The sequence below is a fragment of the Triticum dicoccoides genome, chromosome 3A, assembly GCF_002162155.2.
Source record: "Triticum dicoccoides isolate Atlit2015 ecotype Zavitan chromosome 3A, WEW_v2.0, whole genome shotgun sequence".
Taxonomy (NCBI): Eukaryota; Viridiplantae; Streptophyta; class Magnoliopsida; order Poales; family Poaceae; genus Triticum; species Triticum dicoccoides.
Genome location: NC_041384.1, coordinates 302,292,734 through 302,364,822, shown reverse-complemented (window position 1 = coordinate 302,364,822; position 72,089 = coordinate 302,292,734).

Genomic DNA, 72,089 nt, shown 5'->3' with positions numbered 1-72,089 from the left:
CCTTGTGTTGTTCCTATCATTTTAGTGCCGAAAAAGGATGGTACGTCGCGTATGTGCGTTGATTGTAGAGGCATTAATAATATTACTATTCGTTATCGTCATCCTATTCCTAGGCTAGATGATATGCTTGATGAATTGAGTGGCTCTACAATATTCTCCAAAGTTGATTTGCGTAGTGGATACCATCAAATTCGTATGAAATTGGGAGATGAATGGAAAACAGCATTTAAAACTAAGTTTGGATTATATGAGTGGTTAGTCATGCCTTTTGGGTTAACTAATGCACCTAGTACTTTCATGAGGTTAATGAACGAAGTTTTACGTGCTTTCATTGGACGATTTGTGGTAGTTTACTTTGATAACATATTGATCTATAGCAAATCTTTGGAGGAACATTTGGAACATTTATGTGCTGTTTTTATTGCTCTACGTGATGCACGTTTGTTTGGTAACCTTGGAAAGTGCACCTTTTGCACCGACCGAGTATCTTTTCTTGGCTATGTTGTTACTCCACAGGGAATTGAAGTTGATAAAGCCAAGATTGAAGCTATTGAGAGTTGGCCGCAGCCCAAAACGGTCACACAAGTGAGGAGTTTCCTTGGCCTCGCTGGTTTCTATAGGCATTTTGTGAGAGATTTCAGCACCATTGCTGCACCTCTCAACGAGCTTACAAAGAAGGATGTGCCTTTTGTTTGGGGTACCGCACAGGAAGAAGCCTTCACGGTATTGAAAGATAAGTTGACACATGCTCCTTTACTCCAACTTCCTAATTTCAATAAGACTTTTGAGCTTGAATGTGATGCTAGTGGAATTGGATTAGGAGGTGTGTTATTACAAGATGGCAAACCTGTTGCATACTTTTCTTAAAAATTGAGTGGGCCTAGTCTGAACTATTCTACTTATGATAAAGAATTATATGCTCTTGTTCGGACCTTAGAAACATGCAACATTATTTATGGCCCAAGGAATTTGTTATACATTCTGATCATGAATCTTTGAAACACATTAAAAGTGAAGCAAAACTGAACCGTAGAGATGCTAGATGGGTTGAATTCATTGAGACTTTCCCTTATGTCATTAAACACAAGAAGGGTAAAGAAAATGTTATTGCTGATGCATTGTCTTGTCGTTATACTATGCTTTCACAACTTGACTTTAAAATATTTGGTTTGGAGACCATCAAAGGTCAATATGTTCATGATGCTGAATTTAAAGATGTATTGCAGAATTGTAAGGAAGGGAGAACTTGGAACAAGTTCGTTCTTAATGATGGATTTGTGTTTCGTGCTAACAAGCTATGTATTCCAGCTAGCTCCGTTCGTCTTTTGTTGTTGCAGGAGGCACATGGAGGAGGATTAATTTGACACTTTGGCGTCAAGAAGACGGAGGATATACTTGCTACACATTTCTTTTGGCCAAAGATGAGACGGGATGTTGAGTGTTTTGTTGCTCGCTGCACTACATGTCAAAAAGCTAAGTCACGACTCAATCCTCATGGTTTATATATGCCTTTGCCTGTACCTAGTGTTCCTTGGGAGGATATATCTATGGACTTTGTTTTAGGTTTACCTCGAACAAAGAAGGGGAGGGATAGCATATTTGTTGTCGTGGATAGGTTCTCGAAAATGGCACACTTTATACCATGTCATAAAAGCGATGATGCTGTTAATGTTGCTGATTTGTTCTTTCGTGAAATTATTCGCTTGCATAGTGTGCCAAATACTATTGTTTCAGATCGTGATACTAAATTTCTTAGCCACTTTTGGAGATGTTTATGGGCTAAGTTGGGGACTAAGCTGCTTTTTAGTACTACTTGTCACCCCCAAACTGATGGACAAACTGAAGTAGTCAATAGAACATTGTCTACTATGCTTAGGGCTGTTTTGAAGAATAACAAGAAAATGTGGGAAGAATGCTTGCCTCATATTGAATTTTCTTATAATCGTTCATTGCATTCTACTACTAAGATGTGCCCTTTTGAAATTGTGTATGGTTTCCTACCTCATGCACCTATTGATTTGCTGCCTCTTCCATCTTCGGAGAAGGTTAATTTTGATGCTAAAGAACGTGTTGAATTGATTTTAAAAATGCATGAGTTAACTAAGGAAAACATTGAGCGTATGAATGCTAAATATAAACTTGCTGGAGATAAGGGTAGAAAACATGTTGTGTTTGCACCTGGAGATCTTGTTTGGTTACATTTGCGTAAGGATAGATTTCCTAATTTGCGCAAATCAAAGCTAATGCCACGTGCTGATGGTCCTTTTAAGGTGTTAGAGAAAATAAATGATAATGCATATAAACTTGAGCTGCCTGTAGATTTTGGGGTTAGTACCACTTTTAACATTGCAGATTTGAAGCCTTATTTGGGTGAGGACGATGAACTTTCATCGAGGACGACTTCATTTCAAGAAGGGGAGGATGATGAGGACATCAATACCATTGTTACACCCACAGCCCCTGCTGCTATACACACTGGACCGATTACTAGAGCTCGCGCACGCCAATTGAATTATCAAGTACTTTCGTTTCTTGGTAACGATTCTAATGTTCATGAGAATATGATGCTGCCTAAATTGGATACATTTGTTTTGCTTACAAATGAAGGGCCTAGCTTGGACAAGAAAGATGAACCTTGGAGCAAGTTCAAGCATGGAGATGATGGCATGCGCAAGGGGAACAAGAACGGAGTTACAAGTGATGATTCCAGGACTCTGAAGCCACCATAATGAGTGCATGAAGCATGGGACGAAATATACAAGATGCTACTTCATAAATTTCATCCAGAGGCTATTTTAGGTGCTGCGTCACCTTATTATTGGGCCAAGCCCATGTATTTTCGAAGTACTTAAGTATAGGCTGTTTTTAGAGTCCGTATGTGTGGGGAAACAAGAGTTAGGGTTGGTTTCGGACCCCTCCACCAAGGGCCACGAAATTCCCCCTCTCTCCTCCATATATACAGCCCTTAGGGCATCGTTTAGGCTTTGGGTTTTGTTTAGATTATAAGTTCGCCATAGCTGCAACTTCGCGTACTTCGTTTGTGTACAACGACCAGACCAAGACGTCACAGAACCCCACCCTGATCAATAAAGCTTTCATCTTATATTCGCAATATCCAGATTGCAATCTCAGTTTCTTGCTTGTTCTTCGTTTGCTCGCAGGAAACAGACCCTCGTGGTCAGGTTGATCGTGCTCTGGCATGGTCAATAACCCTCAGAAGTTGGTTTAGAGATTTCTAAGGCGCGACGTCTCGCACGTTCATAGTCGGATCGTCAAGGTCGACTCCCACAAAAAATGATAGCCACCATCTCATTGAAACATCAGGACACCTTTGCCTCTATCAACAGGTTATACCAACGACAGCACAACAGAACCACGCACCAATGAACCACGAAACTGGAGATGATATACTGTAATTGAACAATGCATGTTATGTTAGCAAACATTTTAGTTGTCATTTCGCCGTACTTATGTAGCGACCCGACCTCAAACGGTCAAGTCTCTGTGCTTCAGTGTCATTGCTGGATCGGTAATGCTGACACACATAGTACTCGAAGGATTTATAACAGAGTAGCAATCACACACTTATTACGTAGAATGTCTCAAAAGAGAACTTATTACAGTAAATATGGCATAAGGAAATCTAATACGATAACAGCGCAAGGCTTGGAAGATAAAGTGAGTCCATCAACTCCAACGGCATAGCTGAGCTGCACGGCAACGACCTAACGAACCTTACTCCTCGTCTGAAAAGTTTGCAACATAATACGTTGCAGCCCAAAAACGGGTCAGCACATGGAATATGCTGGCAAACTAACACAGTAGAGGAAGAACTGACTAATGCTATCACTACATGCATATTTGGCTGGTGGAAAAGCTCTATGGTTAAAGTTGTGCGAAAAGCCAATTTTTCCCTACGACAAAGGAATAGATTTTATTTAACTATCATGGTAGTTGAAACATCATTGAGAAGGTTCCTCCAACTCAATCCCAATTAAAAGTAATTATCAACCCAACAATACTAATTTAGAGTGATGAGATACATATGATAATCCAAGTACTAGATACTCAAAATGTCCATAACCGGGGACACGGCTAACCATGATTATTTTGTACACTCTGCAGAGGTTTGCGCACTTTTCCCCACAAGACTCGATCTCCTCCATTGGATTTCTTGCACTACCAGGAGTTCGGGGTTAGACGAGGCTTCTGTTGGGCTCCTGAGTTGTACCTTCCTTGTCCATACTTCCTTTTGCGGCTCTCAATTTGCTGTTGCTTCCCTTCAATCATAAGAGCCTTGTCTACCAACTCCTGGTAGTTGTTAAATGTTGCCACCATCAATTGCATGCTCATCTCATCATTCAGCCCTTCCATAAACTTCTCCTGCTTCACGGCATCTATGGCCACATCATCAGGGGCATAACGAGACAACTTACTAAATTCATCCATGTACTGCCCCCCAGTACGATTCCCTTGGCGCAAGTTGCGAAACTCACGCTTCTTCATGCTCATAGCTCCCGTTGAGACATGGGCGGTGCGGAATGCTTGCTGAAACTGATCCCATGTAATAGTGGCTATAGGGTAGGTGACTGTGTAATTCTCCCACCATGAGGCTGCTGGTCCATCCAACTGATGTGCGGCAAAACGCACCTTCTCAGCATCTATACATCCTGCAGTGGTTAACTCCCTTCCAATCCTGTGGAGCCAATCATCTGCCACTATCGGCTCGGTGCTACTAGAAAACACCGATGGCTGCAACCTCAGAAAGCGGGCTAAGTTGTCAACTGGTGGTGGTGGCGGTGGGTTGTTGTTGTTGCCTTGGTTCTGAACTAACAACTACATCAGTGTATTCTGCTGTTCGATCAACTAAGTGAGCTCCGTTGGGAAGGTAAATCCGGGGTCATGTCTCGGATGCATCTGAGGGTTTAGAGGGAAGAGAATAGAATAGAATGAGATCTAGTGAGAAAAACACTACCCATATGCACATGAGACAATCACAATCATATCACTCAATCAATCAAGCAAGGGCATACAATCGATCTAGCTATCGTTACGAAAGTGCTCGGGTGTAACACCCACGATGCGGCTATATCTCCCACGTGTCGAGGCACGACTTAGAGGCATAACCACATGGTGGTTTAGTCGCAAGTGGGGTAATCTTCACACAATCCCATGTACTGAATAAGAAAGGGATATAGAGTTGGCTTACAATCGCCACTTCAAACAAATACAAGTTAAACATACATCATCCAGAATACAAACAAGGTCCGACTACGGAACCAATTAAAGAAAGACAACCCCAAATGCTAGATCCCCTATCGCCCCAACTGGGCTCCTCTACCGATCGATCGACAACGAAACAACAAAACGAACAAGGACTTCATCGATCTCCCACCTAAGCTGAGTTGCGTCACCTGCACTGGTATCATCGGCACCTGCAACTATTTGGAAGTATCTGTGAGCCACGAGGACTCATCAATCTCACACCCGCGAGATCAAGACTATTTAAGCTTATGGGTAGGAAAAAGTAGTGAGGTGGATCTGCAGCAAGCACTAACATATATGGTGGCTAACTTACGCAAATGCGAGCGAGAAGAGGAGCAAAGCACGGTCGTGAACTAGAAGTGATCCTGAAACTACTTACGTTCAAGCATAACACAAGAACCGTGTTCACTTCCCACACTCCGCCGAAAAGAGACCATCACGGCTACACACGTGGTTGATTCATTTTAATTAAGTTAAGTTTCAAGTTCTCTACAACCGGATATTAACAAATTTCCATCTGCCCATTATCGCAGGCACGACCTTTGAAAGTTCAAAACCCTACAGGGGTGTCCCAACTTATCCCGTCACAAGCTCTTATGGTCAACGAAGGATATTCCTTCTCCCAGGAAGACCCGATCAGACTCGGAATCCCGGTTACAAGACATTTCGACAATGGTAAAACAAGACCAGCAAGACCATGTGCCGACAAATCCCGATAGGAGCTGCACATATCTCGTTCTCAGGGCACACTGGATAAGCTAAGCGTACAGGAGCCAACGTAACCCAAGCTGCCAAGGGACGACCCTGCATGCTGCTCTAGTGTGGACCAACACTCAGAGGAGCACTGGCCCGGGAGTTTAAAATAAAGATGACCCTTGAGTCCGCGAAACCCAAGGGAAAAGGCTTAGGTGGTAAATGGTAAAACCAAGGCTGGGCCTTACTGGAGGAGTTTTATTCAAGGCAAACTGTCAAGGGGTTCCCATAACACCCAACCGTGTAAGGAACGCAAAATCAAGGAACATAACACCGGTATGACGGAAATTAGGGCGGCAAGAGTGGAACAAAACACCAGGCATAAGGCTAAGCCTTCCACCCTTTACCAAGTATATAGATGCATTAATGTAAACAAGATATAATAATGATATCCCAACAATAATCATGTTCCAACAAGGAACAAACTCCATCTTCACCTGCAACTAGCAACGCTATAAGAGGGGCTGAGCAAAATGGTAACATAGCCAAACAACGGTTTGCTAGGAAAGGTGGGTTAGAGGCTTGACCTGGCAATATGGGAGGCATGATATAGCATGTGGTAGGTCTCGCGGCATAGCAATAGAGTGAGCAACTAGCAAGCAAAGATAGAAGTGATTTCGAGGGTATGGTCATCTTGCCTGCAAAGTTCTCCGAATTAACGAAAGCTTGATCCTCGTAAGCGTACTCAACGGGTTCCTTGATCACACAATTGTCTCCCGGCTCTACCCAAAGCAAGAACACAAGCAAAGGAAACAACAATCAACCACGATGCAATGCACAAGCAACATGATGCTAAACATGGCATGATATGCGGGATGTGATATGCAATGCGTATGCGAGCTCCGGAAGGAAAAGATTGAACCAGGCCTCAACTTGGCAAACCAAGTGTGCTGCTGGAAATATGAGATGATTTCGTTCTAAATCGATATAAAGATCACCGGAATCGGATGCATGGTTTGCAATTGGCAAGCAAAACAAGAATGGCACAATTCTGCGATTAACAGCACGATGCTATCTAGAATGCAACAAGAAACTAAGCTACTGCACTCCAACATAGCAAAAAAGCACATGGTAGTGATCTACTCAAGATGCTTGACAAAAGATGAACACTGAGCTATGGCTAAATCACACAAGAGCAGGTTCAAACAAGCATGGCAAAAGTGCAATAACAACATCACAGACTTAGTGAAAAGACTAGCATGCCAGGAATTAACATAAGGAAGCAATGTTTAGAGCAAGCAAACAACATGCTACAGGATCGGATCATAGCAATACAAGGCATGGCATGAATCTAATCAAATCATAAAACAAAAGTCCCTTACTGACCATAAGCCAAAAAGGATCAGAAGATATGATGGCACCCATGTAAACATAGCAAGTTTCGTTAACAGATTCAGACTTAGCAGAAAACTGGGCATGGCATAAACAGAGTTATGAAGGCACGTTTGCAAGCTCGATGCACTCAACACAAGGCATTGCATGACAAGATAAGCATAGCAATAGGAAGAAGACATGTTCAAGAAGCTAACCAAAGCAAGAACAAGCTCATAGCATGCATGGATCAACTACAACACCCTTGGCAAAATTGATTAACATGTAAACAATATGCCAGGAGCATTTTATAGCAAAAGTAAAGCAAGATTGGGACATGCTAGGGCACTCCATAATTGCAAATAGGGGCATGGATGGATAGAGCATAACCATATGTCCAAATCATCCTTACTGAACATATTCAAAAGAAGCATGGATCTCACTGTAGCAACATGAACACATAGCATAAAAATAACAGCAGAGCAAAGACTTAGTGAAATTCTAAGTCTCTGAAATCAGCAATATCACGAGAGCTACTTTGCATTCTTGTGCTAGTCACCACAATGATCACAAAAATACATGGCATACACCCCTGTAAAGATGGCATGGCATAGACAAAAACACATGTAGAGCTCATGCCCATATGAAGCACACAACAAATATAGCAAAAATGAAAAACACTCATACTCTGCTAAGAAACAGCACCTAACATTTTATAACACTCTTGCATCAAGGATTTGGGCATCAAGATGGACTCAAACAAGAATGGCAAGATGGAACAAAATGAAGAGCACATCCTGATGAACATTTCGATATATTATGCGCAAGAAACGGAGCTACGATGACAGAGTTATGGCATGATGAAGGAGCATCAAAATGCAAATATTTTCGGGACTTAGCAGAAATCAACCTCGAGGGGGGAAGAAGTCAACGTGGCAGATCCCCCCGGAGTAGTCGCCGGAGGCGCTCGGGGAAGAAGGGTGCCGGTCGGGGCAGGCGGAGCTGGGGTCGGGGCCGCAGGATCTGGGCGGGGACGGGCCGGATCCGGGCGGCGGTCGCCGGATCTCGCGAGAGGGCGACGAGGCGGCGCGGTCCCGCGATGGCTTGGAGGCGCGATGAGACATGGGGCGGCGCCGGCGAGGCAGCGGACGCCGGCGCGGGCGGACAGCGGCGGCAGGGAGCGGCGATGGGCGGCGGGGCACGCGAGGGCTTCGGCAGCGGAGCGGGCTCTTGCAATCGGCGGCGAAATGGGCCCCGCAGGCCTGACGTGGACCCCGCGGGCCGGCGGTGGTGGGTGGTGGAGCGGAACACGTGGCAGCGTCTCGTTGGGCGAGGGCGAGGGTGGACACGTATGGTCGCCGGGCGGACAAATCCGGCGGCGCGAGGAAGAGGAAGGCTAGGGTTTCATCCGTGAATTTTGGAGGGGAACACATATTTATAGGTAGAGGGAGTTAGGAGTGTCCAAAAGAGGTGCGGTTTTTGAAAACCTGATCGTGATCGAATGGCCGAGAGGATGGAGGGGGTTTGGATGGGTTTGTGGGCTGTCATGGAGGGTTGTTGGGCTGCAACACACACGAGGCCTTTACGGTTCCCTGGTTAACCATTGGAGTATCAAACGAACTCCAAATGGCACGAAACTTGACAGGCGGTCTACCGGTGGTGTACCAAGGCCGCTTGGCAAATCTCGTCCATTCCGAGAATGTTTAACACCCACACACGAAAAGAGACAAAAGGGGACTCCGGAGGACGTAGGAGTGTCGGAATGCAAAACGGACAACGGGGAAAATGGTCGGATGAATGAGACGAACACGTATGCAAATGAGATGCACATGATGACATGATATGAAATGCATGGAATGGACAAAATGCAAAACAAAGACAAGAACCCAACCACGAATCTCATAACTTAGAGCCGAAAATGGCAAGAGTTGGAGTACAAATATGGAAAGTTGTATCCAGCGCGTTACATCGGGCTATACTATATACATGGTGGAATACTACTACTGATGTGGTGGTCTACTAGAAATATTGATAGGTCGAAGACTCCATGATGTCCGCTCCAGCTTCATAAACATAGTCATCATCGCTATTGTCGGGGTCCGAGTCGGTGTCATCGATGACGATGTAGTCCTCAAAACGAATCTCTTTGGGTTGATCGTCTTCTCCTCCTGGCGCGGGGTCTCCCATGAATACTCCTAGATTCCTTTACAGATCGTTATTCTTCTCCACTAGTACGACGATTTCCTCATAATCTTCGCGAGTAGCCTTGAGTTCTTCCTCCAGTTCTGTGATCCTTGTCATCGCCTTCTTCAGATCTATCATGCCTGTGCACATCTGGTTCTCCTGGTGATGAATGTGCTGGTTTAACTCCTGGATGAAAGCTGCGATTGATCTATCCTTCCTGGTGCTGATCATCTCCCATTGCTCATCTCGGCGCCCACAAATCTGGTAGATAGTATCCTTAAGCTCCTTATGGTAAACTTCTCTAATGCGTCCCATGGTGATGTGAGCCGCCATACTCTTTCCTAGACTCCAGGTTGGTGCATGAAAGGAAAACTCTATGGGTTTAGTGACTGGCGCGAATGTCCTTCCTGGAACTTGAACTTGAATCATCCATCGCTCCTCTTCTGGTAAAGTAGTGTTGTAAGTCCCGGTGAAGCTTGGTATTCAAATGTTCAGGTACTTAGTGACTTCCTTCAAGTGTAGTCCGAAAGGTGCTTCTTTATCCAGTTGTGCAAACTTGTTCCTTGCGTCCGCCATCCTAAAGAGTAGAAAACGGAGAGGAGTCAGAAATGAGGAGAGAGTAGTGATCTAGGGGTTTAGCTTAGTGGTCGTGTCCTACACTCAGCGTGTGCTCTGATACCATCTTGTAGCGACCCGACCTCAAACGGTCAAGTCTCTGTGCTTCAGTGTCATCCCTGGATCGGTAATGCTGACACACACAGTACTCGAAGGATTTATAACAGAGTAGCAATCGCACACTTATTACATAGAATGTCTCAAAAGAGAACTTATTATAGTAAATATGGCATAAGGCCATCTAATACGATAACAGCGGAAGGCTTGGAAGATAAAGTGAGTCCATCAACTCCAACGGCATAGCTGAGCTGCGTGGCAACGACCTAACGAACCTTACTCCTCATCTGAAAAGCTTGCAACATAATACGTTGCAGCCCAAAAACGGGTCAGCACATGGAATATGCTGGCAAACTAACACAGTAGAGGAAGAACTGACTAATGCTATCACTACATGCATATTTGGCTGGTGGAAAAGCTCTATGGTTAAAGTTGTGCGAAAAGCCAATTTTTCCCTACGACAAAGGAATAGATTTTATTTAACTATCATGGTAGTTGAAACATCATTGAGAAGGTTCCTCCAACTCAATCCCAATTAAAAGTAATTATCAACCCAACAATATTAATTTAGAGTGATGAGATACATATGATAATCCAAGTACTAGATACTCAAGATGTCCATTACCGGGGACACGACTAACCATGATTAGTTTGTACACTCTGCAGAGGTTTGCGCACTTTTCCCCACAAGACTCGATCTCCTTAGCTGGATTTATCGCTGTAACACCTCGGATGTAACCTACCTTATTTGTACTCCAAATCTTGCCGTTTCCGGCACTAAGTTATGTTATTTCCTTGTTGTTGGGTTTTTGTCTCCGTGTTGTTTTGTCGTTGTCATGCATCTCATATCATGTCATCATGTGCATTGCATTTGCATACATGTTCATCTCATGCATCTGAGCATTTTCCCCGTTGTCTGTTTTGCATTCCGACGCTCCTATGTCCTCCGGTGTCCCTTTCTACCTCTTTTTCATGTGCGGGTGTTAAACATTTTTGGATTGGACCGAGACTTGTCATGCGGCCTTGGTTTACTACCGGTAGACCGCCTATCAAGTTTCGTACCATTTGGACTTCGTTTGATACTCCAACGGTTAACCAAGGGATTGAAAAGGCCTCGTGTGTGTTCCAGCCCAACACCTCTCCAAAGTGGCCCAAAACCCACCTAAACCTCTTCCATCACTTAGGGCGTTCAATCACGATCGTGTGGCCACAAACCGCACCTCATTTGGAGCCTCCTAGCTCCCTCTACCTCTATATAAAGCCCCTCCCCCGAAATCCCGGATCCCCTCCTCCCAAACCCTTGAAATCCGCCTCCCTTGCCGCCAGACGTGTCCGATTTGGGCCGGACACGTCCTCTTCCTCCACCGCCGCCAACCGGGAGCCGACACGTGGCACCCGGCGCCCGCCGCCGCCACGGCCTGCACGGGCCTGAGGCCGGCCCTCCCCACTGCCGATCTGGGCCGCGCCCCCTTCGCCCGCGCGACGCTGCTTCCTCCTGCGCCGGCGACGAACCCCGCCGCTTTTGCTCCGGCCGCCGCAGCCTACCTAGCCGGCGACCGCGCCGGGAGCCGCCGCCTCCACTCCTCTTTGGTAGCCGCCCCGCGCCGGCGACGACCCCGTCTCCCCCGCGCCTTCAGCTCCTCCCGCAAGTCGGGCCGGCGAGCTCTCCGGCCCGTCCCTCTCCTCCGACGAGCGCCCTCATCGCTCCGGCCACCACAACGCCATTTCCGGCGAGCTACTACAGTGCCCGAACGCGATCCGGATCTGGATCCACCGCTGCTACAATAAACCCTAACTAGGGTTGACTTCCCCCTCTCCCAGATACTTTTTGCATACTTTGACATGCCATAACTTCATCATCGTTGCTCCGATTCGTGCGTGTAGCATATCAAAATGTTCGTCTCGATGAGTACTCCATTTCATCACATTGCACCATTTTCATTTGAGCTCATCTTGATGCCCGAAATGCTGTTGGAAGATGGCTATGTGATGTTAGTTTCAGATCTGTTATCAGCATTTGCTCTTTTGTCATTTTTGCCATGACTAATGTGTGGATGCTATGATCCTAAGCTCTTCATGTGTTTTGTAGTATGCCATGCCATCTTTACAGGGGTGTATGCCATGTATTTTTTTGATCTCTGTGGTGACTAGCACAAGAATGCAAAGTAGCTTACTTAATGTTGCTGATTTCACGGACTTAGAAACATTCTATGTCTCTGCCCTGTCCTTATTTTTATGCCATATGTTCATGTTGATTCCTAGTGATCCGTGCATCTTTTGAGCATGATCTGTAAGGATGTTTTGTAGATATTGTGGTGTTTTATCCATCCATGTCTTTGTTTGCATTTATGGAGCACCCTAGATTGAGTCAATCGAGCTCTACTTTTGCTATAAAATGTTCCTGGCAGATTGTTAACATGTTTAGCAATTTTGCTGAGCTTGTTGTAGTTGTTCCGTGCATGCTATGTCGTTGTTCTTGCCATGTCTACTTGCTGGTTGTATGCTTAGTTTGTCATGTCTTGCCTCGTAGTGAGTGCATCGAGCTCGTAAACATGCCTACTTGATATCTGTTTTGCCATGTTCCAGTTTTTCACTAAGTCTGAATCTGTTAACGATAATTGCTATGTTCACGTGGTTGCAATTGTATTTTCTGATCCCTTTTGGCTTATGGTCAGTAAGGGACTTTTGTTGTATGCTTTGAGTAGCTTCATGCCATGCCTTGCTTTGCCATGATATGTTCCTGTAGCATGTTGTTTCATTGCTCTGAACATTGCTTCCTGATGTTAAATTCCTGACTTGATGTTAATTTCACCAAGTCTGAAACCTGATATCTTTTGCACTTTTGCCATGCTTGTTTGAACCTGCTATTGAGTGAATTAGCCATAGCTCCGTGTTCATCTTTTGTCAAGCATCTAGAGTGGATCCCTGCCATATATTTTGTTGCCATGTTGGAGTGTTGTAGCATGTTGTTCTTGATGCATTTAGATGGTCTCGTGCTGTTAATCACAGACCGGTGTCATATTTGTTTTGCTTGTCATTTCCAAACCGTGCATCCGATTCCGGTGATCTTTATATCGATTTCGACCGAAATCAACTCCTCTTTCCAGTGGTACTCTTGGTTTTACAAGTTGAGGCCAGGTTCAATCATTCCTTTCCAAATCATGCATCTGCATCACATATCGCATCCCGCATATCATACCATGTTTGCATCATGTTGTTTGAGCATTGCACGTGGTTGATTGTGTTCCTTTTGCTTATTGTTCTTGCTTTGGGTAGAGCCGGAAGATGAGTACGTGATCGAGGAGCCCGTTGAGTACGCTTACGAGGATCAAGTCAACTAGGAGAACTTTGCAGGCAAGATGACCATACCCTCGAGATCACTTCTATCTTTGCTTGCTAGATTCTCGCTCTATTGCTAAGCCTATGCTACGATACCTACCACTTTCTTATCATGCCTCCCATATTGCCATGTAAAACCTCTAACCCACCTTGTGCTAGCAAACTGTTGTTTGGCTATGTTACCGCTTTGCTCAGCCCCTCTTTGAGTGTTGCTAGTTGCAGGTGAAGATTGGAGTTTGTTCCTTGTTGGAACTTGTTTATTGTTGGGATATCATTATATTATCTTGTCTATTTTAATGCACCTATATACTTGGTAAAGGGTGGAAGGCTCAGCCTTATGCCTAGTGTTTTGTTCCACTCTTGCCGCCCTACTTCCCGTCATACCGGTGTTATGTTCCTTGATTTTGCGTTCCTTACACGGTTGGGTTATAATGGGAACCCCTTGGCAGTTCGCCTTGAATAAAACTCTTCCAGCATGGCCCAACATTGGTTTTACCATTCACCACCTAGACTTTTTCCCTTGGGTTTCACGGACTCAAGGGTCATCTTTATTTTAACCCCCCCCCCCCCGTGGCAGTGCTTCTCTAAGTGTTGGTCCAACTGAGCGATGTCCGGGGCTACCAGGGGCAACTCTGGGCTGGCCTACCCGACGTCTGGCTCATCTGAGTGTGCCCTAAGAACGAGATATGTGCAGCTCCTATTGGGATTTGTCGGCACATTCGGGCGGCTTTGCTGGTTTAGTTTTACCATTATCGAGATGTCTTGTAACCGGGATTCTGAGTCTGATCGGATTGTCTTGGGAGAAGGAATATCCTTCATTGACCGTGAGAGCTTGTGATGGGCTAAGTTGAGACACCCCTGCAGGGTTTTGAACTTTCGGAAACCGTGCCCGCGGTTATGGGCAGATGGGAATTTGTTAATGCCCGGTAGTAGAAAAATTGAAACTTAACTTAATTAAAATGCATCAACCGCGTGTCTTACCGTGATGGTATCTTCTCGGCGGGGTCCGGGAAGTGAACACGGTGTTGGAGTTATGTTTGACGTAGGTTTTTCTAGGATCACTTCTTGATCATAGTTCATCGACCGTGCCTTAGCCTCCCCTTCTCGCTCTCATTTGCGTATGTTAGCCACCATATATGCTAGTCGCTTGCTGCAGCTCCACCTCATACTTTTACCCTACCTTTAAGCTTAAATAGTCTTGATCGCGAGGGTGTGAAATTGTTGAGCCCCGTGACTCACAGATTACTTCCAAAACCAGATGCAGGGACCGACGATACCGCTCCAGGTGATTCGACTGAGCTCAAGTGGGAGTTCGATGAGGACTCAGGACGATACTACGTGTTTTCCCAGATTATCAGTAGTGGTGCCCAGTTGGGGCGATCGGGGACTATGTTGCATTTGGGGTTTATCTTCATTTTGGTTCCATAGTCGGACCTTGAGTGTATTTGGATGATTGTAATGTTATTTATGCTATTTGTGTGATGTGGCGAGTGTAAGCCAACTATGTATCCTTCTCCCTTAATGTATTACATGGGTTGTTGTGAAGATTACCTCACTTGCGACATTGCTTTCAATGTGGTTATGCCTCTAAGTCGTGCTTCGACACGTGGGAGATATAGCCGCATCGAGGCCGTTACAAGTTGGTAATCAGAGCCTTCCCCGACCTTAGGAGCCCCCTGCTTGATCGAATCGCTGGCATTGTTGAGTCTAGAAAAATGTTTTGAGTCATTTAGGAATTATATATATCGGAGAGTAGGACTTGTTTTTACTCCTCAGTCCCTTCGTCGCTCTGGTGAGGCATCCTGACGTAGAGTTTTGACTCTTCTCTTCTCAAATTTCACTAAATTTTTTTTAGGATCACGCGTGTATCTTGGAATTGTTCCGATGGTTTTGTGACGAGAACATTGTTCTTGGTGCCTCATGACATTTAGGGGTTGTGGCAGTGTCCCGGGGAGTTGAGCTCCGAGGTGTTGTCGTCACAATTTTATCGTTGCAATTCTGGAATACTTGAGTTTCGCCGACATCGAAAATCTCTTTTATGCAGTTGTTGGTGAGATAACCTCGATGCCACCCAGTACTGGGGGGGGGGGGTGTTCGGGAGTATTGCCATAACTTGTATAACGGATGCTTTTCGAAGGTTGAGGTAAATGATTTCCGAAGGTTTCTTGGTTATGTGTTGAAGGATGGATACAGCTGGATGTAGGATTTGCTAGCTTTGGGTGAGATATTATGCTTCCCCTGTATCCCCAACACCTGATTGCATAACCGGAAAGGTTCAGGAGTTTCATAGGTGGGAATTCTTGTAGCTCTAGTAATTATTCCGCGGATATTTGGTTTGTGATTGGGTAATCCTCACCAAGTATTTGTTCATGTCCGTACCTTGTTGCTTTATTTCTTCTACCTCTATCTAAGTGGCTTCTCAATTTATGGAAGTGTGACCATTTCAATTGGAATGCATTCGTTCATTTTGTTCGGATGTGAAGACTATATGTTGCAATTTCAATCCGTTTGATTCAGCTTAAATAATTGTCTATCAAGATGTTAACGGATGTCACCCTCTTCAGGATGGCTCCTCCAATGCGTACGACTCCGAATCCTGATCCGCCACCACCACCTCCACCTCCGGAGGCATGGCAAGCTGTGATGGCCGCTACCAATGCAAACACGCAGCTGATCATGCAGCTCTTGCAAGAGCGCAACCAAGGGAATCAAGGCCATGGCAAAAATCAGAATCAGTTTGCTACACTCAACCAGTTCCTCGCTAACCAGCCAAAGACCTTCAGCAACTGTGTCGAGGCAACAGACGCTAATGATTGGCTCATGGATATCTGCAAGCATTTCGAGTGCAGCAATGTCAGGCCTGAGGACTTTGTCAAGTTTGCCTCGTTCCAACTCAAAGACCAAGCTGCAGAATGGTTTTAGTAGTACAAAGATTCCAGAGGAGTTCGTGTGATTACCTGGGATGAATTCCGTCAAGACTTCAAAGCTCACCACATTCCTCAAAGTGTTGTGGAGAGCAAGCGTGAGGAATTCCGCAACCTGAAGCAAGGCAGCTTGTCTGTTTACCAGTATAACATCATGTTCCATAAGCTCGCTCGTTTTGCTAAGCAGGACGTCCCTGACGAGAAGAGCACGATTTACCAGTTCAGAGGTGGCCTCAGAGAAGATCTCCAACTTTCTCTCGTGCTTTTCGAGCCTCAGAAGTACGATGAGTTTTACAACATGGCACTAAAACAAGAGACTGCTCAACTCAAGTGTGATGCTTCCAAGAAGCGAGTCAGAGATGCAACTCCTTCTTCCTCAACTCAAGTGGCTAAGCAGCAAAAGTATTGGCTGCCTCCTCCTCCATTCCGTCAGCCTTATCAGCAGAAGAGCAAAGGTGGCAATGGATCTTCCCACCCACCCAACCCAGGCTTTCAGAACAAGACTTTGTCTCATGCTCCAAGATCAAAGTGCTTCGTATCACCGTCCGCTCTCGGAGGTCACCTGCAACAAGTGTCAGCAGAAGGGTCACTATGCCAACAAATGCTTCAATCAGAGGCATCTTCCTCCTCCTCCTCCTCCTGTGAGGTCTGCCAACACCGCAGTGGTCAAGCATTATCCCAGGTCTGCTAAGGTCAACTTGATGAATGCAGCTCAGGCAGAGGACTCGTCAGATGTCATAATGGGTAACCTTCCTGTTAACGATATTGCTGCAAAAGTTCTTTTTGACACTGGTGCATCACATTGTTTCATCTCGAGACCATTTGTATCTAAGTATGAGTTGCCTTTACAAGATTTTCCTAGACAGTCAGTTGTTTCTCCGGGTAAATTCATGAATGCAAGCGCTATGATCCCGGATGTTACTATCACGTTGGGCGACTATAAGTTTCTTTCTTCTCCAATGGTCCTTGGTAACTCGGATATTGATCTTATTCTCGGACTGGACTGGCTTTCTAAGCACAAGGCTCAGCTTGATTGTGCTGCCAGTCAGATTCAATTAACACATTTGTCTGAGGATGTTATCGTCTTTGCTGCTCGTGATGATACCATTCGACTATTTTCTCTCAATGAGAAGGGCGAGCTGGATGCCATCTCGCAGATTCCGGTCGTTTGCGAATATCAAGACGTCTTTCCAGAAGAGCTTCCAGGAATGCCTCCGCACCGGCCAGTTGACTTCGTCATCGATCTTGAACCTGGCACGGAACCTGTTTGCAAACGTCCTTACAAGCTTGGACCTGAAGAGTTGAAGGAGTTGAGGAAGCAAATCGATATTCAAGAGCGTATGGGTCTCATCCGACCTAGTTCTTCTCCGTGGGGTTGTGGAGTTCTTTTTGTGAAGAAGAAGGATGGAACGGACCGACTTTGTGTCGACTATCGTCCATTGAACAAGAAGACCATAAAGAACAAGTACCCACTTCCCAACATCAACGAGCTGTTTGAATAACTCAAAGGTGCTCAAGTATTCTCCAAGCTTGATCTCCGTATGGGCTATCATCAGATTCACATTCGTGAACAAGATATCCCCAAGATAGCATTCAGAACAAGCTATGGTTCATATGAATACACTATCATGTGTTTCAGCCTCGTCAATGCTCCGCCAACATTCTCTCGCATGATGAACTTCATCTTCAACGCCTACACAAATGACTTCGTCTTGGTCTACCTCGATGACATTTTGGTCTTTTCCAAGAACAAGGAGGATCATGCCAAGCACTTGCGTTTGGTGCTGGATAAACTCAGAGAACATCAGTTCTATGCAAAGTTTTCAAAGTGCAAGTTTTGACTTCATGAGGTTCTCTACCTTGGACATATCATCTCTGCCAAGGGCATAACTGTTAATCTTGAGAAGGTGTCTACAATTGTGAATTGGGAACCACCTCAGAATGTGAAGCAACTCCGTAGCTTCCTTGGGCTAGCAAGCTATTGTCAAAGGTTCATTGAGAACTTCTCAAAGATCGCGAAGCCTCTTTCCAACCTCCTGCAGAAGCATGTGAAGTACGTCTGGTCTCCTGAATGTGACATCGCTTTCAACACCCTAAAAGAGAAGTTAGTCACTGCTCCAGTTCTGACTCCTCCTGATGAATCCAAACCATTTGAGGTCTTCTGTGATGCTTCCCTTCAAGGTCTTGGTGCAGTGTTGATGCAAGAGAAGAAAGTTGTGGCCTATACCTCTTGCTAGTTGAAGCCCAACGAAAAGAACTACCCCACTCATGACCTCGAGTTGGCGGCAGTTGTCCATGCTCTTTTAACTTGGAGACATCTCTTATTGGGAAGAAAAGTGGACATCTTCACTGATCATAAGAGTCTCAAGTACATCTTCACTCAGCCAAACATCAACCTCAGGCAGACTCGTTGGGTCGAAATGATTCAAGAGTATAATCCGAGTATCGAATATACTCCAGGCAAGGCCAATGTAATTGCTGACGCATTGAGCAGGAAGGCTTACTGCAGCAGTCTGATTCTCAAGCCTTACCAACCCGAGCTTTGTGAAGCTTTCCGCAAACTCAACCTTCAAGTTGTTCCTCAAGGTTTCCTTGCCAACCTCCAAGTCTCTCCTACTCTAGAAGATCAGATTCGCGAGGCTTAACTTCTTGATGCTATGGTGAAGAAGGTGAAGATTGGGATTGCCAAGAGTCAACCCAAGTACAAGTGCTATCGCCTTGATGACAAGGATACTCTATTCTTCGAGGATCGCATTGTTGTGCCTAAAGGTGACCTTCGTAAAGTCATTATGAACGAGGCTCACAATTCACTCCTCTCTATCCACCCTGGAAGTACAAAGATGTACCATGACCTCAAGCAGTCGTATTGGTGGACTCGAATGAAGCGCGAGATTGCTCAGTTCGTGAATGAATGTGATGTCTGCAGAAGAGTGAAAGCTGAACACCAACTGCCAGCTGGTCTCCTCCAACCTCTTGCCATTTCATAATGGAAGTTTGACCATATTGAGATGGACTTCGTGACTGGATTTCCAAAGTCCAAGCGTGGCAATGATGCTATCTTTGTTGTCATCGACAAACTCACTAAAGTGGCTCATTTTCTTCCTATCAAAGAATCTATCATATCAGCTCAATTGGCAGAGCTATATACCTCCCGGATTGTCGCCCTGCACGGCATACTGCAATTGATATCTTCAGATCGTGGCAGCATCTTCACCTCCAAGTTTTGGGATTCTTTTCAGAAGGCCATGGGCACCAACATTCGCTTCAGCACAACTTTTCATCCTCAAACTAGTGGCCAAGTCGAGCGAGTAAATCAGATTCTTGAAGATATGCTCATGGCTTGTGTCATCTCTTTCGGTATGAAGTGGGAAGATTGTCTTCCATATGCCGAGTTCTCCTACAACAACAGCTTCCAAGCGAGTTCGGGCAAGGCCCCGTTCGGGATTCTCTATGGCAGGAAGTGCCGTACTCCTCTTAACTGGTCAGAGGCTGGTGAGCGTCAACTTCTTGGAAATGACTTGATCACAGAGGCAGAAGAAATGTGCAAAGTCATTCGCGATAATCTCAAAGCCACGTAATCGCGCCAGAAGAGTTACTATGATAGCAAGCATCATGACTCGGCTTTCGAGATCGGAGACCATGTCTACCTCTACGTCTCTCCAATGAAAGGTAATCGTCGCTTCGGTATCAAAGGGAAGCTTGCCCCTAGATACGTGGGTCCTTTCAAGATCATCAACAAAAGAGGCGATCTCGCCTATCAACTTGAGCTTCCATCCAACTTTCAAATGTGCACGACGTGTTTCATGTCTCTCAACTCAGCAAGTGCTTCCAGACTCCTGACCGCACCGTCAACTTCGAAGACATTGATCTCCAAGAAGACCTATCTTATCGTGAGCACCCCGTTGCTATTCTTGAAGAAACTGAGCGCAAGACTCGCAACAAGTCTATCAAATTCCTGAAAGTCAAGTGGTCACATCATTCCGACCGTGAAGCCACCTGGGAATGCGAGGATCACCTCCGTTCTGAGTACCCGGAGTTTTTCCAGTCCTAGATCTCGCGACGAGATCCTTTCATAATGGTGGAGTGTTGTAACAGCCCGGATGTAACCTTCCTTATTTGTACTCCAACTCTTGCCGTTTCCGGCACTAAGTTATGGTATTTCCTCGTTGTCGGGTTTTTGTCTCCGTGTTGTTTTGTCGTTGTCATGCATCTCATATCATGTCATCATGTGCATTGCATTACGTGTTCGTCTCATGCATCCGAGCATTTTCCCCGTTGTTCGTTTTGCATTCCGGCGCTCCTATGTCCTCCGGTGTCCCTTTCTACCTCTTTTTCGTGTGCGGGTGTTAAACGTTTTCAGATTGGACCAAGACTTGTCATGCGGCCTTGGATTACTACCGGTAGACCGCTTGTCAAGTTTCGTACCATTTGGACTTCGTTTGATACTCCAACGGTTAACCGAGGGACCGAAAAGGCCTCATGTGTGTTGCAGCCCAACACCTCTCGAAAGTGGCCCAAAAGCCACCTAAACTTCTTCCATCACTTAGGCCGTTCGATCACGATCGCGTGGCCGCAAACCGCACCTCATTTGGAGCCTCCTAGCTCCCTCTACCTCTATATAAAGCCCCTCCTCCGAAATCCCGGATCCCCTCCTCCCAAACCCTAGAAATCCGCCTCCCTCGTCGCCGGACGTGCCCGATTTGGGCCGGACACGACCACTTCCTCCACTACCGCCAACCCGGAGCCGACACGTGGCACCCGGCGCCCGCCGCCGCCACGGCCCGCACAGGCCCGAGTCCGGCCCTCCCCGTCGTCGATCTAGGCCACGCCCTCTTCGCCCGCGCGCCGCTGCTTCCTCTTGCGCCGGCGACAAACCCCGCCGCCTTTTGCTCTGGCCGCCGCAGCCTGCCTCGCTGGCGACCGCGCCGGGAGCCGCCACCTCCACTCCTCTCCGGTAGCCGCCCCGCGCCTGCGACGAGCCCCGTCTCCCCCGCGCCGTCAGCTCCTCCCGCAAGTTCGGCCGACGAGCTCTCCGGCAAGTCCCTCTCCTCGGACGAGCGCCCTCATCGCTTCGGCCACCACGGGGCCATTTCCGGCGAGCTGCTACAACGCCCGAACGCGATCTGGATCTGGATCCGCCGCTGCTATAGTAAACCCTAACTAGGGTTGGCTTGCCCCTCTCCCAGATACTTTCTGCATACTTTGACATGCCATAACTTCATCACCGTTGCTCCGATTCGTGCATGTAGCATATCAAAATGTTCGCCTCGACGAGTACTCCATTTCATCTCATTGCATCATTTTCATTTGAGCTCATCTTGATGCCCGAAATGTGTTTGGAAGAGGGCTATGTGATGTTAGTTTCAGATCTGTTATCAGCATTTGCTCTTTTGTTATTTTTGCCATGTTTAATGTGTGCATGCTATGATCCTGAGCTCTTCATGTGTTTTGTAGTATGCCATGCCATCTTGACAGGGGTGTATGCCATGTATTTTTGTGATCTCTGTGGTGACTAGCACAAGCATGCAAAGTAGCTTACTTAATGTTGCTGATTTCAGGGACTTAGAAACATTCTAAGTCTCTGCCCTGTCCTTATTTTTATGCCATATGTTCATGTTGATTCCTAGTGATCCATGCATCTTTTGAGCATGATCAGTAAGGATGTTTTGTAGATATTGTGGTGCTCTATCCATCCATGTCTTTGTTTGCATTTATGGAGCACCCTAGCTTGAGTCAATCGAGCTCTAATTTTGCTATAAAATGTTCCTGGCAGATTGTTAACATGTTTAGCAATTTTGCCAAGCTTGTTGTAGTTGTTCCGTGCATGCTATGTTGTTATTCTTGCCATGTCTAGCTTCTATGCCATGTCTACTTGCTGGTTGTATGCTTAGTTTGTCATGTCTTGCCTCGTAGTGAGTGCATCGAGCTCATGAACATGCCTACTTGATATCTGTTTTGCCATGTTCCAGTTTTTCACTAAGTCTGAATCTGTTAACGATAATTGCTATGTTCACGTGGTTGCAATTGTATTTTCTGATCCCTTTTGGCTTATGGTCAGTAAGGGACTTTTGTTGTATGCTTTGAGTAGCTTCATGCCATGCCATGCTTTGCCATGATATGTTCCTGTAGCATGTTGTTTCATTGCTCTGAACATTGCTTCTTGATGTTAAATTCCTGACTTGATGTTAATTTCACCAAGTCTGAAACCTGATATCTTTTGCACTTTTGCCATGCTTGTTTGAACCTGCTATTGAGTGAATTAACCGTAGCTCTGTGTTCATCTTTTGTAAAGCATCTTGAGTGGATCCCTGCCATGTATTTTGTTTCCATGTTGGAGTGCTGTAGCATGTTGTTCTTGATGCATTTAGATGGTCTCGTGCTGTTAATCGCAGACCGGTGCCATATTTGTTTTGCTTGTCATTTCCAAACCGTGCATCCGATTCCGGTGATCTTTATATTGATTTCGACCGAAATCAACTCCTATTTCCAATGGAACTCTTGGTTTTCCAAGTTGATGCCAGGTTCAATCATTCCTTTCCAAATCATGCATATGCATCACATATCGCATCCCGCATATCATACCTTGTTTGCATCATGTTGTTTGAGCATTGCACATGGTTGATTGTGTTCCTTTTCCTTGTTGTTCTTGCTTCGGGTAGAGCCGGGAGATGAGTACGTGATTGAGGAGCCCGTTGAGTACGCTTACGAGGATCAAGTCAACTCAGAGAACTTTGCAGGCAAGATGACCATACCCTCAAAATCACTTCTATCTTTGCTTGCTAGATGCTCGCTCTATTGCTATGCCTATGCTATGATACCTACCACTTGCTTATCATGCCTCCCATCTTGCTATGTCAAACCTCTAACCCACCTTGTCCTAGCAAACCGTTGTTTGGCTATGTTACCGCTTTGCTCAGCCCCTCTTAGAGCGTTGCTAGTTGCAGGTGAAGATTGTAGTTTGTCCTTGTTGGAACTTGTTTATTGTTGGGATATCATTATATTATCTTGTCTATTTTAATGCACCTATATACTTGGTAAAGGGTGGAAGGCTCGACCTTATGCCTAGTGTTTTGTTCCACTCTTGCCGCCCTAGTTTCCATCATACCGGTGTTATGTTCCTTGATTTTGCGTTCCTTACAAGGTTGGGTTATAATGGGAACCCCTTGGCAGTTCGCCTTGAATAAAACTCTTCCTGCATGGCCCAACATTGGTTTTACCATTCGCCACCTAGCCTTTTCCCTTGGGTTTCGCGGACTCAAGGGTCATCTTTATTTTAACCCCCCCGGGCCAGTGCTTCTCTAAGTGTTGGTCCAACTGAGCGATGTCCGGGGCTACCAGGGGCAACTCTAGGCTGGCCTACACGACGTCTGGCTCATCTGAGTTTGCCCTGAGAGCGAGATATGTGCAGCTCCTATCGGGATTTGTCGGCACATTCGGGCGGCTTTGCTGGTTTAGTTTTACCATTGTCGAGATGTCTTGTAACCGGGATTCCGAGTCTGATCGGATTGTCTTGGGAGAAGGAATATCCTTCGTTGACCGTGAGAGCTTGTGATGGGCTAAGTTGGGACACCCATGCAGGGTTTTGAACTTCCGAAAGCCGTGCCCACGGTTATGGGCAGATGGGAATTTGTTAATGTCCGGTTGTAGAAAACTTGAAACTTAACTTAATTAAAATGCATCAACCGCGTGTGTTACCATGATGGTCTCTTCTCGGCGGGGTCCGGGAAGTGAACACGGTGTTGGAGTTATGTTTGACGTAGGTTGTTCTAGGATCACTTCTTGATCATAGTTCATCGACCGTGCCTTTGCCTCCTCTTCTCGCTCGCATTTGCGTATGTTGGCCACCATATATGCTAGTCGCTTGCTGCAGCTCCACCTCATACTTTTACCCTACCTTTAAGCTTAAATAGTCTTGACCGCGAGGGTGTGAGATTGCTGAGTCCCTGTGACTCACAGATTACTTCCAAACCCAGATGCAGGGACCGACGATACTGCTCCAAGTGATTCGACTGAGCTCAAGTGGGAGTTCGATGAGGACTCAGGATGATACTATGTGTTTTTCCCAGATGATCAATAGTGGTGCCTGGTTGGGGCGATCGGGGACTATGTTGCATTTGGGGTTTATCTTCATTTTGGTTCCGTAGTCGGACCTTGAGTGTATTTGGATGATTGTAATGTTATTTGTGTTATTTGTGTGACGTGGCGAGTGTAAGCCAACTATGTATCCTTCTCCCTTAATGTATTACATGGGTTGTTGTGAAGATTACCTCACTTGCGACATTGCTTTCAATGCGGTTATGCCTCTAAGTCATGCTTCGACACGTGGAAAATATAGCCACACCGAGGGCGTTACAATCGCACTACATGGTGTTTGAGAAACAGATGACCGAGACACAGTCTTTCAGAAGCATTTTCTCTAACCTCGGGTAGACAGTACCAACCTACATCCCTCACATCTGCTAGCCTACCACTGGAAGAGGTCATGCAACTTACTCAACTATGCTAGAGCCCATAATAGCTTGTGGCTGCACATGGAAGTTTCTAGCATTAAATATCTCAGTTCCCTTTGAGCCTGGGTGGCGGACCTTAGGATGATCACACGGGTACTCCGAGATATCCTAGGACAACACTGGATTCTCCAGGTGCCCGACAAGCAATCCATCCAGATGTGTGTTAAAGTTGCCACCTTAAGTTGAACCATTAATTAACAATCTCACATCTGTCATGGATTCTCTCACCCAAACCACGTCTACGAGCATAGCATGGCAATATAAGCAATACGTAGAAGTAACACCCAAGGGTTTGATAATAACAGGGCAATAGGTTCTACCTCATCAACTATTTCCCAATCCCACATGTTATCAAGTCCTAACCATGCAATGTTTGAGGGTTGAAACTAATGCATAAAAATTGGGTGATATAGGGGTATGATCAAAGTGTTACTTGCCTTGCTGATGATCCGCAAAACCTAGAGACTCGTAGTAGCACGCTTCGCACTCCGGGTGTTCTATCGCAAACAAACAATAGCATACATAAGCAATCGAACACGGGTAAAACACGAATAAGAAGATCTAACCAGAAAGTTCAACTCAAGAACTCTGGTTTGCAAAAAGAATTAAATCGAACGGAGCAATGAAACTCAAACTGCGAAAGAAACAAGATATGATTACTAATCTGGACAAAAGTCAAATTTTACTGTATCAAAATCTTCTTCAAGTTGGCTAAACGGAAAGAGGGCTTCGAGACGAAGATCTAGGCGCTTGAATCGCCTGATTCCGATAAACAAGCGAAAAAGGTAAAGTTAACGAAAATCGGATCAGAAATCGCGATCGAAAATAATTGCGGAAAATCCGAAAAAGAAAAAAAAACTGACGAACAGGCTAACGAACGAACGTTCGCTGTCTGTGGCTAATGAGTGAACATTGTACGTTAAAATGAACATACGGACGAACGTCTGCTAAGTAACTAATCCGAGAAAATCGGTGAACCGTTCAAAAAAACCGGAACTAGGGTTTAAAAAAACCGACGGTTTTACCTAAACCGGAAAATAAACTGGATGGCGAGATCCGAACTCCAGCGCGGCTCCGGCGGCTTCCGGCGAGCGGGGCGGCGGCACTGGCAACGACGGGGTGCGGCGGGGGGCGCGGGGTGGCGTGGGGTGGCGCGGGGTGGCTCAGTGGCGGCGGCGGCGGTAGCGGCGGCGTCGGCGCAGGGCTGCTGCTGCTATGGCTTGGGGCTCCAGGGTTGCCCGGGGAGGCATGGCCGGCTCGGCCTCGGCGGGCGGTGTTGGGGAACGTAGTAATTTCAAAAAAATTCCTACGCACACGCAAGATCATGGTGATGCATAGCAACGAGAGGGGAGAGTGTTGTCTACGTACCCTCGTAGACCGACAGCGGAAGCATTATGACAACGCGGTTGATGTAGTCGTACGTCTTCACGGCCCGACAGATCAAGCACCGAAACTATGACACCTCTGAGTTCTAGCACACGTTCAGCTCGATGACGATCCCCGGACTCCGATCCAGCAAAGTGTCGGGGAATAGTTCTGTCAGCACGACGGCGTGGTGACGATCTTGATGTTCTACTGTCGCAGGGCTTTGCCTAAGCACTGCTACAATATTATCGAGGATTATGGTGGAGGGGGGCACCGCACACGGCTAAGAGAACGATCACGAAGATCAACTTGTGTGTCCAGAGGTACCCCCTGTCCCCATATATAAAGGAGCAAGGGGGGGAGAGGCGACCAAGGGGAGGAGGCGCGCCCAAGGGGGCAATCCTACTCCAAGTAGGATTCCCCCCTCTTTCCTAGTCCAAATAGGAGAGGGGAAGGAAGGGAAGGAGAAGGAGAAGGAAGGAGAGGGAGGAAAAGGAGGAAAGGGTGCCCACCCCCTAGTCCAATTTGGTTTGGGCTAGGGGGGGCGCGCGCCCTGCCTCCTCTCTTCCACCACTTGGCCCATGAGGCCCATTACTTCTTCCTCGTATTCCCGTAACTCCCCGGTACCCCCAAAAATACCTGAATCACTTGGAACATTTTCGATGTCCGAATATAGTCGTCCAATATATCGATCTTTACGTCTCGACCATTTCGAGACTCCTCGTCATGTCGCCGATCTCATACGGGACTCCAAACTCCTTCGGTACATCGAAACTCATAAACTCATAATATTACTGTCATCGAAACCTTAAGCGTGCGGACCCTACGGGTTCGAGAACAATGTAGACATGACCGAGACCCGTCTCCAGTCAATAACCAATAGTGAAACCTGGATGCTCATATTGGCTCCCACATATTCTACGAAGATCTTTATAGGTCAGACCGCATAACAACATACGTTGTTCCCTTTGTCATCGGTATGTTACTTGCCCGAGATTCGATCGTCGGTATCTCAATACCTAGTTCAATCTCTTTACCTGCAAGTCTCTTTACTCATTCCGTAATACATCATCTCACAACTAACTCATTAGTTGCAATGCTTGCAAGGCTTATGTGATGTGCATTACCGAGAGGGCCTAGAGATACCTCTCCGACAATCGGAGTGACAAATCCTAATCTCGAAATACGCCAACCCAACATGTACCTTCGGAGACACCTGTAGAGCTCCTTTATAATCACCCAGTTACGTTGTGACGTTTGGTAGCACACAAAGTGTTCCTCTGGTAAACGGGAGTTGCATAATCTCATAGTTATAGGAACATGTATAAGTCATGAAGAAAGCAATAGCAACATACTAAACGATCAAGTGCTAAGCTAATGAAATGGGTCAAGTCAATCACATCATTCTCCTAATGATGTGATCCCGTTAATCAATTGACAACTCATGTCTATGGCTAGGAAACTTAACCATCTTTGATCAACGAGCTAGTCAAGTAGAGGCATACTAGTGACACTCTGTTTGTCTATGTATTCACACATGTATTATGTTTCCGGTTAATACAATTCTAGCATGAATAATAAATATTTATCATGAAATAAGGAAATAAATAATAACTTTATTATTGCCTCTAGGGCATATTTCCTTCAGTCTCCCACTTGCACTAGAGTCAATAATCTAGTTCACATCGCCATGTGATTTAACATCAATAGTTCACATCACCATGTGATTAACACCCATAGTTCACATCGTAATGTGACCAACACTCAAAGGGTTTACTAGAGTCAGTAATCTAGTTCACATCTCTATGTGATTAACACCCAAAGAGTACTAAGGTGTGATCATGTTTTGCTTGTGAGAGAAGCTTAGTCAACGGGTCTGCCAAAATTCAGATCCGTAAGTATTTTGCAAATTTCTATGTCTACAATGCTCTGCATGGAGCTACTTTAGCTAATTGCTCCCACTTTCAATATGTATCCAGATGAAGACTTAGAGTCATCCGGATCAGTGCCAAAACTTGTATCGACGTAACCCTTTTACGACGAACCTTTTATCACCTCTGTAATCGAGAAACACATCCTTATTCCAGTAAGGATAATTTCGACCACTATCCATTGATCTACTCCTAGATCACTATTGTACTCCCTTGCCAAACTCAGTGGTAGGGTATACAATAGATCTGGTACACAGCATGGCATACTTTATAGAACCTTGGTTGAGGCATAGGGAATGACTTTCATTCTCTTTCTATTTTCTGTTGTGGTCGGGTTTTGAGTCTTACTCAATTTCACACCTTGTAACACAGGCAAGAACTTTTCCTTTGACTGTTCCATTTTGAACTACTTCAAAATCTTGTCAAGGTATGTACTCATTGAAAAAACTTATCAAGCGTCTTGATCTATCTCTATAGATCTTGATGCTCAATATGTAAGCAGCTTCACCGAGGTCTTTCTTTGAAAAACTCCTTTCAAACACTCCTTTATGCTTTGCAGAATAATTCTACATTATTTCCGATCAACATACTTTTCAGAAATGTTGTAGTGCCCCCACTCACTTTCTTGTAAATACAGGCTTCACCACAAGTCTGTATAAAATTATATGGTTTGATCAACTTATCAAAGCGTATATTCCAACTCCGAGATGCTTGCACCAGTCCATAGATGGATCGCTGGAGCTTGCACATTTTGTTAACACCTTTAGGATTGACAAAACCTTCTGGTTGCAGCATATACAACTCTTCTTTAAGAAATCCATTAAGGATTGCAGTTTTGTTATCCATTTGCCAGATTTCATAAAATGTGGCAATTTCTAACATGATTCGGATAGACTTTAAGCATTGATACGAGTGAGAAAATCTCATCGTAGTCAATACCTTTGAACTTTGTCAAAAACCTTTTTCGACAAGTCTAGCTTTGTAGATAGTAACACTACTATCAGCGTCTGTCTTCCTCTTGAAAATCCATTTATTTTCTATGGCTTCCCGATCATTGGGCAAGTCAACCAAAGTCCATACTTTGTTCTCATACATGGATCCTATCTCAGATTTCATGGCCTCAAACCATTTCGCAGAATCTGGGCTCATCATCGCTTCCTCATAGTTCACAAGTTCGTCATGGTCTAGTAACATGACTTTCAGAACAGGATTACCGTACCACTCTGGTGCGGATCTCACTCTGGTTTACCTACGAGATTTGTTAGTAACTTGATCTGAAGTTATATGATCATCATCATTAGCTTCCTCACTAATTGGTGTATTAGTCACAGGAATAGATTTCTGTGATGAACTACTTTCCAATAAGGGAGCAGGTACAATTACCTCATCAAGTTTTACTTTCCTCCCACTCACTTCTTTCGAGAAAAACTCCTTCTCTAGAAAGGATCGATTCTTAGCAATGAATGTCTTGCCTTCGGATCTGTGATAGAAGGTGTACCCAACTTTCTCCTTTGGGTATCCTATGAAGACACATTTCTCCGATTTGGGTTTGAGCTTATCAGGATGAAACTTTTTCACATAAGCATCGCAACCCCAAACTTTAAGAAATGACAACTTTGGTTTCTTGCCAAACCACAGTTCATATTGTGTCGTCTCAACGGACTTAGATGGTGCCCCCTTTTAACGTGAATGCAGCTGTCTTTAATGCATGACCCCCAAAACAATAGTGGTAAATCGGTAAGAAACATAATGGATCGCACCATATCTACTAAAGTACGGTTACGACGTTCGGACACACCATTACAGTGTGGTGTTCCAGGTGGCGTGAGTGGTGAAACTATTTCACATTGTTTTAACTGAAGGCCAAACTCGTAAGTCAAATATTCTCTTCCATGATTAGATCGTAGAAACTTTATTTTCTTGTTACGATGATTTTCCACTTCACTCTGAAATTCTTTGAACTTTTCAAATGTTTCAGACTTATGTTTTATCAAGTAGATATACCCATATCTGCTCAAATCATCTGTGAAGTTCAGAAAATAACGATACTTGCCGCGAGCCTTAATACTCATCGGACCGCATACATCAGTATGTATTATTTCCAATAAGTTTGTTGCTCGCTCCATTGTTCCGGAGAACAGAGTTTTAGTCATCTTGCCCAAGAGACATGGTTCGCAAGCATCAAGTGATTCATAATCAAGTGATTCCAAAATCCCATCAGCATGGAGTTTCTTCATGCGCTTTACACCAATATGACTTAAACGGCAGTGCCACAAATAAGTTGCACTATCATTATTAACTTTGCTTCTTTTGGCTTCAATATTGTGAATATGTGTATCACTACGATCGAGATCCAACAAACCATTTTCGTTGGTGTGTATGACCATAGAAGGTTTTATTCATGTAAACAGAACAACAATTGTTCTCTAACTTAAATGAATAACCGTATTGCAATAAACATGATCAAATCATATTCATGCTCAACGCAAACACCAAATAACACTTATTTAGTTTCAACACTAATCCCGAAAGTATAGGGAGAGTGCGATGATGATCATATCAATCATGGAACTACTTCCAACACACATCGTCACCTCGACTTTTACTAGTTTCTGTTTATTCTGCAGCTCCCGTTTCGAGTTACTACTCTTAGTAACTGAACTAGTATCAAATGCCGAGGGGTTGCTATAAACACTAGTAAAGTACACATCAATAACATGTATATCCAATATACCTTTGTTCACTTTGCCATCCTTCTTATCCACCAATTACTTTGGGTAGTTCCGCTTCTAGTGACCAGTCCCTTTGCAGTAGAAGCACTCAGTCTCAGGCTTAGGTCCATACTTGGGCTTCTTCACTTGAGCAGCAACTTGCTTGCCGTTCTTCTTGAAGTTCCCCTTCTTCCCTTTGCCCTTTTCTTGAAACTAGTGGTCTTGTTAACCATCAACACTTGATGTTTTTCTTGATTTGTACCTTCGTCGATTTCAGCATCACGAAGAGCTTGGGAATTACTTTCGTCATCCCTTGCATATTATAGTTTATCACTAAGTTCTACTAACTTGGTGATGGTGACTAGAGAATTCTGTCAATCACTATTTTATCTGGAAGATTAACTCCCACTTGATTCAAGCGATTGTAGTACCCAGACAATCTGAGCACTGCTTGAGCGATTCTCCTCCATCTTTTAGCTATAGAACTTGTTGGAGACTTCATATCTCTCAACCCGGGTATTTGCTTGAAATATTAACTTCAACTTCTTGGAACATCTCATATGGTCCATGACGTTCAAAACGTCTTTGAAGTCCCGATTCTAAGCCGTTAAGCATGGTGCACTAAACTATCAAGTAGTCATCATATTGAGCTAGCCAAACATTCATAACGTCTACATCTGCTCCTGCAATAGGTCTGTCACCTAGCGGTGCATCAAGGACATAATTCTTCTGTGCAGCAATGAGGATAAACCTCAGATCATGGATCCAATCCGCATCATTGCTACTAACATCTTTCAACTTAGTTTTCTCTAGGAACATATCAAAATAAACACAGGGAATAAACAATGCGAGCTATTGATCTACAACATAATTTGCAAAATACTATCAGGACTAAGTTCATGATAAATTGAAGTTCAATTTAATCATATTACTTAAGAACTCCCACTTAAACAGACATCTCTCTAATCCTCTAAGTGATCACGTGATCCATATCAACTAAACCATGTCTGATCATCATGTGAGATGGAGTAGTTTCAACGGTGAACATCACTATGTTGATCATATCTACTATATGATTCAGGCTCGACCTTTCGGTCTCCGTGTTCCAAGGCCATATCTGTTATATGCTAGGCTCGTCAAGTTTAACCTGAGTATTCCGCGTGTGCAACTGTTTTGCACCCGTTGTATTTGAATGTAGAGCCTATCACACCCGATCATCACGTGGTGTCTCAGCACGAAGAACTTTCGCAACGGTGCATACTCAAGGAGAACACTTCTTGATAATTAGTGAGAGATCATCTTAAAATGCTACCGTCAAACTAAGCAAAATAAGATGTATAAAAGATAAACATCATATGTAATCAAAATATGTGACATGATATGGCCATCATCATCTTGTGCCTTTGATATCCATCTCCAAAGTACTGTCATGATCTCTATCATCACTGGCATGACACCATGATCTCCATCATCTTGATCTATATCAATGTGTCATCACACGGTCGTCTCGCCAACTATTGCTCTTGCAACTATTGCTATCGCATAGCGATAAAGTAAAGCAATTATTTGGCGCTTGCATCCTATGCAATAAAGAGACAACCATAAGGCTTTTGCCAGTTGCTGATAACTTCAACAAAACATGCTCATCTCATACAACCACTTATATCTCATCACGTCTTGACCATATCACATCACAACATGCCCCTGCAAAAACAAGTTAGACGTCCTCTACTTTGTTGTTGCAAGTTTTACGTGGCTGCTACGGGCTTAGCAAGAACCGTTCTTACCTATGCATCAAAAACCACAACGATGGTTTGTCAAGTTGGTGCTGTTTTAACCTTCACAAGGACCGGGCATAGCCACACTCGGTTCAACTAAAGTTGGAGAAACTGACACCCACCAGCCACCTGTGTGCAAAGCACATCGGTAGAACCAGTCTCGCGTAAGCGTACGCATAATGTCGGTCCGGGCCGCTTCATCCAACAATACCGCTGAACCAGAGTATGACATGCTGGTAAGAAGTATGACTTATATCGCCCACAACTCACTTGTGTTCTACTCGTGCATATAACATCAGTACATAAAACCTAGGCTTGGATGCCACTATTGGGGAACGTAGTAATTTCAAAAAATTTCCTACGCACACGCAAGATCATGGTGATGCATAGCAACGAGAGGGGAGAGTGTTGTCTACGTACCCTCGTAGACCAACAGCGGAAGCGTTATGACAACGCGGTTGATGTAGTCGTACACCTTCATGGCCCGACCGATCAAGCACCGAAACTACGGCACCTCCGAGTTCTAGCACACGTTCAGCTCGATGACGATCCCCGGACTCCGATCCAACAAAGTGTCGAGGAAGAGTTCCGTCAGCACGACGGCGTGGTGAAGATCTTGATGTTCTACCGTCGCAGGGCTTCGCCTAAGCACTGCTACAATATTATCGAGGATTATGGTGGAGGGGGGCACCGCACACGGCTAAGAGAACGATCATTAAGATCAACTTGTGTGTCCAGAGGTGCCCCCTGCCCTCGTATATAAAGGAGCAAGGGGGGAGAGGCGGCCAAGGGGAGGAGGCGCGCCCAAGGAGGCAATCCTACTCCAAGTAGGATTCCCCCTCTTTCCTAGTCCAAATAGGAGAGGGGAAGGAAGGGAAGGAGAAGGAGAAGGAAGGAGAGGGAGGAAAAGGAGGAAAGGGGGCCGGCCGCCTAGTTCAATTCGGTTTGGGCTAGGGGGGCTGCGTGCCCTGCCTCCTCTCTTCCACCACTTGGCCCATGAGGCCCATTACTTCTTCCTCGTATTCCCGTAACTCCTCGGTACCCCCGAAAATACCCGAATCACTCGGAACCTTTCCGATGTCCGAATATAGTCGTCCAATATATCAATCTTTACGTCTCGACCATTTTGAGACTCCTCGTCATGTCCCCGATCTCATCCGGGACTCCGAACTCCTTTGGTACATCAAAACTCATAAACTCATAATATTACTATCATCGAAACCTTAAGCGTGCGGACCCTACGGGTTCGAGAACAATGTAGACATGACCGAGACCCGTCTCCAGTCAATAACCAATAGCGGAACCTGGATGCTCATATTGGCTCCCACATATTCTACGAAGATCTTTATCGGTCAGACCGCATAACAACATACGTTGTTCCCTTTGTCATCGGTATGTTACTTGCCCGAGATTTGATCGTCGGTATCTCAATACCTAGTTCAATCTCCTTACCTACAAGTCTCTTTACTCGTTCCATAATACATCATCTCACAACTAACTCATTAGTTGCAATGCTTGCAAGGCTTATGTGATGTGCATTACCGAGAGGGCCCAGAGATACCTCTCCGGCAATCGAAGTGACAAATCCTAATCTTGAAATATGCCAACCCAACATGTACCTTCGGAGACACCTGTAGAGCTCCTTTATAATCACCCAATTACGTTGTGACGTTTGGTAGCACACAAAGTGTTCCTCCGGTAAACGGGAGTTGCATAATCTCATAGTTATAGGAACATGTATAAGTCATGAAGAAAGCAATAGCAACATACTAAACGATCAAGTGCTAAGCTAACGAAATGGGTCAAGTCAATCACATCATTCTCCTAATGATATGATCCCGTTAATCAAATGACAACTCATGTCTATGGCTAGGAAACTTAACCATCTTTGATCAACGAGCTAGTCAAGTAGAGGCATACTAGTGACACTCTGTTTGTCTATGTATTCACACATGTATTATGTTTCCGGTTAATACAATTCTAGCATGAATAATAAACATTTATCATGAAATAAGGAAATAAATAATAACTTTATTATTGCCTCTAGGGCATATTTCCTTCAGGCGGCAGTGTGCTGGTCACGGTCTCCGCGAGGGAGACGGCGGCGCGGCGGCGGTGGGCCAACTGGGCCTCGGCCCAGTTCGGTCCGGCGGGCTTCTCTCTCCTTTTTTATAAAAAAATAATGTTTCATCGAAAATAAATCCTAGAAAAATAAATAAAATCTAAAAAGGCCAATACAAATTTTCACCATCTAAATAAAATATTTAGAACAAGATGAGCATTTTCTTGGCCCTAAAATGCAATTTTGAAAATGTGCAATTTTTCTAATGCGAATAAAATTGCAATAAAATCCGAATAAAAGCAAATATTTGATTTTAATATTTTTCCTCAAATATTTCATTTCTTTTGGAGAAGTCATATTATCTCCTCTTAACATGAAATATTTTCGGAGAGAAAAATAGTTAAAACCAAAAATCCTCGTTTCAATATTTGATAAAATTCAAATATGAAAACAGTGAAATCCCCAACTCTCTCTCTCTCTGTGGGTCCTTGAGTTGCTTAGGATTTTGAGGATCAAGCCAAAATGCAATAAAATATGATATGCAATGATGACCTAATGTATAACATTCCAAATTGAAAATTTGGGATGTTACAACTCATCTGTGCTCATGATGGCACTGTTTTGTGTCTTCCTGCCTTCGTCGTTGCAAGGGTGTTGTAGCGCACATCTCCAACAACACAAGATTTATAATGTCTTACCCGAGTATCAGGACCCGTTGCTAGTGCATAAAGGGCGTCATCAACTGCCTTCCCATCCTCCAGCATCTTCTTAACCCATGGTTAGAAAATAGACAAGCTGATCATCTTATGTACACAATATATTAAAAGAACTGACAGTGCAATTCAAAAGCTTACATGGTTCTTGAACCATTTTGCAAATCCTGTCATAACTAGTTTGTCAATGTTTCCTGGATTTTGCGGCAGTAACTCCCTTTTGTAGATGCCGCACAACATAGTGATTGATAAGTCCATTTTGCATCATGTTTTCTTACTTTTATTTATGATGTTTTTATCCATAATAATGCTTTTTGGAGTAATTCTAATGCCTTTTCTTTCATAATATGCAAGGTACACACCACTAGGGAGAATTCTGGCAGCTGGAAATCGGGACCTGGAAAAGCAACGTCAGACTACCTATTCTGCACAACTCCAAACAAGCTGAAACTTCACGGAGATTTTTTATGGAACATATAAGAATTATTGGAGCAAATAACTACCAGAGGAGGGCCACTAGGTGGGCACAGCCCACCTGGGCGTGCCAGGCCCTCCGGCGCGCCCTAGGGGATTGTGGCCTCCTCGGCCCACCTCCAATGCCCATCTTTTGGTATATGAGTCATTTTGACCTAGAAAAAATAAGAGGAGGACTTTTAGGACGAAGTGCCACCGCCTCGAGGCAGAACTTGGGCAGGAGCACTTTTTCCCTCCGGTGGAGTGATTCCGCCGGGGGAACTTCCCTCCCGGAGGAGGAAATCATCGTCATCATCATCACCAACAACTCTCCCATCTTGGGGACGGCAATCTCCATCAACATCTTCAACAACACCATCTCCTCTCAAACCCTAGTTCATCTCTTGTGTTCAATCTTGTTACCGGAACTATAGATTGGTACTTGTGGGTGACTAGTAGTGTTGATTACATCTTGTAGTTGATTACTATATGGTTTATTTGGTGGAAGATTATATGTTCAGATCAAATATGCTATTTAATACCCCTCTGATCATGAGAATGTTTATCATTTGTGAGTAGTTACCTTTGTTCTTGAGGTCATGGGAGAAATCATGTTGCAAGTAATCATGTGAATTTGATATGTGTTTGATATTTTGATGGTATGTATGTTGTGATTCCCTTAGTGGTGTCATGTGAACGTCGACTACATGACACTTACCATATTTGGGCCTAAGGGAATGCATTGTGGAGTAGCAATTAGATGATGGGTTGCGAGAGTGATAGAAGCTTAAAACCCAGTTTATGCACTATTCCATAAGGAACCGATTGGATCCAAAAGTTTAATGCTATGGTTAGAATTTATTCTTAATACTTTTCTCGTAGTTGCGGATGCTTGCGGGAGGGTTAATCATAAGTAGGAGGTTTGTTCAATTAAGAACAACACCTAAGCACCGGCCCACCCACATATAAAATTATCGAAGTAGCGAACATGAATCGAACCAACATGATGAAAGTGGCTAGATCAAATTCCCGTGTACCCTCAACAACGCTTTGCTTATTATAAGAGACCGTTTTGGCCTGTCCTTTGCCTCAAAAGGATCAGGCTACCTTGCTTCACTTTTGCTACTACTATTGTTACTTGCTCATTACAAATTATCTTGCTATGAAACTACCCTGGTACTTACAATTTCAGCACTTGCAGACATCACCTTACTCGAAACTACTTGTCATTTCCTTGTGCTCCTCGTTGGGTTCGACACTCTTACTTATGGAAAAGAGCTACAATTGATCCCCTATACTTGTGGGTTATCAAGGCTATTTTTTGGCGTTGTTGCCGGGGAGTGAAGCGCCTTTGGTAAGTGGAATTAGGTAAGGAAACATTTATATAGTGTGCTGAAATTTATTGTTACTTGTTACTATGGAAAACAATCCTTTGAGGGGTTTGTTCGGGGTATCTTCACCTCGTCCGGAACCACAATTAGCTACCCCTGAACCTACTGCACCTACTGAAAATATTGAATATGAAATTTCTTCGGGTATGATAGAACAACTGCTAGCTAATCCTTATGCAAGTGATGGAACCGAACATCCTGATATGCACTTGATATATGTGGAACAAATTTGTGGATTGCTTAAGCATGCAGGTTTACCCGGAGATAAATTTCTGAAAAAGTTTTTCCGTTTATCTTTGAAGGGAAAAGCATTAGCATGGTATAGGCTATGCGATGATATTGGATCATGGAATCAGAATCGTTTGCAATTGGAGTTCCACCAAAAAAAGTATCCTATGCATCTAGTTCATCGTGATCGGAATTATATATATAATTTTTGTCCTCGCGAAGGAGAAAGTATCGTTCTAGCTTGGGGAGGCTTAAGTCAATGTTATATTCATGCCCCAATCACGAGCTCTCAAGATAAATTATTATGCAGAATTTTTATGCTCGGCTTTCTCGTAATGATCAAACCATGCTTGATACTTCTTGTGCTGGTTTCTTTATGAAGAAGACAATTGAATTTTGGTGGGATCTTTTGGAAAGAATTAAACGCAACTCTGAAGACTGGGAAATCAACAAAGGCAAAGAGTCAGGTATTAAACTTGAGTATGATTGTGTTAAATCTTTTATGGATACCGATGCTTTTCAAAAGTTTAACACTAAATATGGACTTGGCTCTGAGATAGTAGCCTCCTTTTGTGAATCTTTTGCTACACATGTTGAAGTCCCTAATGAGAAGTGGTTTAAATATCACCCACCTATTAAAGAATAAATTAAATAACCAGTACTAGTTAAACAAGAAACTATGCTTTATAATGTTGATCCGGTTGTCCTTCTACTTATATTGAGAAGCCACCTTTCCCTGTTAGGATAAAGGAACATGCTATAGTTTCAACTATAGTTACCAAAAGCAACATTAGAACACCTAAACCTGATGAAAAAAATTAAAGTTGAACCTTGTATTGCTATGGTTAAAGAGCTCTTGGAAGAATATATGGATGGGCATGTTATTTACTTCTGTAAAGAAGCTTCTATAATTGCCAAACCTGATAAGAAAGATAAACATAGACCCGTTGTTGGCATGCCTGTCATCTCAGCTAAAATAGGATATCACTGTTATCATGGTTTATGTGACATTGGTGCTAGTGTGAGTGCTATTTCTTACACCTTATATCAAGAAATTACGAAAGACATAGCACTAGAAAAGTTAGAAGAAATAGATGTTACTATTAAACTGGCTAACAGAGACACCATATCACCATTTGCGATTGTGAGAGATGTTGAAGTCTTGTGTGGGAAAATGAAATACCCTATTGGTTTTCTTGTTCTTGGTTCCCCACAAGATGACTTTTGTCCCGTTATTTTTGATAGAACTTTCTTGAATACAGTTAATGCTAAGATAGACTGTAAGAAACAGACTATTGGTGTTAGCTTTGGTGATGAGTCTGATGAGTTTAATTTTTCCAAGTTTAGTAGAAATCTTCATGAAAAATAATTGCCTAGTAAGGATGAATTAAATGGTCTTTCTTCTATTGTTGTATTACCTACTGATCCTTTAGAATAATATTTGCTAGACCATGAAAATGATTTACATATGCATGAAAGAAATGAAATAGACAAAATTTTCTTTGAACAACGTCCTCTGCTTAAACACAATTTGCCTATTGAAACTCTAGGAGGTCCTCCTCCACCTAAAGGTGATCCTGTGTTTGAATTAAAAAATTGCCAGTCACTTCGAAATATGTTTATCTTGATGGAAAGAAGATATATCCTGTTATTATTAGTGCTAACCTTTCAGAACATGAAGAAGAAAGATTATTGAAAGTTCTAAGGAAGCACCGAGCTACTATTGGATATACTCTTGATGATTTAAAGGGCATTAGTCCCACTCTATGTCAGCACAAAATTAATATGGAACCTGTTGTTAAACCCGTTGTTGATCACCAATGTCAGTTAAATCCTAAGATGAAAGAAGTGCTAAGAATGGAAATATTAGAACTTCTGGAAGCAGGTATAATCTATCCCATAGCTGATAGTAGATGGGTAAGTCATGTTCATTTTGTTCCTAAGAAAGGAGGTATAACTGTTGTTCCTGATGATAAGAATGAAGTTATTCCATAAACAATTTTCATAGGTTATAGAATGGTAATTGATTTTAGAAAATTAAACAAAGCAACTAGAAAAGATCATTACCCTTTGCCTTTTATTGATCAAATGCTTGAAATACTAAGCACACACACTTTTGCTTCCTTGATGGATATTCTAGATTTTCACAAATACCTGTTTCTCAACTTGATAAAGAAAAGACCACTTTTACTTGTCCCTTTGGAACTTATGCTTATAGACGTATGCCTTTTGGTTTATGTAATGCACCTGCCACCTTTCAAAGATGTATGACTGCTATATTCTCTGACTTTTGTGAAAAGATTGTTGAGGTTTTCATGGATGACTTTTCTGTTTATGGGAAGTCTTTTGATGATTGTTTAAGCAATCTTGACCGAGTATTGTAGAGATGTGAACAAACAAATCTTGTCTTGAATTGGGAGAAGTGCCACTTTATGGTTAATGAAGGCATTGTCTTGGGTCATAAAATTTCTGAAAGAGGTATTGAAGTGGACAAAGCTAAGGTTGATGCAATTGAGAAAATGTCATGTCCTAAAGATATAAAAGGTATTCGTAGTTTCTTAGGTCATGCTTGTTTCTATAGGAGATTTATCAAAGACTTTTCAAAAATTTCTAGGCCTCTTACTAATCTCTTGCAGAAGGATATTCCTTTTGTTTTTTATGATGATTGTTTAGAAGCCTTTGAAACACTTAAGAAAGCTTTATTTTCTGCACCTGTTGTTCAACCACCTGATTGGAACTTGCCTTTTGAAATTATGTGTGATGCTAGTGAATATGCTATTGGTGTTGTTCTAGGACAAAGAGTTGATAAGAAACTTAATGTTATTCATTATGCTAGTAAAACTCTAGACAATGCTCAAAGAAATTATGCTACTACTAAAAAGGAATTCTTAGCAGTTGTGTATGCTTGTGATAAATTTAGACCTTATATTGTTGATTCTAAGGTAACTGTTCACACAGACCATGCTTCTATTAAATATCTTATAGAAAAGAAAGATGCTAAACCTAGCCTTATTCGATGGGTTCTCTTGTTACAAGAATTTGATTTACATATCATTGATAGAAAAGGAGCTGAGAACCCTGTTGCTAATAATTTATCTAGCCTTGAAAATGTGCTGGATGACCCACTACCTATTGATGATAGTTTTCCTGATGAGTAGTTAGCTGCAATAAATGTTTCTCATGGTACTCCTTGGTATGCTGATTATGCTAATTACATTGTTGCTAAATATTTACCACCTAGCTTTACATACCAACAAAAGAAAAATATTCTTCTATGATTTAAGACATTACTTTTGGGATGACCCACATCCTTATAAAGGAGTAGATGGTATTTTTAGACGTTGTGTACCTGAGCATGAACAGGGACAAATCCTATAGAAATGTCACTCCGAGGCTTATGGAGGGCATCATGCTGGAGATAGAACTGCTCACAAGGTATTGCAATCCGGATTTTATTGGCCTACTCTCTTCAAGGATGCCCGTCAGTTCGTCTTATCTTGTGATGAATGTCAAAGGATAGGTAATATCGGTAAGCGTCAAGAAATGCCTATGGAGTATTCACTTGCTGTCAAACCATTTGATGTTTGGGGATTTGATTACATGGCGCCTTTTCTTTCCTCTAATCGGTATACACACATTTTGGTTGCTGTTGATTATGTTACTAAATGGGTAGAAGCTATTCCAACTAGTAGTGCTGATCACAATACCTCTATTAAAATGCTTAAGGAAGTCATTTTCCCAAGGTTTGGAGTCCCTAGGTATTTATTGACTGATGGTGGTTCACACTTTATTCATGGTGCTTTTCATAAAATGCTTGCTAAGTATGATGTTAACCATAGAATTACTTCACCTTATCATCCTCAGTCTAGTGGTTAAGTTGAACTTAGCAATAGAGAAATAAAATTAATATTGCAAAAGACTATCAATAGATCCAAGAAAAATTGGTCTAAGAAATAAGATGATGCACTTTGGGCTTATAGAACAGCATATAAAAATCCTATCGGTATGTCTCCTTATAAAATGGTTTATGGAAAAGCTTGTCATTTTCCTCTTGAGTTAGAACATAAAGCATATTGGGCAATAAAAGAACTCAATTATGATTTCAAACTTGCTGGTGAAAAGAGGTTATTTGATATTAGCTCATTAGATGAATGGAGAACCCAAGCTTATGAAAATGCAAAATTATTTAAAGAAAAATTAAAAAGATGGCATGAAAAAAGAATTCAAAAGCGTGAGTTTAAAGTTGGAGAATATGTTCTTTTGTACAACTCTCGTTTAAATAACCACCTCCACTCATATACGGTGCTGGAAAACTAAATGTGTGTGATTGTCTACCTATTGTACACGGTTTATAATCATGAATTGTTTGTCATGTGCTAGGCATCATAAAACTCCCGTGCCTAGAATCTACCTGGAAAGCTCCCGTGCCTGGAATCTGCCTAGTTTTAGGCAGAACCACAAAACTTCCACTGCGATGGCAAAGCGAGCACAAACGAGTAGCAAGGATGAAGCGTTTGGGATATTCGAGATATCGGAAACGGTTATATAGGGACAACTGTATGCTTCAAGGCTCCCTATCCCGGACGGTTTCTGGGTCGTGTGGGAAGGACCCCCCTACCGCCCACACTCACTTGGCGATGGTTCCAAATGTCGTCGCGGAAAGGGGTTAAAAACCGTTTGTTTAGGAACAACGCGCACCAGCGAATCATTATTTGGTGCATATAAGGAGGCATTTCCTTGTGTGCGGCCGTGGACCCAGCTGTCAGCCTCTCCACGTACAATCCACTTCCGATGGATGTTGTTCGTTGACCATGTTGACCACACCGCGCCGAGAGCACCAGGGCAGTGGACGACGACGAGGCCTAGGAAGGGAACGACACGGAGCGGGGGGAAGACTTGGCACTGGTTGCCCTTGTGGTGGGGAGTACGAGGGTTTACTGGTTCGGCTGCCATCACCAGAAAATAACAGGAGGTGTGGGTGAGTAGAGGAATGGCCTGACCAGCGATGGAGTAGAGTGGGGCGGTGCGGCCTGTGCGGCAACACAGCCGACCACGGTAGGCGGGAACATGTAGTCCCACTGGCGCTAGTTTGGGCGGCTGGAGCAAGAAGATCAGATATTGAAGAAGCAGCACGGCCTTTGGATTAACATCCAACAGTCTCTGCTGCTAGAATCGTTTGTGGACTAAGTTGACAAAGCCTTTCATACATGTCAACCTAGTAAACCCACAAGTCAGCCTCCAAATCTGTCCCAAACAGCATACAACCCGAAATTCTAGCCAAATTCAAATTAATTTAAAAATTAAACATACCCTAATTTAAATCCAATGAAATTTTACCCACACAAAAATAATGAAATTTAAAATATCAAAATCTGAAAGAAAAAGTATTTTGGAACTAATTGCCTTTTTGCTGTATTTTTTCATTTTGCAGCCCATTTATTATTACTTATGGCCCATTTATTATTACTTATAGCCCATTTTATGGGCAAGCCCGGATGCATCCCTCCTCGTCATGAAAGATATCCGGCCCAGCAGGGTGTAGAAAAGCAAGTAGACCTACGTTGGTTACTCTACAAAAAACAAAATAGCTAGGCTAGCCATTTTCAGAAAGGAAAAAAACAAACTGGGCTGGTTATGTGGTAAACATATGAAATAAAAGTCTAGGCTAGACGGGCCACACCTCCCGCACAACACAGTTGATACCGTTCTCCGTCCCAAAAAAACTACGCGCGCTGCTGGGTCCCTACTGTCATCCTCACCATGTACGGTCATCTCCTTATTCCTCTCGGTTATTGACCATGTTAACAACACCAGAGTGCAGCGCCGCGGCAAGCAAACCAAGGCGGAGAACGATGGTGAGGCCACGGACGGGAACGAATAGGAGCCGGGGAATATGCATAGAGTTTTAGGGTGCAATGTGGCCATGATGCGTGCGCGGCAGCACAGCCAACCGTAGGAGGCGGGAGCAGGCGGTCCCACCGGCACTGGTTTGGCTTTGCTGGCTAGAGGAAGAAGAGACTGAAGAAACACGACAAATGTTGAATGTCAATCCAATGGTCAAGGTTGGCACAACCGTTTGATGACTAAGCCGACACGAAGTAGCATACTTTATTATATATAGGAAGAAAAGAAAACTGGGCTCGTTCACGTGATAACATTCCCTAAACTGCGACCATTCAATCTTGCGTCGCAACTAAAACTGCGAGGAAAATGCGTATGTCTGATGTCTCCTCCCAGGGAACGTTCACCACCTAAGTGAGTAGCACCCTTGGTTTTCAACCGAGAAGTCTTGGGTTCGAGTCCCAGGAACTCTCAATTTCGTCCTCCTTCCGTCCTTGCAAAAAAAGAAAGAAAATCAAAGACTTGAGAAGGCGTACATAACAAGCTAGTGTACCAGTAAAGAGACATTGCTGAGTTTTAGATAAAATAGAGACGTGCTCCTATAGCTGGTTCCAATCCAAACCTAGACTGTGACTATATATGGTATTGTGCTACTCTGCAAGTAATGAAACTGATATATCCAACATTCGATTCTCCTCTTCTCTACTTACTCTGCCTAGCATCAGAAGCTCTAGCAGTAGCAACCGTGTCCATTGGCAGCAGGTAATAACCAGATATGCACCAAGTCATCACCTGCACCATTGCTTGTGGGTCTCATCATACCCCCGCCAGCACACGCACCGCAGCCGGTTGCTCATTGCAACCCGTTGCCATTGGTGTGGTGCCACTGCTGCAAATCATGCAAAGTCATCTGTCACATCTCAACCAAAATCCTCAACCTTGGCCGAGTCTTGTACAAATGCCCGAATCATGGGATAATAATATGTTTAAGTGTTGTTCTACTGCTTTCAGTTGCTGATTTTTTAATAGTTTGGTTGATGATCTTCCAATTTGATTCATGCAGAAAAGGGAAGATTTGTGTGATTTGTATTTCTAGGAAGTTGTTGATGTGGGGGAGTGCAACTACGCTGATTATTTGGTTAGCCGAGGAATTCCAGTACTAGAAGGTTGGGGTGTTGGACAAGTAACTAAAGGAACGACAGAAGAGGAAGATGTAGAGAAGAAGGTTAAACATGTAGTTCCTCTGATCATGGCCAAGCAACAGCTGCTGAACGACCTTGACAGCAATGAGGAGATGAAAGAGCTTGTGAAGATAATGGGAAAAATCGATGTGCTCTGTAGGATGATTGTCTCTTTATTTGCACTGTGTGTAGCACTCGTGATGTATTCAATGGCTATGACATGAGCACTTTGCTAAAACTAGCAATGAATGAAACCTGATTAGCAGGCTGGACGTAGTGTTGTGAACATCTAATGATTTATATTAATGACAATCAGTGGGTATCCTCTTTTGCTCATAAATAAATAAATAGCAGGGGCCCTTTTGCTAATTAATAAATAAATTAGCAGAGGCCCTAACGGGTCAGCTTTGTTCCCATTCGAAGACATCGAGCAAATTGCAGTCCACTAGCAAACTATGTCATCAAATTCAAGTTCCACAGCCAAATATGAGTACAACTAAACAACAATGTCATCATGTTTTAGTCGTCATACAATCACCAAACACAAATCAACATACATAACAAGTGATGTTCTCACAACAAAAATACTAAACAACAAGTTCATCAGGTTTCAGTTGTCATAACAAACACAATTTCACATAGTAGATAAAAAACATCTTCTGACAGGCAAATATGACAAAAGCAATCTAAGTATCATCCGTAGCAGCAGCGTCAACATCTTTGCCATGTGTATCAGTCTAAATCATAATTCCCCACAGTGTCATCTTGTTCTTCATCCTCAATGTCCTTGAACGTTGGCTTCTCATTGATCAACTCTTGTATGTCCATAGCCCGACAGGTAATCTTTTCGCCAGCATCATTGACGTGATGGTTCTAAAAGATATTAGGAACATCAGTGGAATATTGTACATCAGGAGCAGTGTAAGCATCATCTTGTTGTGAAACTTCATTAAACGAATTCCTCTGCCGAAACCTTTGCAATTGTAACATCCCAAATTTTCAATTTGGAATGTTATACATTAGATCATCATTGCATATCATATTTTATTTACTTTTGGTTTTGATCCTACAAATTCCACGCAACTCAAGGACCCAGGAAGAGAGTTGGGGATTTCGTTATTTTCATATTTGAGTTTTCTCAAATTTTGTGAATAGGATCACTTGATTTAATTATTTTATCATCAATTATTTCTATTACAAAAATATGAGAGAGGGAATAAAATGACTTCCCCAAAATAAAGAAATATTGAGGGTTTAATAATAAAATCAAATAAGATTTTATTTCAGAGTTTTTCGGTATTTTATTTGAATTTAGGAAAAATGTGCGTTCTTCACAATTACATTTAGGCCCCAAATAAATGTTCACCTTGTGCAGCTTGATTTTAGAAGCCCGGGAAAATTTATTTCAGGATTTTTGGAGTCCGTTAAGTATTTCTTTTATTTGTTTTTCTGTGCGAAATAAATAATAAAAAAACGCGAACCAACTTCTGGCCGTACCTGAGCGGGACTCCGCCTGGGGGCAGCCTTTATAAGCCGCCCGACCCGAGCTGCCGAGCCCATCAGCCGCCGCCAGCCCACCGCGCCCGAAACCCTAACCCTAGCCGCGCCGCCGCCGCCAGCCGCCGCCGCCGTCGCCGCCGCCGGACCCGCCGCCCGAGGTCAATCTCGTTTTTGCCGCCGGTATTTTTAAAAAAGTCACGATTTTGTTTAGTTTCAATTTTTTTAAATAGATCGGTTTTCCGATTTTAAATAGCGAGGCTTCGTCCGTCGTTCATTCTAGTGAACCTTCGTCGTATTTCTTTTTCTCGGATTAAATCCGCGATTTTTCTGATCACGATTCCTGATCCGATTTTCGTTTTAGTATAACTTTTTGCTCGTTTATCGGAATCAGGCGATTCAAGCGCCTGGAGTTTTGTCTCGAAACCCTCTATCCGTTTAAGCAACTTAAACAAGTTTTTGCCACTGTAAAAATTGCCCTAGATCCAGAATAGTAAACGAAGCCTGTTTCTTTTGCCGTTTGACTTTCGTTGCTTCGTTTGATTTGATTCTTTTTGCAAACCGGAGTTCTTAAGTTGAACCTTATGGTTAGATCTCTTATTTGAGTTTTACCCGTGCATTAGATGAATACTTATTGTATAATTGTTTGTTTGTCTGCGATAGAATACCCGGAGTGCGCCGCCTGTTACTTCGAATCTCTAGGTTTCGCGGATCATCAGCAAGGCAAATAACACTTTGATCATACCTCCCACTACCCAGTTTTATTGCATTAGATCAATCCTCAAACATTGCATGATTAGGATCTAATTAAATTGTGCAAACTCTTACAGGGTAGACTAGCAGATGTAGGGGAAAGTAGGTGTAACGGTCTATCCATCGTAAGGTGCTAGCGCTTCTGAAAGACTATGTCTCGGTCATTCGTCTTCCCAAACACCATATAGTGTGAGAAACCAAACGGAGGCGATCGAGTCTTGTGGGGAAAAGTGTGCAAACCTCTGCAGAGTGTATATACTAATCATGGTTAGCCGTGTCCCCGGTTATGGACATCTTGAGTATCTAGTACTTGGATTATCATGTGAATCTCAACATGTTACTCTAAAATTTAATTTTGTTGGGTTTTGTTTAAATGATGATGCTTAATTGGGATTGAGAATGTTGTCAACCATTCTCAATGTTTAACAACTACCATGATAGTTAAATAAAAATTATTCCTTTGCAGTAGGGGAAAATTGGCTTTTCGCAAAACTGTAACCATAGAGGTTTCCACCAGCCAAATATGCATATAGTATAGCTGTTCATTCCATTACTCTCTATGTGTTACCTCGCCAGCATATTCCATGTGCTGACCTGTTTCGGGCTGCAATGTTAATGTTGCAGACTTTTTAGACGACAATTAAGGAGTTTTAGGTCGTGGTTCTATACTCAGTGATGCCGTTGGAGTTGATGGACTCACTTATCTTCCAAGCCTTCCGCTGTTATCGTTATTAGATGGCCTTAAGCCATATTTATTGTAATAAGTTCTTTATTGAGAAACTCGATGTAATAAGTGTGTGAGTGCTACTCTGTTATGAATCCTCCAAGTACTGTGTGGTGTCAGCATTACTGATCCAGGGATGACACCTGAGCACAAAGATCAGACTGTTTGAGGTCTGGTCGCTACAGAGATGGTATCAGAGCACACGCTGACTGTAGGACACGACCACTAAGCTAAAGACCTAGGTCACTATTCACTCTCTTCTCTTCTGACCTCTCATCTTTTCTACTCTTTAGGATGGCGGATGGAAGGAACAAGTTCACGCAACCGGATGACGATACACCCTTTGGACGTCACATGAAGGAAGTCACTAGATACCTGAACATAGGAGTACCAAGCTACACCGGAACCTACAACGCCACTTTACCTGAAGAAGAGCGCTGGATGATTCAAGTTCAAGTTCCAGGAAGGACGTTCATGCCAGTCACTGAGTCCATAGAGTTTTCTTTTGATACACCAACTTGGACTCTAGGAAAGAGCATGGAAGCTCATATTGCCATGGGACGCATTGGAGAAGTCTACCGCAATGATCTCAAGGATACTATCTACCAGATTTGTGGGCGCCGAGATGAGCACTGGGAGATGATCAGCACCAGAAAGGATAGATCAATTGTAGCTTTTATCTAGGAGTTAAACCAGCACATTCGACGACAGGAGAACCAGATGTGCGCCGACATGATAGATCTAAAGAAGGCAAGGACAAGAATCAAGGAACTGGAGGAAGAACTTAAGGCTACACGTGAAGATTATGAAGAGGAAATCGAAGTATTGGTGGAGAAGAATGATGATCTGATCAAGAAGATCGGGATATTTATGGGAGACCCTACACCAGAAGATGAAGACGAAGAACCCAAGGAGATTCGCCCGGAAGACTACATCATCATCGACGACACCGACTCGGACCCAGATGATAGCGATGATGACTATGTTGATGAAGCCGGAGTAGATATCATGGAGTCTGCAACCGAAGAATATTTCTAGTAGACCACCTCATCAGTAGTAGTAGTCCACCATGCAAATACAGTAGTCCGAGCACTTTTGCGATAGTTAGATCGATTGTATGCCCTTGTTTGATTGAATGAAGTGAATTGTTTGCTTTTGCCTCATGTGCATATGGGTAGTGTTTTCTCTTTAGACCCCCTCTATTCTTAACTCTCATCTTTTCTAAACCCTCAGATGCCTCCGAGACGTGACCTCGGATTTACCTTTCCATCGGAGCTCACCCAGTTGATCCAGCAGCAGAACACATTGATGCAGTTGCTAGTCCAGAATCAGAATCAGGGGAACAACAACAACAACCCACCACGACCACCACCACCTGTTGATCACTTAGCCCGTTTTCTTAGGCTGAATCCGCCGGTGTTTTCCAGTAGCACCGAGCCGATAGTAGCAGATGATTGGCTTCGCAAGATAGCTAGAGAGTTGACCACAGCAGGATGCACAGATGTGGAGAAGGTGAAGTTTGCCGCACATCAACTAGAAGGACCCGCAACATCATGGTGGGAGAATTTCACAGCCACTTTCCCTGTCGACACTGTCACATGGGACCAGTTTCAGCAGGCTTTTCGTACTGCCCATGTTTCAGCAAGAGCTATGGCCATGAAGAAGCGCGAGTTTCGCAACTTGCGCCAAGGAGGACGAATAGTTGGCCAGTATGTGGAGGACTTTAGTAAATTAGCACGTTATGCCCCAGATGGCATTGCTACAGATGCAGCTAAGTAGGAGAAGTTTCTGGAAGGACTGAATGATGAGTTGAGCATGCAGTTGATGGTAGCAACCTTGAACAACTACCAGGAGTTGGTAGACCGTGCTCTTATGATTGAAGGCAAGCAGCAGCAAATTGAGAACCGCAAGAGGAAGTATGGACAAGGGAAGTACAATTCTGGAGCCCAACAGAAGCCACATTTTATCCCTAGATTGGGAGGACATTTTCAGCATACCCATGGAGGAGGTAGCTCGCACAATCACAACGGCACCAAGAATGGTAATTGCAATGGAGGAAGCAACAACCAGAAGCGCACCAACCCATCGACCCCAGCCAAGAAGGACCTGAGCCAAGTCACTTGCTTTAAGTGCCAGAAGACCGGACATTATGCCAATGAATGTCCTGAAGGCCAGAATGGCAATGGAAGCTCTGGGAAGAAGCCGAACCCTTTCAACAGGGGACAGGTGAACCACGTTAACATGGAGGAGGTTGAAGAGCAGCCGGATGCCGTAATCGGTAAGTTTTTGGTTAAGTCATTTACTGCACTCGTTCTTTTTGATACTGGTGCACCGCATTCATACATATCAAGGGGATTTGTGGATAAGTATAACCTGCCCACTAAGGTTCTTAGAACACCTATGCTAGTAAGCTCGCAGGAGCGGAGTATATGGCCAGTCAAGGATGTTTTCAAGTGCCATTGAGTATAGGTAGGCATGTGTTTCCCTAGGATTTAATCATTTTGGAATCACAAGGATTGGATGTAATTATGGGTATGTATTGGCTGTCGATGTATGGAGGAAACATCGATTGCGCCAGTAAGTCAATTTTGCTTACCACCCCAGAAGGGAGAAGGATCAAGTATGTATCCCGACATGTTCCAAAAGGGACTCAAGTAAATTGTTTAACAGGAGTTGTGCAGGAGGAAGTACCAGTGGTAAGGGATTTCCCTGAAGTATTTCCAGAAGAGTTGCCAGGCATGCCACCGGATAGAGATATTGAGTTTTTGATTGAGCTATTGCCAGGCACAGGGCCAATATCGAAGAGACCATACAGAATGCCTGCAAAGGATTTGGTGGAAATTAAGAAGCAGATTAAGGAGTTACTGGATAAAGGTTACATTCACCCAAGTTCGTCGCCTTGGGGATCACCAGTACTTCTAGTGGAGAAAAATGATGGATCGTTAAGGATGGTTGTTGACTATCGTGGGTTGAATGAAGTAACGATCAAGAACAAGTACCCACTACCAATGATAAATGATCTGTTTGATCGACTGCAAGGAGCTAAGGTATTTTCCAAGATCGATCTGCGATCAGGATACCACCAGTTGAAGATTCGAGAACAGGATATACCTAAGACAGCTTTTACCATTAGGTATGGGCTGTACGAGTATACCGTTATGTCATTTGGTCTGACTAACGCACTTGCCTATTTTATGAACATGATGAACAAAGTGTTTATGGAGTTCTTGGTTAAGTTCGTCATGGTGTTCATTGATGATATCCTGGTTTACTCGAAGAATGAAGAGGAGCATAAGGAACATTTGCGATTGGTACTTGAGAAGCTCAGAGAACATCAGTTGTATGCCAAGTTCAGCAAATGTGAGTTTTGGTTGAAGGAAGTAGGATTCCTCGAACACGTTATATCCGGAGAAGGTATATCAGTAGATCCTACTAAAGTTGATACTGTGACCAAGTGGGAAGCACCTACCATAGTTGGCGAGATCCGGAGTTTCCTTGGACTCGCAGGATACTACCGGATATTTATTGAGAATTTCTCCAAGATTGCAAAACCTATGACTGAGTTATTAAAGAAGGATACCAAGTTCATATGGACCGAGGAGTGTGAGGCTAGTTTCCAGGAGTTGAAGAAACGTTTGGTTACTTCACCAGTGTTGATTTTGCCAGACCAGACCAAGGATTATGAGGTGTATTGCGACGCTTCACGTCGGGGACTTGGAGCAGTGCTCATGCAGGAAGGGAGAGTTATTTCATATGCCTCAAGACAGCTTAAACTGCACGAATTGAATTATGCTACGCATGATTTGGAGTTAGCAGCCGTAGTGCATGCATTGAAAACATGGAGACATTTCCTCATTGGAAATCATTGTGAGGTGTACACGGATCACAAGAGTTTGAAATACATTTTCACGCAGAAGGAGTTAAACCTCAGACAAAGGAGATGGTTGGAGCTCATCAAGTATTATGATATGAGATTGCATTACCATCCCGGAAAGGCTAATGTAGTAGCTGACCCATTAAGCCATAAGAGCCACGTCAACACCCTAATGACGGGAGAATTACCAAGGGAGTTAGCCGAAAATCTTCATGAGCTATGTTTGGAAATAGTTCCGAGAGGCTATGTAGCAGCATTGGAGATTCAGTCAACTTTGATGGATAGAATCAGAGAAGCTCAGAAGACTAACAAGGAGATTGCCTCGATAAAGGAGAAAATGAGCGAAGGGAAGGCTAAAGGATTTCGTGAGGATGAGCACGACACCCTATGGTTTGAAGACCGTGTTTATGTGCCCAATGACCCGGAGATCAGGAGGTTGATTCTGCAAGAGGCACACGATTCACTGTATTCGATTCACCCAGGAAATACCAAGATGTATTTGGATTTGAAGGATATTTTCTGGTGAACCGGAATGAAGAAAGATATTGCGGAGTATGTAGCAGTTTGTGATGTATGTCAGAGAGTAAAGGAAGAGCATCAGAAGCCAGCAGGATTGGTACAACCATTGTCGATACCCGAATTGAAGTGGGATAAGTTAGGTATGGATTTTATCACGAGATTACCCAGGACTCGTTCAGGCTATGACTCGATTTGGGTTGTAGTTGATCGGTTGATGAAAGTAGCTCATTTCATCCCGGTAAAGACCACTTACACCAGTGGTAAGTTGGCAAAGATATACATGACCAGAATTGTACGCTTACATGGAGTTCCGAGGAGTATAGTATCAGATAGAGGAACCCAGTTTACCTCAAAGTTCGGGAATCAGTTGCATGAAACTTTGGGTACCAGGCTAGAGTTCAGCACAACTTTTCATCCACAGACAGATGAACATACCAAGAGAGTCAATCAGATTTTGGAGGACATGCTGAGAGCTTGTGCGCTAGATTATGGATCTAGTTGGGACGAGAATTTGTCATATGCAGTATTCTCTTACAACAACAGCTATCAATCCAGTTTAAAGATGGCCCCTTTCGAAGCCTTGTATGGAAGGAGGTGCAGGACACCGTTGTCGTGGGATGAAGTTGGAGACCGCCAGTTGTTTGGACTTGACTTGATTAAGGAGTCTGAACAGAAGGTGAAATTGATTCGCGATAGGCTCAAGATAGCCCAGTCCAGACAGAAGAGTTATGCAGATTCTAAATGCAAGGAGACAGTTTATGAAGTTGGAGATAGAGCTTATCTTCGAGTGTCCCCACTTCAGGGAACAAAGCGCTTTGGTGTTAAAGGAAAGTTAGCGCCACAATTTGTAGGACCATACCGAGTATTGGAACGTATGGGAGAAGTGGCCTACAAGTTGGAATTGCCTGAAGGATTGTCAGGAGTTCATGATGTGTTCCACGTTTCTCAGTTGAAGAAGTGCCACGAGGAGATGGCTGATATACCCTTGAGAGACACAGTGCCATTGGAAGCAATTCAGTTGGATAACGATTTGACCTATGAGGAGAAACCAGTTAAGATTCTAGAGTATGCCAGTCGAGTCACCCGCAGCAAGGTTATCAAGTTATGTAAGGTTCAGTGGAACCACCACACGGAGGATGAAGCCACCTGGGAGTGAGAGGAAGATTTGCTCAAGGACCACCCTCACCTATTTTCTAGCCAACCCGAATCTCGAGGGCGAGATTCATCTTAAGGGGGGTAGGTTTGTAACATCCCAATTTTTCAATTTGGAATGTTATACATTAGATCATCATTGCATATCATATTTTATTTACTTTTGGTTTTGATCCTAGAAATTCCACGCAACTCAAGGACCCACGGAGAGAGTTGGGGATTTCATTATTTTCACATTCAAGTTTTCTCAAATTTTGCGAATAGGATCATTTGATTTTAATTATTTTATCATCAATTATTTCTATTACAAAAATATGAGAGAGGGAATAAAATGACTTTCCCAAAATAAATAAATATTGAGGATTTAATAAAAAAATCAAATAAGATTTTATTTCAGAGTTTTTCGGTATTTTATTTGAATTTAGGAAAAATGTGCGTTTTTCAAAATTGCATTTAGGCCCCAAATAAATGTTCACCTTGTGCGGCTTGATTTTAGAAGCCCGGGAAAATTTATTTCAGGATTTTTGGAGTCTTTTATTATTTCTTTTATTTGTTTTTCTGCGCGAAATAAATTAAAAAAACGCGAACCGTCTTCGGGCCGTACCCGAGCGGGACTCCGCCCGGGGGCAGCCTTTATAAACCGCCCTACCCGAGCCGCCGAGCCCATCAGCGCCGCCAGCCCACCGCGCCCGAAACCCTAACCCTAGCCGCGCTGCCGCCGCCGCCGTCGCCGCCGCCGCCGGACCCGCCGCCCGAGGTCAACCTCGTTTTCGCCGCCCGTTCTTTTTTTTAAGTCATGGTTTTTTTAGTTTCGGTTTTTTTAAATAGATCGGTTTTCCAATTTATTTAAATAGCGAGCGTTCGTCCGTTCGTTCGTTCTAGTGAACGTTCGTCGTTTTTCTTTTTCTCGGATTAAATCCGCGATTTTTCTGATTGCGATTCCTGATCCGATTGTCGTTTTAGTATAACTTTTTGCTCGTTTATCGGAATCAGGCGATTCAAGCGCCTGGAGTTTCGTCTCGAAACCCTCTATCTGTTTACCAACTTAAACAAGTTTTTGCCACTGTAAAAATTTCCCTAGATCCAGAATAGTAAACGAAGCCTGTTTCTTTTACCGTTTGACTTTCGTTGCTTCGTTTGATTTGATTCTTTTTGCAAAGCGGAGTTCTTAAGTTGAACCTTCTGGTTAGATCTCTTATTTGAGTTTTACCCGTGCATTAGATGAATACTTATTGTATAATTGTTTGTTTGTCTGCGATAGAATACCCGGAGTGCGCCGCCTGTTACTTCGAATCTCTAGGTTTCGCGGATCATCAGCAAGGCAAATAACACTTTGATCATACCTCCCACTACCCAGTTTTATTGCATTAGATCAATCCTCAAACATTGCATGATTAGGATCTAATTAAATTGTGGGATGGGAAGTAGTTGAGATAGTACCTATTACCTGTTATATAATCAAACCTTTGGGAGTTACTTCTACGTTTGCCTATTATGCCATGCTATGCTAGTAGACGTGGATTGGGTGAGTGATATCCATGACAGATGTGAGTTTGTTAATTAATGGTTTATCTAAGGTGGCAACTTAAACACACATCTGGGTGGATTGAGGTACCTGGGTATTCCAGGATTGCCTGTTTTTCTTTATGGACCGCCACCCAGGCCCAAAGGGATCATGAGATTTTTCATACTAGAAACTTCCGTGTGCAGCCACAAGCTATTATGGGCTCTAGCATAGTTGATTAAGTCGTGCGAACTCTTACAGGGTAGACTAGCAGATGTAGGGAAAGTAGGTGTAACAGTCTATCCATCATAAGGTGCTAGCGCTTCTGAAAGACTATGTCTCGGTCATCCGTCTTCTCAAACACCCTATAGTGCGAGAAACCAAACGGAGGCGACCGAGTCTTGTGGGGAAAAATGCGCAAACCTCTGCAGAGTGTATAAACTAATCATGGTTAGCCGTGTCCCCGGTTATGGACATCTTGAGTATCTAGTACTTGGATTATCATGTGAATCTCAACATGTTACTCTAAAATCTAATTTTGTTGGGTTTTGTTTAAGTGATGATGCTTAATTGGGATTGAGAATGCTGTCAACCATTCTCAATGTTTAACAACTACCATGATAGTTAAATAAAATTTATTCCTTTGCAGTAGGGAAAAATTGGCTTTTCGCAAAACTGTAACCATAGAGCTTTCCACCAGCCAAATATGCATATAGTATAGCTGTTCATTCCATTACTCTCTATGTGTTACCTTGCCAGCATATTGCATGTGCTGACCCGTTTCGGGCTGCAACGTTAATGTTGCAGACTTTTCAGACGATGATTAAGGAGTTTTAGGTCGTGGTTCTATACTCAGTGATGCCGTTGGAGTTGATGGACTCACTTATCTTCCAAGCCTTCCGCTGTTATCGTTATTAGATGGCCTTACGCCATATTTATTGTAATAAGTTCTCTATTGAGACACTCGATGTAATAAGTGTGTGATTGCTACTCTGTTATAAATCCTCCAAGTACTGTGTGGTGTCAGCATTACTGATCCAGGGATGACACCTGAGCACAAAGATCAGACTGTTTGAGGTCTGGTCGCTACAGAGATGGTATCAGAGCACACGCTGACCGTAGGACACGACCACTAAGCTAAAGACCTAGATCACTATTCACTCTCTTCTCTTCTGACCTCTCATCTTTTCTACTCTTTAGGATGGCGGATGCAAGGAACAAGTTCACGCAACCGGATGATGATACACCCTTTGGACGTCACTTGAAGGAAGTCACTAGATACCTGAACATAGGAGTACCAAGCTTCACCGGAACCCACAACGCCACTTTACCTGAAGAAGAGCGCTGGATGATTCAAGTTCAAGTTCCAGGAAGGACGTTCATGCCAGTCACTGAGTCCATAGAGTTTTCTTTTGACGCACCAACTTGGACTCTAGGAAAGAGCATGGAAGCTCATATTGCCATGGGACGCATTGGAGAAGTCTACCGCAATGATCTCAAGGATACTATCTACCAGATTTGTGGGCGCCGAGATGAGCACTGGGAGATGATCAGCACCAGAAAGGATAGATCAATTGCAGCTTTTATCCAGGAGTTAAACCAGCACATTCGACGACAGGAGAACCAGATGTGCGCCGACATGATAGATCTGAAGAAGGCAAGGACAAGAATCAAGGAACTGGAGGAAGAACTTAAGGCTACACGTGAAGATTATGAAGAGGAAATCGAAGTATTGGTGGAGAAGAATGACGATCTGATCAAGAAGATCAGGATATTTATGGGAGACCCTACACCAGAAGATGAAGATGAAGAACCCAAGGAGATTCGCCCGGAAGACTACATCATCATCGATGACACCGACTCGGACCCAGATGATAGCGATGATGACTATGTTGATGAAGCCGGAGCAGATATCATGGAGTCTGCAATCGAAGAATATTTCTAGTAGATCACCTCATCAGTAGTGGTAGTCCACCATGTAAATACAATAATCCGAGCACTTTTGCGATAGTTAGATCGATTGTATGCCCTTGTTTGATCGAATGAAGTGAATTGTTTGCTTTTGCCTCATGTGCATATGGGTAGTGTTTTCTCTTTAGACCCACTCTATTCTTAACTCTCATCTTTTCTAAACCCTCAGATGCCTCCGAGACATGACCCCGGATTTACCTTTCCACCAGAGCTCACCCAGTTGATCCAGCAGCAGAACACATTGATGCAGTTGCTAGTCCAGAATCAGAATCAGGGGAACAACAACAACAACCCACCACCACCACCACCACCTATTGATCACTTAGCCCGTTTTCTTAGGTTGAATCCGCCGGTGTTTTCCAGTAGCACCGAGCCGATAGTAGCAGATGATTGGCTTCGCAAGATAGCTAGAGAGTTGACCACAACAGGATGCACAGATGCGGAGAAGGTGAAGTTTGCCGCACATCAACTAGAAGGACTCGCAACATCATGGTGGGAGAATTTCACAGCCACTTTCCCTGTCGACACTGTCACATGGGACCAGTTTCAGCAGGCTTTACGTACTGCCCATGTTTCAGCAGGGCCATGAAGAAGCGCGAGTTTCGCAACTTGCGCCAAGGAGGACGAACAGTTGGACAGTATGTGGAGGACTTTAGTAAATTAGCACGTTATGCCCGAGATGACGTTTCTACGGATGCAGCTAAGCAGGAGAAGTTTCTGGATGGACCGAATGATGAGTTGAGCATGCAGTTGATGGTAGCAACCTTCAACGACTACCAGGAGTTGGTAGACCGTGCTCTTATGATTGAAGGCAAGCAGCAGCAAATTGAGAACCGCAAGAGGAAGTATGGACAAGGGAAGTACAATTCTGGAGCCCAGCAGAAGCCACGTTTTACCCCTAGATCGGGAGGACATTTTCAGCATACCCATGGAGGAGGTAGCTCGCACAATCACAACGGCACCAAGAATGGTAATGGCAATGGAGGAAGCAACAGCCAGAACCGCACCAACCCATCAACCCCAGCCAAGAAGGACCTAAGCCAAGTCACTTGCTTTAAGTGCCAGAAGACCGGACATTATGCCAATGAATGTCCTGAAGGCCAGAATGGCAATGGAAGCTCGGGGAAGAAGCTGAACCCTTTCAACAGGGGACGGGTGAACCATGTTAACATGGAGGAGGTTGAAGAGCAGCCGGATGCCGTAATCGGTAAGTTTTTGGTTAAGTCATTTACTACACTCGTTCTTTTTGATATTGGTGCATCGCATTCATACATATCAAGGGGATTTGTGGATAAGTATAACCTACCCACTAAGGTTCTTAGAACACCTATGCTAGTAAGCTCGCATGAGCGGAGTATATGGCCAGTCAAGGATGTTTTCAAGTGCCATTGAGTATAGGTAGGCATGTGTTTCCCTCAGATTTAATCATTTTGGAATCACAAGGCTTGGATGTAATTCTGGGTATGGATTGGCTGTCGATGTATGGAGGAAACATCGATTGCGCCAGTAAGTCAATTTTGCTTACCACCCCAGAAGGGAGAAGGATCAAGTATGTATCCCGACATGTGCCAAAAGGGACTCAAGTAAATTGTTTAACAGGAGTTGTGCAGGAGGAAGTACCAGTGGTAAGGGATTTCCCTGAAGTATTTCCAGAAGAGTTGCCAGGCATGCCACCGGATAGAGATATTGAGTTTTTGATTGAGCTATTGCCAGGCACAGGGCCAATATCGAAGAGACCATACAGGATGCCTGCAAAGGATTTGGTGGAAATTAAGAAGCAGATTAAGGAGTTACTGGATAAAGGTTACATTCGCCCAAGTTCGTCGCCTTGGGGATCACCAGTACTTTTAGTGGAGAAAAAGGATGGACCGTTAAGGATGGTTGTTGACTAACGTGGGTTGAATGAAGTAACGATCAAGAACAAGTACCCACTACCAACGATAAATGATCTGTTTGATCGATTGCAAGGAGCTAAGGTATTTTCCAAGATCGATATGCGATCAGGATACCACCAGTTGAAGATTCTAGAACAGGATATACCTAAGACAACTTTTACCATCAGGTATGGGCTGTACGAGTATACCGTTATGTCATTTGGTCTGACTAACGCACCTGCCTATTTTATGAACATGATGAACAAAGTGTTTATGGAGTTCTTGGATAAGTTCGTCGTGGTGTTCATTGATGATATCCTGGTTTACTCGAAGAATGAAGAGGAGCATAAGGAACATTTGCGATTGGTACTTGAGAAGCTCAAAGAACATTAGTTGTATGCCAAGTTCAGCAAATGTGAGTTTTGGTTGTAGGAAGTAGGATTCCTTGGACATGTTATATCCGGAGAAGCTATATCAGTAGATCCTACTAAAGTTGATACTGTGACCAAGTGGGAAGCACCAACCACAGTTGGCGAGATCCGGAGTTTCCTTGGACTCGCAGGATACTACCGGAGATTTATTGAGAATCTCTCCAAGATTGCAAAACCTATGACTGAGTTATTAAAGAAGGATACCAAGTTCATATAGACCGAGGAGTGTGAGGCTAGTTTCCAGGAGTTGAAGAAACGTTTGGTTACTTCACCAGTGTTGATTTTGCCAGACCAGACCAAGGATTATGAGGTGTATTGCGACGCTTCACGTCGGGGACTTGGAGTAGTGCTTATGTAGGAAGGGAGAGTTGTTTCATATGCCTCAAGACAGCTTAAACCGCACGAATTGAATTATGCTACGCATGATTTGGAGTTAGCAGCCGTAGTGCATGCATTGAAAACATGGAGACATTTCCTCATTGGAAATCATTGTGAGGTGTACACCGATCACAAGAGTTTGAAATACATTTTCACGCAGAAGGAGTTAAACCTCAGACAAAGGAGATGGTTGGAGCTCATCAAGTATTATGATATGAGATTGCATTACCATCCCAGAAAGACTAATGTAGTAGCTGACTCATTAAGCCATAAGAGCCACGTCAACACCCTAATGATGGGAGAATTACCAGGGGAGTTAGCCGAAAATCTTCGTGAGCTATGTTTGGAAATAGTTCCAAGAGGCTATGTAGCAGCATTGGAGATTCAGTCAACTTTGATGGATAGAATCAGAGAAGCTCAGAAGACTGACAAGGAGATTGCCTCGATAAAGGAGAAAATGAGCAAAGGGAAGGCTAAAGGATTTCGTGAGGATGAGCATGACACCCTATGGTTTGAAGACCGTGTTTATGTGCCCAATGACCCGGAGATCAGGAGGTTGATTATGTAAGAGGCACACGATTCACCGTATTCGATTCACCCAGGAAATACCAAGATGTATTTGGATTTGAAGGATATTTTCTGGTGGACCGGAATGAAGAAAGATATTGTGGAGTATGTAGCAGTTTGTGATGTATGTCAGAGAGTAAAGGCAGAGCATCAGAAGCCAGCAGGATTGCTACAACCATTGCCGATACCCGAATGGAAGTGGGATAAGTTAGGTATGGATTTTATCACGGGATTACTCAGGACTCATTTAGGCTATGACTCGATTTGGGTTGTAGTTGATCGGTTGACAAAAGTAGCTCATTTCATCCCGGTAAAGACCACTTACACCAGTGGTAAGTTGGCAAAGATATACATGACCAGGATTGCATGCTTACATGGAGTTCCGAGGAGTATAGTATCAGATAGAGGAACCCAGTTTACCTCAAAGTTCTGGAATCAGTTGCACGAAACTTTGGGTACCAGGCTAGAGTTCAGCACAGCTTTTCATCCACAGATAGATGGACAGACCGAGAGAGTCAATCAGATTTTGGAGGACATGCTGAGAGCTTGTGCGCTAGATTATGGATCTAGTTGGGACGAGAATTTGCCATATGTAGAATTCTCTTACAACAACAGCTATCAATGCAGTTTAAAGATGGCCCCTTTCGAAGCCTTGTATGGAAGGAGGTGCAGGACACCGTTGTCGTGGGATGAAGTTGGAGACCGCCAGTTGTTTGGACCTGACTTGATTAAGGAGTCTGAACAGAAGGTGAAATTGATTCGCGGTAGGCTCAAGATAGCCCAGTCCAGACAGAAGAGTTATGCAGATTCTAAACGCAAGGAGACAGTTTACGAAGTTGGAGATAGAGCTTATCTTCGAGTATCCCCACTTGGGGGAACAAAGCGCTTTGGTGTTAAAGGAAAGTTAGCGCCACGATTTGTAGGACCATACCGAGTATTGGAACGTATGGGAGAAGTGGCCTACAAGTTGGAATTGCCTGAAGGATTGTCAAGAGTTCATGATGTCTTCCATGTTTCTCAGTTGAAGAAGTGCCACGCGGAGATGGCTGACATACCCTTGAGAGACACAGTGCCATTGGAAGCAATTCAGTTGGATAACGATTTGACCTATGAGGAGAAACCAGTTAAGATTCTAGAGTATGCCAGTCGAGTCACCCGCAGCAAGGTTATCAAGTTCTGTAAGGTTCAGTGGAACCACCACATGGAGGATGAAGCCACCTAGGAGCGAGAGGAAGATTTGCTCAAGGACCACCCTCACCTATTTTCTAGCCAACCCGAATCTTGAGGGCGAGATTCATCTTAAGGGGGGTAGGTTTGTAACATCCCAAATTTTCAATTTGGAATGTTATACATTAGATCATCATTGCATATCATATTTTATTTACTTTTGGTTTTGATCCTAGAAATTCGACGCAACTCAAGGACCCACGGAGAGAGTTGGGGATTTCGTTATTTTCATATTTGAGTTTTCTCAAATCTTGCGAATAGGATCATCTGATTTTAATTATTTTATCATCAATTATTTCTATTACAAAAATATGAGAGAGGGAATAAAATGACTTTCCCAAAATAAAGAAATATTGAGGATTTAATAATAAAATCAAATAAGATTTTATTTCGGAGTTTTTCGGTATTTTATTTGAATTTAGGAAAAATGTGCGTTTTTCAATATTGCATTTAGGCCCCAAATAAATGTTCACCCTGTGCGGCTTGATTTTAGAAGCCCGGGAAATTTTATTTCGGGATTTTTGGAGTCCGTTTAGTATTTCTTTTATTTATTTTTCTGTGCGAAATAAATAAATAAAAAAACGCAAACCGACTTCGGGCCTTACCCGAGCGGGACTCCACCCGGGGGCAGCCTTTATAAGCCGCCCGACCCGAGCCGCCGAGCCCATCAGCCGCCGCCAGCCCACCGCGCCGCTGCCGCCGCCGTCGCCGTCGGAGTCGCCGCCCGAGGTCAACCTCATTTTCGCCGCCCGTTCTTTTTTTAAAAAAAAGTCGCAGTTTTTTTAGTTTCGGTTTCTTTAAATAGATCGATTTTCCTATTTATTTAAATAGCGATCGTTCGTCCGTTCGTTCGTTCTAGTGAGCGTTCGTCGTTTTTCTTTTTCTCGGATTAAATCCGCAATTTTTCTGATCGCGATTCCTGATCTGATTTTCGTTTTAGTATAATTTTTTGCTCGTTTATCTGAATCAGGAAATTCAAGCGCCTGGAGTTTCGTCTCGAAACCCTCTATCCGTTTAACCAACTTAAACAAGTTTTTGCCACTGTAAAAATTGCCCTAGATCCAGAATAGTAAATGAAGCCTGTTTCTTTTGCCGTTTGACTTTCGTTGCTTCGTTTGATTTGATTCTTTTTGCAAACCGGAGTTCTTAGGTTGAACCTTCTGATTAGATCTCTTATTTGAGTTTTACCCGTGCATTAGATGAATACTTATTGTATGCTTGTTTGTTTGTCTGCGATAGAATACCCGGAGTACGCCGCCTGTTACTTCAAATCTCTAGGTTTCGCGGATCATCAGCAAGGCAAGTAACACTTTGATCATACCTCCTACTACCCAGTTTTATTGCATTATATCAATCCTCAAACATTGCATGATTAGGATCTAATTAAATTGTGGGATGGGAAGTAGTTGAGGTAGTACCTATTACCTGTTATATTATCAAACCTTTGGGGGTTACTTCTACGTTTGCCTATTATGCCATGCTATGCTAGTAGACGTGGATTGGGTGAGTGATATCCATGACAGATGTGAGTTTGTTAATTAATGGTTTATCTAAGGTGGATTGAGGTACCTGGGTATTCCAGGATTGCATGTTTTTCTTTATGGACCGCCACCCAGGCCCAAAGGGATCATGAGATTTTTCATACTAGAAACTTCTGTGTGCAGCCACAAGCTATTATGGGCTCTAGCATAGTTGATTAAGTCATGCGAACTTTTACAGGGTAGACTAGCAGATGTAGGGGAAAGTAGGTGTAACGGTCTATCCATCGTAAGGTGCTAGCGCTTCTGAAAGACTATGTCTCGGTCATCCGTCTTCTCAAACACCCTGTAGTGCGAGAAACCAAACGGAGGTGATCGAGTCTTTTGGGGAAAAGTGCACAAACCTCTGCAGTGTGTATAAACTAATCATGGTTAGCCGTGTCCCCGGTTATGGACATCTTGAGTATCTAGTACTTGGATTATCATGTGAATCTCAACATGTTACTCTAAAATTTAATTTTGTTGGGTTTTGTTTAAATGATGATGCTTAATTGGGATTGAGAATGCTGTCAACCATTATCAATGTTTAACAACTACCATGATAGTCAAATAAAATTTATTCCTTTGCAGTAGGGAAAAATTGGCTTTTCGCAAAACTGTAACCATAGAGCTTTCCACCAGCCAAATATGCATATAGTATAGCTGTTCATTCCATTACTCTCTATGTGTTACCTTGCCAGCATATTCCATGTGCTGACCCATTTCGGGCTGCAACGTTAATGTTGCAGACTTTTCAGACGACGATTAAGGAGTTTTAGGTCGTGGTTCTATACTCAGTGATGCCGTTGGAGTTGATGGACTCACTTATCTTCCAAGCCTTCCGCTGTTATCGTTATTAGATGGCCTTAAGCCATATTTATTGTAATAAGTTCTCTATTGAGACACTCAATGTAATAAGTGTGTGATTGCTACTCTGTTATAAATCCTCCAAGTACTGTGTGGTGTCAGCATTACTGATCCAGGGATGACACCTAAGCACAGAGATCAGACTGTTTGAGGTCTGGTCGCTACAGCAATACTCTCCAGTCATCGATACGTTCAAACGTGTCTTCCAAGAAGAATATTTATGTTGCTTGATTTTCCAAAATAAAAGGCTTGTTGGTCTGGTACGCCTCCTTGACATTGATGGATTTGAAATAATCTTCAGCTCTGGGTTTTGCGATCCTGGAAAACAAGTTATACCAATGACAGCACAACAGAACCATGCACCGATGAACCTCGAAATTGGAGATATCTATAATTGCACAATGCATGTTATGTTAGCATACATTTCAGTTGTCACTTCGCCGTACTTATCCGTCCTCATGATGGCACTATTTTGTGTGTTCCTGCCTTCGTCGCTCCAAGGGTGTTGTCGCGCACATCTCCAACAATGCAAGATTCATAATGTCTTACCCGAGTATCAAGACCCATTGCTAGTACGTAAAGGGCATCATCAAATGCCTGCCCATCCCCCCGCATCCTCTTAGCATATGGTTAGAAAATAGACAAGCTGATCATCTTATGTACACAATATATTAAAAAACTGACAGTGCAATTCAAAAGCTTATATCGTTCTTGAACCATTTTGCAAATCCTGCCATAACTAGTTTGTCAATGTTTCTTGGATTTTGCAGCAGTAACTCCCTTTTGTAGATGCTGCACAACATAGTGATTGATACATCCATTTTGCATCATGTTTTCTTACTTTTATTTATGATGTTTTTATCCATAATAATGCTTTTTGGAGTAATTCTAATGCCTTTTCTTTCATAATATGCAAGGTACACAGCACTGGGGAGAATTCTGGCAGCTCGAAATCTGGACCTGGAAAAGTTACGTCAGGCTACCTATTCCGCACAACTCCAAACAATCTGAAACTTCACGGGGATTTTTTATGGAACATATAAGAATTATTGGAGCAAATAACTACCAGAGGGGGGCCACCAGGTGGGCACAACCCACCTGGGTGTTCCAGGGCCCCCTGGCGCGCCCTGGGGGATTGTGGCCTCCTCGGCCCACCTCCGGTGCCCATCTTTTGGTATATAAGTCATTTTGACCTAGAAAAAATAAGAGGAGGACTTTCGGGACGAAGTGCTGGTGCCTCGAGGCGGAACTTGGCCAGGAGCACTTTTGCCCTCCGGCGGAGCGATTCCGCCGGGGGAACTTCCCTCCTGGAGGGGGAAATCATCATCATCATCATCACCAACAACTCTCCCATCTTGGGGAGGGAAATCTCCATCAAAATCTTCAACAAAACCATCTCCTCTCAAACCCTAGTTCATCTCTTGTGTTCAATCTTGTTATCGGAACTATAGATTGGTACTTGTGGGTGACTAGTAGTGTTGATTAAATCTTGTAGTTGATTACTATATGGTTTATTTGGTGGAAGATTGTATGTTCAGATCAAATATGCTATTTAATACCCCTCTGATCATGAGCATGTTTTTCATTTGTGAGTATTTACCTTTGTTCTTGAGGTCATGGGAGAAATCAGGTTGCAAGTAATCATGTGAATTTGATATGTGTTTGATATTTTGATAGTATGTATGTTTTGATTCCCTTAGTGGTGTCATGTGAACATCGACTACATGACACTTCACCATATTTGGGACTAAGGGAATGCATTGTGGAGTAGCAATTAGATGATGGGTTGCGAGAGTGACAGAAGCTTAAACCCTAGTTTATGGACTATTCCGTAAGGGACCGATTGGATCCAAAAGTTTAATGCTATGGTTAGAATTTATTCTTAATACATTTCTCGTAGTTGCACATGCTTGTGGGAGGGTTAATCATAAGTAGGAGGTTTTTTCAATTAAGAACAACACTTAAGCACCGGTCCACCCACATATGAAATTATCAAAGTAGCGAACACGAATTGAACCAACATGATGAAAGTGACTAGATGAAATTCTCGTGTACCCTCAAGAATGCTTTGCTTATTATAAGAGACCATTTTGGCGTGTCCTTTTCCCTAAAAAGGATTGGGCTACCTTGCTGCACTTTTGTTACTACTATCGTTACTTGCTCATTACAAATTATCTTGCTATCAAACTACCCCGCTACTTACAATTTCAGCACTTGCAGACATCACCTTACTGGAAACTACTTGTCATTTCCTTCTGCTCCTCGTTGGGTTCGACACTCTTACTTATCAAAAAGAGCTACAATTGATCCCCTGGTATAGGGTGGAACCCTAAGTGGAGATCTTTCACGAATTGGAGGGGGAATCCCCAAGAACAAGAAGAACACAAGAGGGAAAACAAGGGGAACACTCAAGAACAAGTCCAATCACACATCGACTAGACAATCAAACACACAAGATCCACAAGGTACATGAACAATCAAAGGGAAATAAGATACATGGTAGAGTTCATCCCAAATCCTATGAAGGAGATGAGGGCTTGATGATCTAGATAGATCCTTCCCTCAAGGGGGGCTTTATCCACTAGGGATCTTCTCCAATGGAGGCCTTGAACTCCAATGGAGTGTTTCTCTCTCAAGAGGAATCCCACAAGGGGAGATACATGAGCTAAGCTCTAGTGTTTAGATCTATTCTTAGCTAAGTCTAAATGGAGGAGATGAAGGAGTATATGTAGTCCTAGGCAAAGAGAGGGATAAGTGGCGGCGAAATGGTAAAACAAGGGCAAAGCCCGCAGCATCACACAGGGGGCCCCGTGTGCACGGGGTAAGTGGAGCCCGTGCGCACGGGGTATCCAGAGACCTGAGGCAAGGGCCCGTGCGCACGGGGGTCCCATGGGCACGGTACACGCCCGTGCGCACGGGGTCTTCAGGACCGCCAGCCTGGGAGGCCCGTGGGCACAGGGTCGGAGGGGCCTGTGCGCACGGGGTCGCCTGGGAGCTGCTGCCTTCTTCTTGGCGCTTCCTTCTCCGCTTCCAGGCTTCCCTCTTGGATGGTGTAGATGTTTTGTTCTTCTTCGACTCCTCCTCGATGAATGTGTAGCTCCGCTCACACCTATGTATGCACACGAGAGAGGGGTCAAGTAGTATACCATCCTCGAAAGGTACACGTGGACACATGTAAAGGAGATGATTCACCTTTGTATGTATGAAGTAGATGTGGCACGTGTCACTTGCCAAATGGACTCTTGACATGGTGATGTCCATAGGATGCTCCGCATCATCCCCTCCCCCTTGGGAAAGATCCGACCTCGGATTGAAATCCAAATCACCATGGGAAAGAGGTGATGTTTCCGTGTATTATTGGGCGATCACCAAGCATTCATCATCTTGTAGTTCCAAATGGGCACTCTCCGATGTCGTACCGTCTTGTAATTCCTTCAAAAGGAGAAAAGATAACAAGCACTTGGAAAAACAAATGTGGTTGGCGTAAGAGTAAAACCAAGCATTCAAGAGGTGATTCACCCAACAAGTGTTGTCATCAAGCATAGCATATGGTTTGACAAAGAAGTGTGGCATGGCATTTAAGCATATAAGGTGAGCACAATCAAGGACATCATGCAAACAAGTATGCAAATGGGAGGTACAGATGCTAATATGTGTGACAAGTGAACAAGCATCAACCTCAAGATCATAGCAAGAAGGCGCAATGTGCTCAACAAAAGTTCTATGGTAGGCATAGGAATCATTCACAACACCAAGTATAATGAGATGTCTAAACACATGGGGCATGTGCAAGACAATCCAAGCCTAATGTGCATATGGTGTAGTGAAGATATTGTGGCACTCAACACAAAGGAAGGAGCAATTGTTCAATATGTGTGAGGCAATCAAGTCAAGCATGTAGCAGTCAATGGGACATGGCATATGTGAAGTGATGACATTGTTGCAACCAAACATGTGATAAGAGCAAGTAATCCAAGAATTGGATGCAACACAGAAGGCATATATATCATGATGCATGGAATTGTGAAAATGACAAGTGGAAGCAAGATCTCTAACATGTGCGCAAGCAAGGGGTCCAAGATGACAAATAAGTCGCATGGTGCAAGCAACACAAGTAGTATGATCCACAATATGCATGCTCATGGTTTGGGGGTTCTCAAAAGAGAAGTATATCACCTTGAAAGCATGTTCTTGTGCGTCCTTCACAATGCCGAAGTACAAGCAAGTGCGATGTAGAATCATCATGGTAGAAGGTGGTTCGCTCTCAAGAGCTCGGATTGTCAACTCACGTGACGTGGAAGTTGACACGAAGTCCAAGTATCCTACACATGCACACAACAAAAGAAAGAATGTATGCGCATGGTAGATAAACACATCATCCATCATGATGGTTCTCTTCTCTTGCACATAACCATTAGAAGCACAAGTGCGTGAAGAATATGATGCAACAATGGCAATATTCATGGCACTAGGTGTATGGTGCAAAGAGGTAAGACAAGCATGCTTCATAAGGAATATGTCAAAATCTCCAAATATATGTGAGAATGCTATGGGGGCAAACTCATTATCAAGACTAAAGGCATAATTGCACTCAATACATGGCAAATCATCTAGCATGAGAGAGGCAACACATGGAGATATATGACAAGAAGCAATAACAATCATGTGCAAAGCATGTAGATGGTTGTCATCAACCGCATGAAGTGAGAAAGTATGAATCATCGGTGATGCAACAAGGCAAGCAATCATAGTAATCAAGTCGTGCAAGCTAGTAGTGCGAAGATGCAACATACTAGAGGAAATCATGGCAATCATGTCATGTGAGCAAATCATAGGCATAGGCAATGCACATGACATATCGCAAGCACGAACGCAAAGCAAGATCATAGTAACATCATAGGTATGGGGCACAAAGCAAATGTGGCAATAACAAGTGATATCTCCACCAAGCTTGCAAATACACATAGAAGTACTAGAATCAATCATCATGTGTAATGCAAAGCATTGGTCATAAATGCATGGCAAAGGCATAGGAATGAGCATATCATGCAAAGTGAACTTGGCAAGATGGGCATATAATATGTAATGGACAATAACCCATAGCCAAGTGAGGGTCATGTAGAAGAAATGTGCGAAGTCTTTGCGCGAAGAGAGCGGTGGGAAAGACAATCCATGGGATCCCAAGTCATCATTGCTCTCTAGAGCTCGTTTTGTCAACTAGTGGGATTGCGAGGTTGACAAGTATTCATGGGTACCTACACAAAAGAGACACAAAGCAAAGAAATTGTGCGCGTGGTAAATGTACACATCATCCATCATGATGTGTATGTGCACGTGTGAGTTAGCACAAGATAAGCATCGTTCAAATAAATTTGATGCATGGTATAAGAACATGTCATCCATCATGAAAGAATAGTTATGGTGTATGACACGATGGGGATGCAAATTTAGCATACAAGTATATGGCACATCAATAGCATGTTTATTCATGGAAAGCATATTGTGCACACAAGTATGAGGATCATGCAATGGATGGATGGATCAAAATCTCCTAAAATGTATGAGGGAACTATGGGGGTCTCCTCATGAGCAATATCGGAAACATCATATGGAGGAAATGGACAACATCCAAAACAATGCATATCCGAAGCTAGGTGGTCATGGCATGGCATATGAGAGAAATTATGCAAAGGGAGCATATCAATATCATTACAAGAAAAACAAATGCCAATAACCGTGGGCTTGTCATCTATGCCATAAGTGAAAATTGGGTTAATCTGAATGGCATATGCATAGTCACTATGAAGAGATTGCAAATATGACATATGATTGATCTCATGCATAGCATATGACAAGTCAAGCGGATTGGCAAACATGATGTGACCGAGAGAATTAGCACAAGAAATCCTATGTAACATGGCATCACAACTAATAGACTCCACATGGCAATCATCATACTCATCATAAATGGGTAAATCATCGCATGGGGAAGTCACACTAGCATGAAGCATGGAAATAAGTTGATCAACATCATGCAAGCAATCAACGTCAAGAATGTCCACTAGTGGGACTAGAGCATCACCTTCACCTATGTTACCTTTGCCATTCCACTCATCTGGTGTAGGTGAGGTGGGAAAGACCAAATGGTGGTCATCGTCATCTTGATGGAACCATGTGGGGGGTGCATCACATTCCACCATGGCCATCATCTTGTCCAAATGTAGGACGAAGTCGTCGAGAATCGGCGCGTCATCATATAAGGGACCTAACACCAAATGAGAAGACATAATAGAGGTAGAGATCAAGTCGTTAGAAATCATAGTGGCCTCACATGCTCTATCAACTACCTCACTCTCTCTATGTGATGGTTCACTCACTCCCTCACAATAGGTGCACTCAAACTCACATATGGTGGAGTCACTCTTCTCACTCAAGAGGTGGGGGTTGTGGCTCTCCTCACATGGGAATTGTGGAAACACACCATATATGGGGCTAGTGGTGAAGTCACTCTCACTCTCAATATGGTGGCAAAAGTCACTCAAGTCATCATGCGTCGCCGTGGTCGAGGTGACATACTCAACCATCTCATCGCCGTCGCCATGGATAAAGGTCAAAGATGGCACATCATCACTCTCGCCTCCTAAGATGGAAGCATCATCCTTGCTCGCCACCGTGTCGCTCGCCTCCAAAGCTTGGTTGTTGAAGGTCTCCGTAGTTGAAATCGTCGCTGCATCGTCTTGAAAAAGAGTCATAGGAGACTCGGCATCATCAATGCCACAAAGAGGGATGGCGGTGACGTCGAACTTGGGAGCATCGTCTTGGAGCTCGTCGGGCTTGGACATCGTGGTGGTACTAGCCTCATGCTTGTCGTGTTGGAGCTTGGTCATCGAGAAGTGTGCTTGAGGTGGAGAAGCCTTGGCCTTCATGAGTTCTTGTTCCGCCTTGAGAGCACCAATGTAGTTGTCGTCGAGGGACTTGTAGTTCTCGAGGAAGATAGGCTTGGAGATGTCATTGTTCAATCCCATCATGAAGTGGAACTTCATTGACATGGGGTCGTCCACGCCGGCACGTCGGAAGGCATGATTCATCTCCTTGAAGTACTCATTGATGGACTTGGATCCTTGGATGGTGTTCTCCAATTGGTGTAGAAGTTGTTCCATGTAGGTTGGAGGCACGAACTCTCGCCGCAAAACTCTCTTCGTATTGGGCCAACTGATGTCGTAGCTCTCTGAAGGTGTGTGAAGCCACCATGTGGACGCGTAGTCGTGGAAGTTTCTTGAGGCACACTTCACTTGATCTTCGGGAGGGACTTGATGTAGCTTGAGGTAGTCGTCCATTAAACGCTCCCACTCGAGATACTCCTCGGGTTCTAGAGTCCCATAGAAAGGAATTTCGTGGTTGGTGTCGAGGTCGTAGTAGCTGGAGGGAGTAGTGGACTTGAGCTCGTGGAGTAGGCGAAGATGCCGTACGTCCGAAGGCGAAGATGCCTTGAAGTCACTTGGTGAAGATGCCAAAGGTGTTGAAGAAGTCGTAGCCTTGTAGTCGATGTTGCTGTACTATATGGCCTGTGCACACGGGGGTGCTGGAGGTCGTGTGCACGGGGTCCCGTGTGGACGGGGGTCGAGGGCCCGTGTGCACGGAGGTGGCAGAGAAGCCAACTCTCGTCCAGTAGGTCGCTCTTCATGGTCTTGTCGATGCCGATGCTTGTGTGTACTTGCTGGAGATGGTAGCACGGAAGTCTTTGCACTTGAGCGTCTTCTCGAAGATGAGGAAGACCGCTTGGGGTTCTTGATGAGGGCCTTGAGCTCCTCCATTTGCTTGTCCATCTTGGCGTCGATGACGTTCTTCATAGCATCGAGCTCGTTGTCGTGGTTGTAGACCGGAGGTGAAATGCCTTGCCTATCCATCACAAAACTCGAGCAAAGGAGAGTAGGAAATGAGATAAACAATACCAAGCTACCTTTTCCCAAAGTTGAGGATGTATCTCGTATCACTCAATGTGAGATGAAAGAATAGTGGAATTGGTACCGGACTTGTTCACTCACACCTATCAAGTAAAGCTTAAGGAGGAGCTTGGTGAGGATAGTGGCACAAATTTTTTATGCAAAATATTAGCAAGAGTCAATAATGTTGGAAAAGATTCACAAATTCGCAAGTGAAACAAGTAGACCAATAGCAATATGTGGCACACGGAAACACACACACGGATAGATAAATGGGGGCGTGCAACCAAGGAATGAGCACAAAATGTGTAATCCACGGAAAACGCTCGTGTTGCACAACTCAAGAGAGACGCTAGCATGATTGCTCAATAGGCGGATACGACACTTGTGCACAACCTATAAGATGCAAAATGTATGAGCTTTCTATCCCAGGTATGCTATGTGTATGATGTTCCCGTTGTTCTTCTCAAGGTGATCCAAGATGATCGGATATGACAATCTTATGTGCAATGTGGTATGATGCTATGGCACTTGCTTACAAGCTCTTTGCTCTCTTTTCTTTTGCTTAAAAGCTTATTCTCTTTTTTTTGTTGATATGGCCACTATGCGAAATGCACAAACCAAGATAGAAATTGTGTATATGCGGGAAAAATCTTGTGACACAAGAGATGATATGATG